Source organism: Cornus florida, unplaced genomic scaffold, assembly GCF_030987335.1.
Source record: "Cornus florida cultivar Cherokee Brave unplaced genomic scaffold, ASM3098733v1 CherokeeBrave_3.0.0_Hap2_Chr06, whole genome shotgun sequence".
Lineage (NCBI taxonomy): Eukaryota > Viridiplantae > Streptophyta > Magnoliopsida > Cornales > Cornaceae > Cornus > Cornus florida.
In genome coordinates, this window is record NW_026775576.1 from 58,301,522 (window position 1) to 58,373,610 (window position 72,089).

The 72,089-nt window shown below is 37.0% G+C and overlaps 1 protein-coding gene and 1 pseudogene across 1 annotated transcript; one reads left to right on the plus strand and one right to left on the minus strand.

The window, feature by feature from the left end:
* Window positions 1-24,144: 24,144 nt before the first annotated feature.
* Window positions 24,145-24,805, plus strand: LOC132311610 (protein METHYLENE BLUE SENSITIVITY 1-like). Its single transcript, XM_059809611.1, has one exon. It carries the CDS (start codon window positions 24,285-24,287, stop codon window positions 24,603-24,605), a length of 321 nt encoding a protein of 106 aa, XP_059665594.1. The 5' UTR covers window positions 24,145-24,284; the 3' UTR covers window positions 24,606-24,805.
* A 9,328-nt stretch (window positions 24,806-34,133) lies between these two features.
* LOC132311609 (WRKY transcription factor SUSIBA2-like) lies at window positions 34,134-43,317 on the minus strand (annotated as a pseudogene).
* Between the last annotated feature and the right edge of the window lie 28,772 nt (window positions 43,318-72,089).

The window sequence follows — 72,089 nt, forward strand, 5'->3', positions numbered from 1 at the left end:
GTCATAACTCATGCATCTTAAATCCAAAAGGAGTAATTATTGAGCCCAAGTTAAAGAAATTTTTGTTAGATTTCCAATAGTACGTACCCTATTATTAGATTACATCTACACTTTGATTATATCCAAATCGAGAAAAGGGTATTTGTGGAGAACCATGACTAACTTGATGTGTAGTTTATTTTACCACTCACAATAGTACGAATCATTTACAGGATAGGGCTACTTAGAGGGTGTCGAACCTCAGGGACTATCATGGTTTTATCAAGTCTAAAATTAACTACTATTTTAATTTAGAAAAAAGTTTGTTTGTTTGGTTGTAATTCATTAGCATGAACAGAAATATAAATAAAAGTAAAGATTGAGATCAGAAAGAGAAGATCTTAGGGATTGACTTCACCACGAACCTCATACTATGGTCAATTATCTCAACCTTGGGATTTCTTTGTTTATGTATAACTCAGAATTAAAATCATTAACATTCATTTAATTAAATTTAAAGAAAGTTAAATCAAGAATGTTTGTTAATAATAACCTATCTTCAGTTGGCACGAATTATGTACCTACCTACTTCTAACTAATTTTGGAGAATAATTCATCTTCCCTAAGCATAGATTATGAAAATATTCATTCACAAAAATGGTTTACGCACTATTGCATTATCTCAATTCTTATTGTCATAAGAAGCCTTTAGTCGCCAATCTTATACAATAAGATATGTTGATTTTGATTTAAAGAAGAATTAATTCTAAGACAAGTTATTAATTTATCAAAAACCAATTTATTTAATTAAAATCCTAATTGCTTAGAAGATCTAAGGCAATTGCTTAAAATCATGCAATTAATTATACATTAACAATGAAAATCCAAAAGTATAGAACAATCAAATCATAGTAATCGGATTCAGGTTGTATCAATGCCCTAAGAGAAGATTTAACTACTCATGATGATGGAAGATATCATCCTTGTTGTTGTAGACTTCATCATCATGGACTACACTTCTTTTCTGTGGATCTTCACCTTCAATGCTTTAGAGGAACTTCAAAAACCCTAAAAGCCACCAATAGATTTAGAATTATATGAGAATTCTAAGATAGAAAAATGAGAGAGATTTATGTGGCCTTGCACCTCCTTTTATAGAAGCAACTGACTTCTATCAACTTTTGGATGGGTTTTAGGTCTTCTGGGGTCATCTGGGCCTGTCTGGGACTGAATTAGAATTAATCCCGCACTTAAAAAGTGTGCCTGAAGAGAAAAGGCTCAAGGAGAGAATATTGCGCTCGAGCTTTTTGGCTTATGCTCAAGCATTTTTGGAAAGGCTCTATACTTAGCCAAATTTCTTTAATTAATTTTTGAAGCGTCTTTTTCTTCAACACTAGGAATATTTTTAGACTTCTTCTTCAGGGTGCTCAATCACCTTGGCTGGAGTGCTCGAGCAGAGAAGCTTTTACTCGAGTTTTTTGGAATATGCTCGAGCTCTGGCAACTAGAATTTCTAAAGCTTCTTTTCATCTTCCCAGGGGAGTTTATGCTCGACCCTTTTGGACCTTGGACTTCTGCTCGAGTAGAGAATATTGTGCTTGAGCATTTTTACGTTAGTGACTTTTCTTGTTTCATTCCAATTTGTGCTCGAGCATAGGAACTTGGGCTCAAGCTTTGGCACTTGACCTTCTCTAGAATCATTTTTTGCACTCCAAAAATGCTTCAGATGGTCAGAGACTACTCCATAAGCCTCAGTAAGAGTCTTTAAGTCTCAAGAATCACGATTTTATCCTTTTCTTTGGGAAATTACCTACAAAAGTAAACAAACTAAAATCAATCTAAAACTGGATAGAAGTATCACTTAGGGTCGTAACATATGCACGTTTAGGGGCTCGAATATGCAATATTCAACGCTCATCATAACTCCAATAGAACCTCTTAGAATGTCATGGAGTGACTAAAATGGATTTTATACACCTCATTTGACTTACTTAGTGTCAAATTATATCCCATTTGTTACAAATTGACCATTTTACCCTTGTGTGACCTCGGGTCTGGTTAGGACCCGATTAGTGATCTGGATCCCCCGGAGTTGGGTCGTTACAAATTTAGTAGCAGAGTATGGTTCGAATACCTTTCGGACGATGGGTAGTGGCTTACCTGGACGGGGTAGAGGGTTAACCTGTATTGACTGCATGTTTTGTGTTTAAGTGTTTATTGTTTTAAGAAACATGCCTACTTGTTAAGTGCTTACGTGTTTAAATGCCGTTGTATGGTCATGTAACTGAAAGGTATATGAAATATAGAAGCATGTATATAGAATACTTATGTGTAATTAGTTTATATGATTAATGGATTAAATTAGCATTTTCTAAAGCACGTTTGATAGACTACGTGACTGGTTGCTGTAATGACCCTCACCCTATCCAGACACAATATTATCCGCTTTTGGCTCCCCCGGACCAGAGACTTCCCAGGGGGTCACCCATCCTGCTACTACTCCAGGTTAAGTACGCTTAATTCTGGAGTTCTGGTGAGTTCACGGCCATTACAACTTTAAAATGCATTGTGTCATAGAAGGGCGTTGAATCAACATATAACATATACCCCATCCACACCTAGGCGATGTGGGATTATGCACTTGTAGCTCGCCTAGTATGGTAGCTTACTGGTGCCACCAGCATACGCTCAAACACACTCGCCCAGAAGGTCACCATAATCACCCCCCTTTGGGGCCCAACGTCCCCGTTGGCCATACTTTCGGCTGGGTTAGGCTCTGATACCATTTGTAACGACCCTCAACCTAACCAGATACAATATTGTCCACTTTTGGCTCCCCCAAACTAGAGACTTCCTAAAGGGTCACCTATCCTTGTATTACTCTAGGTTAAACACGCTTAACTCGGGAGTTCTGGTGAGTTCACGGCCATCATGTCTTTAAAACACATTGTGTCATAGAAGGGTGTTAAATTTACATATAGCACTTGCCCCATCCATACCCAGGTGATGTGGAATTATGAACCTATAGCCCGCCTAGTGTGGTAGCCTACTGGTGCCACCTGCACACGCTCAAACACACCCGCCCACAAGGTCGCCATAAGGATTATGGCGACCTTGTGGGCGGGTGTGCTGTGGATGGGTGTGAGGCATTGGCAGGCTACCACACTAGGTGTGTCACTCCAATTGGTATGAGGCCTTTTGTGGTAAAACTCAAGAGTAAAACCATACGAGCTCAGGCCCAAAGTGGACAATATCATACCATCTGGTGGAGTGGGTCATTACAAATGGTATCAGAGCCTAATCCAGCCAGAAGTGTGGCCAACAAGGATGTTGGGCCCCAAAGGGGGGTGATTGTGGCGACCTTGTGGGCAGGTGCAAGGCACTGGCAGGCTACCACACTAGGTAAGCTACGGGTGCACAACCCTATATCGCCTGAGTAAAGAAAAGGTGAAGTGCTTATATATAGGTGTGTCACTCCAATTGGTATGAGACATTTTGGGCTAAAACCCAAAAGCAAAATCGTGTAGGTTCAGGCCTAAAGTAGACAATATCATATCATCTGGTGGAGTGGGTCGTTACATTTGTTAAATTGTTTATTAAAATGGAAGCATGTTATTCGTGATAAAATGACAAGTATAATGTGCATGGGGATGTGAAGGGTAGTTAAGCATGGTTTATGCGAGTATGTATTATATAAAATAACGATGATCTTATAAATGGGATGCAACTTAATTTAATGTGATGGGATACGATCGTGTTAAACTATGTATTACGGTTATTGTATGTGTATATATAATATACGTGTACGCGGTTTAGCATGGGATAGTTATTAGTCTGGTTGAGCACTTGTTACGATGTAGTTACTGTGTGGGCTATTACTTAAGTAGGCGGGGAACTCAATTGTTCCGGGGTTGATTGGGTGTTAGTTCTTATCGAACGAATGGCGTGGGTTCCTAACTCATGGATTGAGCTATTTGACATGTGGTTATTTTTAATCTTCTTATTACTTTTATAGTATGGTGCTTGGGGTACGACTTTAGAATGGGTTCATGTCTCATGGCACAGTGTCTATGTAGTGTGTGAGAATTATGCAATGGTGTATAGGGTCTTGTGACCGTGGAGGTCAGGATTATGATTTAAGACTTTCGTAAGGAACTTATGATTTTAAGTATTCGGTGTCTCTGATTTAGACAATGATTGGGTGTAATGGTTCTCTTTGAACCGGTTTATGGTAGGTGTGATAGAGATTGGTATAGTCATGAGTATGGTCCAGGGATCATGGACATATGTGTAATACCCCTAATTTTAAAAGGATAGTCTCGGCATTTTAGTTAATTGTTTTAGTGCATTTTATTTGCTTATTTGTTTATTTGCCTATTTGTTTAAATTGTTTTTAATTGCATTAATTGTTTAATTGGTAATTGAATTATTTGTTTAATTATTTTTTTTATTTAATTGCATTATTTGTTTACTTGGTAATTGTTTCTTTAATGGAATTATTTGTTTTAAATTATTTGCTTTCATTAATGTATGCTTACGTGGACATTTAGTTATTTGTTATCATTAATTATTTGATTAGGTTGACGGTAATTTACTTATATCATTTGGGTTTATTTTCTTAAGTCACGTTAGGGAGTTAGCCGACTTAGCTAAATAATTAATTGTTTTTCTTTCTCCTTCTCTCAATATAATTCGTATTAGAATTAGGTTTATAGTTAAGCCTATATAAAGAACAGTATACGTCTGCCTAGGGTTGAAAACCCTATTCACGAACAGAGAGAGATTTGAGAGAAACAGAGAGAACTAGTTAGGGTTTTGGCCGTAGGTTAAAGGTCAAACCAAAGAGGAAGGAAGGGATTGCTTGTGGTTTTGAACCAGAGCAGTAAAAGGTTTGACGGTTGTTGGCAGTCGTCGAAAAATTCAGAGACGATAGTGCAAGGTTTCAAACTGAAACCTAAAGGCAAGTTCTATTTCTTGCTCTTTTCCTTTGTCCTGTGTTCTGTGCATGCCTAGGTAGTCTCTAGGAACTAAACGGATATTAAAAGTGATTTAGTATGCATGTTAATTCAGCTTTTAAACTGTAATTTATGCGTTGATTAATTGAATTTGATTTACTGGATAACTTGTTTCAATTTCTGTTTTAAGTTTCTCGTAACAATGCATACTGGGTTTTATGTTATTCTGGATGATACGGGACATAGTTGGACCTCTAGTATCTTAAACTAAGACATTAGAGAGGGTTTTTTGAACTTCGTCGGAGACAAAGACAATGACAGGAAGCAGGGACAGAGCCGGCTCCTAAGGGAATGGAGCCGGCTCCCAAAGTTTTTGACCACGGCTCTATGTGAGAGAGATAGCTGGCTCCATGGAACTAGGGAGCCGGCTCCCTAGGTCACAGAGCCGGCTCCCAAGGTAGGGGAGCCGGCTCCTTTGTGTGGGAGCTTGTTCTCTCATTTTTGAAAGCAATCTCTCTTGCATAGTAAGTTACGGGAATTTTTTTAAAGCATAGTTTTGATTTTTTTAAAATTTCAGGACGGTTTTGGGCTGGTAAATGGGATTCTAAATTATTTTTCATGACATGTTAGGATCTCGTGATGCATAATCTTAATCTGTATGCAATTGATTTGAACAGTATAGAGGTTTAAATAAGTTTGCATGCTGTTAGTGAACATAGAAGATTAAATTGCTTAATATTATTTTAGCGATTTAAATAGCTGTGACATAATTTCTAAGTCTTGAATTGGATGCATAATATGATTATTTATATATCAAATTTTTATTTTGCATAAGCTTTGGAATTTAATTGATGAAATATTTATATCTGTTTATCAATTAAGGGAGTTTATGGATTGTATGTACCAGTATGGGATGGTGGCATACCAGGGAAGGATTAGTTCAGAATACTAAGTCTTACCTACTCTGGATTAAGGGAATGGATTACAAAATTAAATCCTACTTATATTTAAGTCAGATCAGCTAAACAAAGTTGAATGACTAATTGGATTACTTGCTATTTGTATTAAAGTCAGATCAACTGAGTAAGTTGAGTGACTAACTGGATTATTTGTTATTTATGTTTAGGTCATGCCCACCTTTGGTGCGTTTTGCATGTTGCCTTCTATTCAGGTTCAGACCTCCTTTGTAGTCCAGTGAGAGTCCCTTAATGTGGATATATATATGTATGGACTAGTTAGATATTGTTGGGATATCTAGGATGTATTTGCATATCGGGTCTCTATTTGGATTGTAGTTAGAATCGAACTTGTTCATGGGCCTGACCCACTATCATTTTTTAGGTATCGGATGGTTCCAGTCTTAGAGCTTGCTCGGGCTGAGCAGAGACGGTCATTCACTCTTCTGACGACGTAGGATTTCCTTTAATGTTTTAGTTTTGGATTTTATTTCCGCACATTACTTTAGATTGGGATTTTATTAGGGGTCCACTAAATGGATTCTCGAGTTGTACGTATTGAAGGTTTTGGGAAGTTTGGATTATATTAATCTATAACTTTTGTAGATTTTATATTTAGAATTCTTTCAGCTTTATTATTTGTTCATTAAATTCTTTTGTACTATGTGTTCATTTAAATATTAATTATTTGGTATTCCCTCGGGTTTGGGCTTTGGCCTGATCAACCCATGTCTCGGAGTCGAGGGGTATCATAGTTGATATCAGAGCACTCCAGGTTCAAGTGTCTTTAGGGTATTTCGTATTAAGACTTCTATGTAGCGTTTTCTCTTGATTAGAGTTTAAGTTTAGGTTTCGTTGGATTCATTTACGGTCCATTTAAATCGTACTGATGTCTGTCTTTTTATGTTAATTGTATGGTTGACGCTAGAAGAGGACAGAACATGTAAGGAAACAGTCGACAAAGGAGAGCGGCACGTAGGCAGCAAGATTGCATGCAGCTTCAGCAAATGGAGGAAGAACATCAAATGCCTGGGTTCCAGGATGATGATGGCCAGTTTCAAGAAGAACAGGAAGAAGCTCAGCAGGTTCAGGATCAAGGAGGAGATCTAGTGTACCCTCCTCATATCAATGACCTCATTGCTCAGGCTATAGAAGCAGGGGTAACAGTTTCATTTCAGAATCAACCACAGGTTCAGCAGGCACCTGTACCAGCACTAGTGGTTTCGACTAATCCTTGGGAAAAGGCAAGGAATTCTTTCATTAAGGGGAGCCCACCTGAGTTCACAGGCTCCACCGATGTGAAAGTAGCTCATCAGTAAAAGAAGGATATCGAGTGACATCTTCGAATGGTTCAGAGCACGAAGGTTCAAAAGTAGATGCTTGCTACATTCAAGCTGGTTGGAGATGCACTACAGTGGTGGGAGTCAGTTACCACCACAGAAGAGAGAACTTCATTGACTTATGATCAGTTCAATGCTTGCTTCAATAAGAAGTACCTTCCTTATGCAGTCAGGAAGGCTATGAAGATAGAGCTCCTTAATCTATAGCAAGGGAACATGACAGTGGCAAAGTATGAACAGCAGTTCATACGCTTATCTCTTTTTGCTCCGGATAAGGTGGATATAGAGGAAAAGAAGTGCAATAGTTTCGTTAAGGGACTTTTGTGGTCTATTAAGCAATCTACAATAGGCAGTCTAGCCTACACAACCTATGCTCAGGTGGTAGACGTTGCTCTACAGCAGTATCAGTTGACTGTGGAGTTTAGACAGGCTAAGGGTGAGAAGCGGGGTGACAAAGACTCTGTTAATCAGTCAGCTGAGAAGGGAAATGTCAATGGACACCAACAGAATGACAAAGGCAAATTCCAGGGATAGCAGAATGGGGGACTGCAAGCAGGATTGGGTCAGACATAGGCTAACTGATAGAGGAGGCCATTTGGCACTTTCCAGGATAGTTGCTACACTTGTGGAGAGTGTGGTCACACCTCCAGACAGTGTCCTAAAGAAGGACAAGGACAGGGACAACATGTGCAGTAGGGACAAAGGGCACCGATACCTTTACCCGCTCTACAGGTTCCACGAATTCAGGGACAGACATAACTAGCTTTACCAGCACTGCCATAGCCTCAGGGATAGGCACCACAACAGTTGCATTATGGCAGGGTGTACAACCCCATGCCATAAGATATTTAGGCACCTCAGGCTGTTGAGGGTATGTTTCTTATTTATGGTTTAAATGGTCATGTTTTATTTGATACGGGTGCTGCACACTCATTTATATCTAAATATTTTGTTATTTTATCAGGGATGACAATGCGAGTATGTAATAGACCTCATGGTATTTCTACACCTTTAGGCAATACTACCATTTTACATGAGAGTGATGGGCCTATGACACTAGATGTTGGTAGACTCAGATTTCTAACTAATCTATTGGCCCTGGACATGCACACTTATGATGTGATACTTGAGATGGATTGGTTATCTTACTACCATGTCCAAGTTAATTGTTATGATAGGTCTATTATTTTCACTATACTTGGTTAGGATATGTACGTCATCGTTATGCCACGTTCTAACGGGGTCATTAGCACTTATTTATTCCATATAGAGGAGGAAACGGAGAAGGAGATTACTGTGTCATTGGATAGCACACTAATTGTACAGGAATTTTCGGATATTTTTCAGGAGATTCCAGGGTCGCCACCTAGTTGAGAGATAGACTTTGTGATTGACTTAGCTCCAGGCACTACGCCTATTGCTAGAGCACCGTACAGGATAGCACCATTGGAGATGCGAGAGCTAAGGAATCAGATTCAGCAATTACTCAACCAAGGTTTTATTTGTAAGAGTACTTCACCCTGGAGAACAATAGTTCTATTTGTTAAGAAAAAGGATGGTTCACTTCACCTGTGTATAGATTACAGGAAGTTGAACAAGGTAACTATTCAGAATAAGTACCTTTTTACCCAATATTAATGATCTTTTTTATCAGTTGAAGGGAGCTACATATTTCTCTAAAATTGATCTACGTTCTGGATATCATCAACTTCGGGTTAGGGAGCAAGATGTTCCTAGGACAGCGTTTCTCACTAGATATAGTTCTTATGAGTTTCATGTCATGCCTTTTGGATTAACTAATGCACCAGCAGTCTTCATGGATTTAATGAACAAAGTCTTCAGGGCTTATTTGGATCAGTTTATCATTGTCTTCGTTAATGATATCTTGATCTATTCTAAGTCGGAGGACAATCATGCTAGACATCTTCGTATAGTGTTGCAGACGCTTCGTGAACACCAGCTATATGCTAAGTTCGAGAAGTGTGAATTTTAGCAGCAGGAAGTGAAGTTTCTAGGTCATGTGGTGTCAGAAAAGAGAATAGCGGTAGATCCAGCCAAGGTTTTGGTAGTGGTCGAGTGGGGACAGCCTACATCACCTACTGAGATTCGGAGTTCCTTTGGATTGGCGGGATATTATCGTAGGTTCATTTAGGGGTTCTCGAAGATAGCGGGACTACTCACTCACCTAACTAAGGGTGTACGGTTCGTTTGGGATGAATATTGTCAGAAAGCTTTTGATGAGCTAATGAGTAAGTTGACTTCTACACCGATTCTGTCTACTCCATAGAGCGGGATAGAGTATTTTATCTACACATATGCTTTTTTGCAAGGTCTTGGGTGTGTGTTAATGCAGGATGAACAGCCAATTTCGTATAGATCTCATAAGCTTAAGCCTCATGAGCTTAATTATCTAACACATCATGATTTGGAGTTAGCAGCTGTGGTCTTTGCCTTACACATTTGGAGGCATTATTTATTGGGGGAGTCCTTTAGATTATTTAGTGATCACAAGAATCTGCAGTATTTGTTCACTCAGCGGGAGCTGAATATAAGACAGCGCCGATGGTTGGAGTTTGTGAAAAACTATCATTTCTCAATACAGTACCATCTAGGGAAAGCAAATGTAGTGGCAGATGCACTCAGTCGCTGACCCTATGCGAGTCTTTCTACTTTATTCACCACTAAGTGGAATGCTTTGAAGTCAGTGGATGAGTTGTTTGATGCTTTTATGGCTTGCATGGTAGTTACACCTTCTATCATTTACAAGGTCTTGAAGGCACAACTCACGGATCGGTAGTGCATTGACAAAGTTGTAGAAATAGCTTTTGGGGAGGTTCCATTTTACTATGTTGGGACTGATGGAGGTTTGAGGTACAAGGGACGTTTAGTGGTACCTTCTGCTGACGATTTAAGAAAGAATGTGATGACTGAGACTCATCTTTCTAAGTTTTCTGTTCATCTAGGAGGAGACAAAATGTATCAAGATATGAAGTGGCAGTTTTGGTGGGCAGGTATGAAGAAGGATATTGCTATTTTTGTCTTTCAATGTAATACTAGTCAGATAATCAAGATCGATCATCAGAGGCCGCCAGGAGCTCTACAGCCATTACCTATATCGGAGTGGAAGTGTAGAGCATTTCTATGGATTTTATGAAGGGATTGCCTAATTCATTCAAGGATCACAATTCCATTTGGGTCATCATTGATAGGTTGGCTAAATCAGCTCACTTCTTGTCTATTCGCACTGACTTCACTTTGGAGCAGTTGACGAGACTTTACATTACAGCGATTGTGAAGCTACATGGCATTCCGTTGTCTATTATATTGGATAGGGATTCGAGCTTTGTGTTAGGATTTTAGAAGAGTTTTCAGCAGACTTTGGATACAGAGTTACATATTAGTACTGCTTATTATCCTCAGACAAATAGTCAGACTGAGAGGGTTAATCAAATCATGGAGGATATGCTTCGTTCGTGTGTTCTTGATTTCAAGGGCCACTGGTAGGATTATTTGCCACTTATGGAGTTTGCGTATAATAATAGTTTCCAAAAGACTATTGGAATGGCACTGCTTGAGGCATTGTATGGCCAACCATGCCGATCTCCTGTTTGTTAGATGGAGGTTGGTGATAGCAGATTCTTGGGTCCTGAGTTTATTAAGGATACTTCTGAGAAGATTGCTCTTATTGGGGATCGCATGCGCACTACACAGAGTAGACAGAAGAGTTATGCAGATCGTCGTACTCATGAATTAGAGTTTCAAGTTGGGGATCAGGTTCTACTCAGAGTGTCTCCTATGAAAGGAGTAATGCGCTTTGGGAAGAAAGGGAAGTTATCAACGCAGTTTGTCGGTCCATTCATGATTACGGATCGCGTTGGAGCTGTTACTTATCAGTTGGCACTTCTGGATCATTTGGATCATGTGCACAATGTGTTCCATGTCTCTATGTTGCGAAAATTTCTGCGAGATGAGGATCGGTATTAATATATCGATGTTGGTGAGATTGAGTTACAGCCAAATGCAACATATTTGGAGCCACCGTGTCGTATTGTCGACCATCGGGATCAGATTCTTCACAACAAGGTTATACCTTTGGTGCGTGTTCAGTGGAGTCATCACAATGAGGCTGAGTCTACTTGGGAATAGGAGGATGTCATTCGCTCGCAATTTCCTGAAATACTAGAAGAATGTAAGAGCGAATTCCAAGGACGGAATTCCTTTTTGTTAGGGGGGAAGAATGTAATACCCCTAATTTTAAAAGGATAGTCTCGGTATTTTAGTTAATTGTTTTAGTGCATTTTATTGGCTTATTGGTTTATTTGCCTATTTGTTTAAATTGTTTTTAATTGCATTAATTGTTTAATTGGTAATTGAATTATTTGTTTAATATATTTTTTATTTATTTAATTGCATTATTTGTTTACTTGGTAATTGTTTCTTTAATGGAATTATTTGTTTGAAATTATTTGCTTTCATTAATGTATGCTTATGTGGACATTTTGTTATTTGTTATCATTAACTATTTGATTAGGTTGAGGGTAATTTACTTATATCATTTAAAATTATGTCAAATTAGGGTTTATTTTCTTTAGTCACGTTAGAGAGTTAGCCGACTTAGCTAAATAATTAATTGTTTTTCTTTCTCCTTCTCTCAATATAATTCATATTAGTATTAGGTTTTTGGTTAAGCCTATATAAAGAACAGTATACATGTGTCTAGGGTTGAAAACCTTATTCACGAACAGAGAGAGATTTGAGAGAAGCAGAGAGAACTAGTTAGGGTTTCGGCCATAGGTTAAAGGTCGAACCAAGGAGGAAGGAAGGGATTGCTTGTGGGTTTGAACCAGAGCAGTAGGAGGTTTGACGTTTGTCTGCAGTCGTTGAAAAATTCAGAGACAACAGTGCAAGGTTTCAAACTGAAACCTAAAGGCAAGTTCTATTTCTTATTTTTTTCCTTTGACATGTGTTCTGTGCATGCCTAGGTAGTCTCTAGGAACTAAATGGATATTAAAAGTGATTTAGTATACATGTTAATTCAGCTTTTAAACTACAATTTATGCGTTGATTAATTGAATTTGATTTACTGGATAACTTGTTTCAATTTCTATTTTAAGTTTCTTGTAACGATGCATACTGGGTTTTATGTTATTCTGGATGATACGGGACATAGTTGGACCTCCAGTATCTTAAACTAGGACATTACAGAGGGTTTTTTTAACTTCGTCGGAGACGAAGACGATGACAGGAAGCAGGGACAGAGCCGGCTCCTAAGGGAATGGAACCGGCTCCCAAAGTTTTTGACCACAACTCTATATGAGAGAGAGAACCGACTCCATGGAACTAGGGAGCCGGCTCCCTAGGTCACAGAGTCGGCTACCAAGGTAGGGGAGTCGGCTCCCTTGTGTGGGAGCTTGCTCTCTCATTTTTGAGCACAAGCTCTCTTGCATAGTAACTTACGGGAATTTTTTTTAAAACACAGTTTTGATTTTTTTAAAAATTTCAGGACTGTTTTGGGTTGGTAAATGGGATTCTAAATTATTTTTCATGACATGTTAGGATCTTGTGATGCATAATCTTAATCTGTATGCTATTGACTTGAACAGTATGGAGGTTTAAATAAGTTTGCATGCTGTTAATGAACATGGAGGATTAAACTGGTTAATATTATTTTAGCGATTTAAATAGCTGTGACATAATTTTAAGTCTTGAATTGGATGCATAATATGATTATTTATATATCAAATTTTTATTATGCATAAGTTTTGGATTTTAATTGATGAAATATTTATATCTGTTTATCAATTAAGGGAGTTTGTGGATTGTATGCGCCGGTATGGGACGGTGGCATACTAGGGACGGATTAGTTCAGAATATTAAGTCATACCTACTTTGGAATAAAGGAATGGATTACAAAATTAAATCCTACTTATATTTAAGTTAGATAAGCTGAACAAAGTTGAATGACTAACTGGATTACTTGCTATTTGTATTAAAGTCAGATCAACTGAGTAAGTTGAGTAACTAACTGGATTATTTGTTATTTGTGTTTAGGTCAGATCATCTGAATAAGTTGAGTGACTAATTGGATTAATTGTTACTTACGTCAGAGCAATGAACAATTGAATGACATACTCTGGTTTTGGATGGACTTTAAATATATGACTATGGTACCACGATTTGAGCTTGAGTCTCAGAATCGATGGTTAGGAAGCGTATATGCATTGGGATGCATAGCTGGTTATGATGGTTGAGGTGTACCCTGTTAGGTCTAGGTACTCATACCCACCTCTGGTGCGTTTTGCATGTTGCCTTCTATTCAGGTTGAGACCCCCTTTGTAGTCCAGTGAAAGTCCCTTAGTGTGGATATATATATGTATAGACTAGTTAGATATTGTTGGGATATCTAGGATGTATCTACGTATTAGGTCTTTATTTAGATTGTAGTTAGAATAGAACTTGTTCGTGGGCCTGACCTACTATCATTTTTCAGGTATCGGACGATTCCAGTCTTAGAGCTTGTTCAGGCTGAGCAGAAACCGTCATTCACTCTTCTGACGACGTAGGATTTCCTTTTATGTTTTAGTTTTGGATTTTATTTCCGCACATTACTTTATATTGGGATTTTATTAAGGGTCAACTAGATGGATTCTCGAGTTGTATGTATTGAAGGTTTTGGGAAGTTTGGATTATAAAAATCTATAACTTTTGAGGATTTTATATTTAGAATTCTTTCAGCTTTATTATTTGTTCATTAAATTCTTTTGTATTCTGTGTTCATTTAAATATTAATTGTTTGGTATTCCCGCGGGTTTGGGCTTGGGCCTAATCAACCCATGTCTTGGAGTCGAGGGGTATCACAATATGTTTCAGGTACTTTAGTACAGTTCGATGAGATGGTTTGGTTATGGTTGTTAAGCAGACTTGGTTGGTACTAGTATGTATAGGTTAACATTAGCGTTGAATAGAGTCATGTCGGTGGAAGGTGACCGACTTATAGATGTGATTTAATTAGTGGTCTTGAAAGAGTCTGTTTTAGAGACTAATTGATTGAGGGGCAATTTCCATTTTGGAAAGCTACAGGGATGTGTTAAGGATGTTTTGACTCTCGGTGAGTTCATTATATGATGAACGGGTCAGTAGGTTGTGTATAATGGTTAGTTTTCACTGGATGATACAGAATTGCACGATGCAGGCGGTTGTGGTTGTTGAGATGTTTGGTTGTTTACGAGCGAGGTAGTTAGTGGTAGGTACCGTGTTACCTTGTGGATCGTATTTTAGAATCATGGAATTATGAACTGGACTTGTACTTAAAACGTGTTTGGGGTATCAGGGAATGGTAATCGCTGTTTGGAGATATAGGAGGGTGAATTATTGATTGAAATGATTCAGGATGAGATAATCTCATAGGTTTGGTAGGTAAGCCCATTTGATTTTTCGTTTGGGTCGAGGGTGTTCTAAGGAACGGTGAAGAGAAAAGGTAATGGTGTTGATGTAAGGGCGTAAGGTCTTTTGACTGAGTGTGTAGGTTACCTTGAGGAGAGTGAATCGAGTAACCAACTAGATAACAATGACTGATTACTATAACTGGCTTTGGGAGACAGTTGTGTGTTGAGCACTATGACCACGGTGTTCACTTTCTTCTTGGGATTTATTAGTGTGGCATTGGTACATAGGGATTCTTATCCTCGTGGTGGATTGGTGATTATTGTAGGGAGTTTCGAGAGTGATGTATACTTTCACACTATGTTAGTGTCGTATTAGAAATGCTAAAGGGGAATTTGACTAGTAGAAGCTGGTTGTTTTAATGGGATGAGAGGTTCGAGTTGTCACCTAGGAAGAATGGTGATAAAGGTGTTAAAGCGTGATTGTTTCAGTGTCAGTGGGTATAACAGTTTAAGGTGTGATCCAAATGTGGATTAGAGAGTATGAGTTATTTTTCGTATGTTGTCAGTTAAGTGATGGGGTTATGCGTCAGTTGAGACAGGCGTAGACTGTTTCATCTTTTAGAGCCAGTAGGGCATTGTTGCCATATAGGCATACCATTTTCGGATGAGTCAGTAATTTGCTATGACTGATGTCATGAGTTTTATGTGTACAGTTTTCTAGGAAGTGTCATTTGGGGAAGTAGGGATGGATTAGATGACAGAGCGTCATTTTATGGCATAGAGATTTCTTTTTAGAAAAGACCGTTTCTAGATAGATTGGGATGCTGCGTCCGACAGGCAATGATCGTTCCTAGTGTTAGTGTGTTGTGATCATTGATGTTCTTGTATGGTAGTCATGTTGTGGACTGTATTCTAGTACTTGGTGTGTAATGTTACGTATTAGATTCATTTAGTCTAGATTTAGGTATGCGAGGTTTTAGTGCTGGGTTCCCTTATGTTTTCCCATAGGGACTGGTAGTGCGAGATGGTTGATTAGTGGCGAGATTGTTTAGTTATCAGTCCAGAGTTTCGTACGGGTATCTTGATTGGTTTTTCTCCTTGTGCGTAAGCAGTTCAGTTTCATCTCCCGTGAGATTGGCTATCTACGGTTGGATGTTTGATGAGTAGTGTGTGACGGGATGTTAGGTATGCCCAGATTCAAATTATCAGGTTCTTATGAGGGCGGGGTTTGTTACCTTTTTATTTATTATTTTAATCCTGGCGAGGACATCGTTGGTTACGAGTATTGTTTCTCCTCCTAGGAGTTGTGTACGCCCACAGATGGGCGGACTTGTGTGTAGTTTTATCTATTGTTAGAGGTCGCCGTTAAGGGTTTGATTGGTTTGGTTGACTTACTCCCATGGAGGGAGGTGAAGTCTATGGTTTTGGTAATGCTTGTTATGAGGATAGTAGTGACTGATAGAGTATCGGACATGAGTCATTGACCGATGATTGTGTGTTCCTATTATTTGATGCTAGCGATGATGACTAGGGGATGTTCCATGAATCGTATGTTTGAAGATGATTAGGTGATGTGATGTGAGTCTTATACTCGAATGTTTTCATAGATGTTTGATTTGAGTAGGGTCTTGAGGGCATGTGTCAGTATCGTGTGAAGATTTGAGGGGAGATTGTGATAAGTGATTCTAGTTTTGAGATTCCAGGTAAGAGGTAGTCTTATGAGGTATTTTAATGAGGTAAGAATTAAATCAAATGATATCATGGAGTTTTTCCCTCGTATGGGTTATTAGGAGTGGACCGTAGAGCTTTTATGCTTGGTCATTACTTGTGGCATTTAGTATTGCGTCGCCTTTCGCTCATTATGAGTTATATAATTGAGGTGTGATCGAAAATTCTTAGAATAGTGTATATGACTGTATAACTATTGAGGTTATGTAGAACGATGAATGGATAGTGAGTGAATCTCATGGTTGTCTTACGGTTGTGTGAGACTGTACTTGAGGTTTAGACATGAGGATGGGAAAGATGTCGGTGTTGAGATCGGATTGATGATGAGAATGGCTTGGCCAACCATTTCTCCTGAATCAATCCCTCTTTAACATGATGCCGAGTCAAAGGTCAATGATTGCTTCGACTTGTTAATGACAGTGAGAGTGTGGTGCCTGCTATGTTGTGTTAGTGTGATAATATAGTCTGAATATGATTCTCTCTTAGAGACGGTAGTGTTTTATAGATTAATATAGTTGATCTCGGATGATGAGGTGTATTTGACAGGACTACGTGTTTGATGGAGTATAATGGTTTGATCATTTGATTATTGAGATTATGTTTTGGGGATTTGTATCCTGAGTACGTGATAATACATTTTGTGGTTTGTGTGGCTTGTGTTTACACTATCGTTGAAAGATTTTTTACTTACCCATTTTGAGGGATGTTAAGGATAATGAAACTAGAAGCTGCGATGGGTAATCACTTGTACTATTATGTGATGGTGTAGCTACGTACTAGGTAGCATGGGAGTGGTTGTTGGGAATGTGTCGACCTGGATTTGGGACTTGCTAGGTAGTCGTCGGGATTCCTTTGTCTCGAGTTTCGTGTATCATTTAAAGGATAAGTTGAGGTTGGATGTCGTTGGTCTAGCGACTGTTTCTTTGTGGGCTTCGGAGCCTTATGTAGATATGTAGGGTGTATTGGTGGTAGGGTGTTGTGTGAACAATACCCACATAGGGTGGTGAACATTGTGTTGCTAGTGACAGTGATGTGTGATTGCCTATCGACGTCCGGTGTCAAAGACAATAAGATTTTTGAGCTTATAGTCTTGCGTGGCCTTCGTCTTAAGGAGGGTAAATTTCGAGGACGAAATCTCTTTAAGGAGGGTAGATTGTAATGTCCTGGTTTTTTTGAATTTTTATTTTTATTTATTCTCCGTACCTCATTTTACATGCCACGCGGGCCCCGAGGTCCATTTTGGTCATTATTTTAAGTCAATTAGAGTTGATAGGATCATTTTTTGAAATTTTCAGAAGTCGGGACGACTTTTAGGCTCGGAAACTTTTCTTAACTTTTTCATTCTAAATGAGAGGCGTTATTGGCATTTCACATGGATATACATATGTCTATATCTATATATTAAAGGAGATATTTTGGGGATAGAGGAGGCATTGCAATAGAAGGCCAAGGGCAAAGAGGTAAATTTGCCAAAAAGATGGGATCACCCACAAGTTAACAAGTGGCACTTGGAGGGCCACATTTGAGTTTAGAAGATAAAGCTAACCTTATCTTCCTCTTCAATTTTTGGGACTTGCTCTCTCTCTCTCTTTCTCTCTCTCTCTAACTCCCTTATTCTCTCTATATATTTATATGCATATATGTATCGCTTTTGTTTAAAACTCAAATTTGAGAAGGTTATGATGAGAGTTTGTAAAAGCCATAGAAGAAGAAGTTGGAGAACTTGGAGAGAGCTTCCATTTGGCACCAATATTACTAGGACTTGGATGGATTTTGAAATTGGCTTGGCTAAGGGCTCGTTTGGTTGCACCAAATTGAGGGAGGGGTTGTTTAATATGTTATACTTTGCCTTCATTTGAGTATTGTCCTATGATTCCTCCTGAGTCCATTTTAGTATATTAAATTTTGGATTAAAATGAATATGTATTGGTTAGGAACCATGCTAGTAGATGATGTGTAGTTATGTTAATTCTTATATTAAAAGACATGTATAATGTTACACTAAAGAAGACTTGCTTGGTGTATGAATGCTAGTATGATTTTATGATGATGTAAAGTCCTATATTGAGCATGCTTGTAGTTGGATTTTTGTAAAATGCCATGCTTGTGATTAGAATGTGGAGAATACCTTGCTTGTGATTAAATTATAGAAAATGCCATGATTATGCTTAATTCCCATAAAATGCCATGTTGAGTTGATTTGCTAGAGAATGTCATATTTATGCCATTGTTGCAATTTAATGAGATTGAAGTCAAATTGATTATAATTGATATATATTCATGGCATGGCGAGAAAGGGGAATAAGAAAGGGCGTTGAAATGGATTTTATATAATAAATCGGATTTCGCGAGCCCGGTGCTAACTCAACCTAGTGGGAGTATGGTCTGGTATAGGACGTGTAATATTTATACTAGGCCCCAAATGGTTGTCGAATTTGGAACCAGGGATAGTAATCAATTTCGCCTTGGTAAAGTTGGTTAGCGATTTTTTGGTGTGAGTTAAGGTCGGTAAAGACCAAGGTTAGGAAAATGTGGTGCATTGCATTGCATTCTATGCACATTTGTATTGAAATGCATAATTGATGTTAATGAGATTGATTTGTAGTTCAAGTTCTATGAGATCTCCAGTGTATGATCCCAGTTCTTTTTTGTCCCCATTCTGTGTTGGTGAAGGGAGAATTGAGGCTGATGGGATTCTCCTCGGTTGCAACAACAGGTGGGGGCATGGTCAGGTCTGTGATTCCCCCACCGGCAACTCCTTGTTTATAATATCCTAATTTTAAAAGGATAGTCTCGGCATTTTAATTTATTATTTTATTTTATTTTGTGGGATTATTTGCGTTTTTGCTTGATTAATTAATTGTTGCATTTAGTTAATTAGTTTGACTTAACTGTTTTATTAATTATATTACTTGATAAATTGTAATTATTTAATTGATTTAATTATTGAATTGTTTTATGTTAATTGTTTATTTGTTTTACTTATTGTAAGTTAGGGTTTTATGATTCACATTGCAGCCGACTTATAGTTAGAATTAGGATAAGATTTAGGTTTTAAGTGAAGCCTATATATACATTATTATATGTCAGTATAGGGTTACGAACAAACCCTATTCATGTAGTGAAATATAGAGAGATACAGAGAGAGATAAAGAGAGGAAGGCTTGGGTTTTGGCTTAGGCTAAGGCTGAATCTAGGAGGGGAGTTTGGCGTATTCTTGTGGGTTGAACTAGGAGCAGCAGAGCTCGGTAAAAACAACTGATGTTGCCGGAGTTGCTAGAGACAACAGTTTAAGGTTTGAAAACTGAAACTCAAGGCAAGTCTCTATTCTATCTCTTTCCCCTAAACCTGTGTTCTGTGCATGCCTAGGTAGACTCCAAGGGTTATTTAGTGCTAAAACAAATCTTTTATACATGATTAATCGGACTAAAACAAAGAGTTTCATGATTATATATGCTTGTTCGTGATTTTCCTTATTATTAGGTTTTTATGCATGAACTGTTGTTTAAGTTGAATCTTTGCCTACTAAAACACTTAAAATAATTTAGTATGGACGTATGAGACTTAGGTTGAAGCTTAGAGGCCTTAACAATGAAGTTTTAGGGTTTACAGAGGCTGAACAGATGAAGAAGATGACTTCAGCACCAACTAAGCCGACTGAATTGGTAACTTAGCCTGCTGAATTGGTAACTTAGCTTGCTGAATTGGTAACTTAGCCTACTCAGTTGGACCGCAATCTGGATTTTTGGTTTAATTGCCCAGAATTTGCGTTTTAATTGTTTTAAAGCGTTATTTGGGCTATACAGGGTAGTTTTACTTCATATAAACTATTTTAAATGTTGTATATGATTGGTATAGACCCGTAAAATTATGAGGAAACATTAATTCATAATTGGACGAAGGAATAGGGCAAGATGAACCTAAGGGGAAAAGCTAGTAGGTTGCGCACTGTTTGGTTAATTAAATTACTTGCCGGAATTTGGAGCTTCTGTGATATAATTTAGTACTGTATAATCATATCTAAACAGTGATATAAGTATAGTAAAATACTTGCAATTAACTATGCCTAGTTTGGATTAAATTGGTATTTAGTTTGCTTTAACTGTATCAATTTATGGATGATTTGGAGAATTTAAATGCTATGAATTATTTTAGCTGTTTAAATTGTTGGAGCATGATTTTTAGGTTCTGTAATGAATGCCTGAAATATGTATTAAGCTGTATTTATGCATATCCTAGATAATGGTTGATAAATAACAATTATTGTTTTAACAATTATGTTATGTGGAGGATTGTATGCACCGGTACCTATGTTGGGGACGAATTAGTTAAAAATACCAAGTCCTACCTATTTAGAAATAAGTTGGATTAACAACAAAAGTTAAGTCCTACTATATATGTGTATATACACCAGTATGGGACGGTGGCATATTAGGGACGGCTTAATTCAAAACACTAAGACCTATCTATTCTGGGGACGGATTAGTTCAAACACTAAGTCCTACCTATATTGAAATAAGATGGATTAACTATAAAAGTTAAGTCCTACTTATAACTATGTGTCAGGTCAATAGACCCTTTTAAATGACACACCGTGAACGAACTTTATATATTTATATTATGGTGCCATGGTATGAGTTTAAGTCTCAGGACCATAGTTAGGGTATATATATCACCTAGGATGGATAACTAGACAATAGTTGTTGTTCCTTGGTAGGTCTAGGTACACATGACCACATTATGTGTGATTTGCATGGTATCTCTACTCAGGCTGAGACAGACCTATTGGACTAGTGAGTATCCTATAGTATGTACTTATACATATATAGACTACTCTAGATATTGTTGAGCTATTTAGGATGTATCTGCGTATCGGGTTTCTGTCTGGATCGTAGATAAGACTTGCATGTGGGCCTGACCCACTTTTTTTTTTTTTTTTTTTTTTTTCAGGTACTCGTCAGTTCCAGGGTTAGAGCTTGATCATGCAGAGCAAATACAGACTTCCATTCCTCCGACTACGTAGGAATACTATCTTATTTAGCTTTGGATTTGGATTACAGTTATTTCTTTTCCAGTTTGAGATTTTATTATTAGGGGTCCATTTGAGGGATTCCCTAGTTGTTAACTTTATGAAGTTATTTTGGAGTTTGGATTTTAATAATTATATTTTGAGGATTTTTAATTAGAATTCGTTTCAGCCATTTATTATTTATTTCTTATTATTTCGATTTGTATTCTGTGTTTGTTAAATATTAATTGTTTGATATTCCCTCGGGTTTGGGCTTGGGCCTGATCAACCCGTGTCTCAGATCCGAGGGGTATCACATTGTTCATCCTGAGAGGGGAGGCTATAAGCCTTTGCAGTAGGAATCGCTGGAAGCATGGGAGAAGGTGGAAAGAATTCAGCCAGAGTCGTAACATAATCTTCGAAAACCCCCTCTGATGGGTCGTCAATTGGATTAACGTAATACCCTAGAGGATCAACAGACAGCTCCTTATTGTATGCGTCCGGATTGGCAAAGGCTCTTTAAGGCCCCTCAGGCAAAGGGTAGTCAAAGAACCCTTCCCTATAGCCTTTCGCATACCTCAAGGTAGCCGTTCGGGAGAAACGGGTCACCACTGCCTCAACTAGGGTTGCAAATGAGCCGAGCTGAGCCAAGCTTTGGGCTGTTCGGGCTCGGCTCGTTATCTATACTAAGCTGTTCGAGCTCGGCTCGAGTTCAGTCCCAAGCTCGAGCTCGGGCTCGGTAATTTTGGTAAGCTTAGGCTCGACTCGGCTCAGTTCGGTTACATACCTAACCATCACAAAATCGACAGTATCTCTTTCATGACATCTGGTCTCCAGTCAACAGAGAAGAGAATAAATACAGAATGCAATTTCAAGATGAAATCCAACATTTCAAGGTTTAATTGACTTAATACAGAACAAAAATTCAAAATGAAATCAATTATAGAAAACAATTTCAAGATAAAATCAAACCTTCTAAGATTTTATTGACTTAATACAAAAAATTTAAAATGAGATCAAATCTTACAATGTTTTATTGACACAATATATAAGAAAATTTTAAAATAGAAATCAAACGATTCAAACCTTACAAAGATTTTCTACTTGATCTACATATATGTTGCATTGCTTGTCCTTAAGATGCATGAGGGAGAAAGAGTTTGTGAGAGAGAGCCGTGTCGAGGAGGGCTAGTTGCCGGGATCATCCAGTGGAGCTATAGAGGACAGCCGCAGAAGACTTTTTAGTTTTAGGGTTTACATTATCCTTTAACTTAACAGCATACCAATGATTAAGATATGTTAAAAATTAATGGCTGAGATGAGAACTTATTTGGATAATGGGCTTTTGGGCTTTGCTAATATAATGATTTAAATTGGGCTAAGCTTGTACTTATGTAGTAATGTAGGCAAAGCCTTTTAAATGTAAAATGATATTACAAATGGGCCTATATCTTAACGAGCATGTTCATGAGCCTAGCGAGCTGAGCTCAGTGTTGCTCAAGCTTGGCTCGTTTACTGAACGAACTTGAAATCTGTGCTCGAGCTCGGCTCATTTACTAACGAACCGAGCCTGAGCCGAGCTGAGCCCGAGCTGTTCATGAATAGCTTGGTTCATTTGCAACCCTAGCCTCAACTATCCCAGGAACACGGCTAAGACGATCAACTAGCTAAACATGTTCAGCTTTGGCAGCCTGCAGCTGCTTCTCCACTTCGAGTTGTGCTACCCTTTCAACCCCCAGGGCCATTTCCAGCTCATCCCTCTCCTTTTGAAATTGGCCAAATTAAGACTTCACCTTTCCCAGGTTAGAAGAGAGCTTTTTGGTTGTGTCCTCCAAAGATCGAATCTTACGATCCCTAGATTTGATGGCCCTCTGCATGGTCGCCATCCCAAATATTGTCTGCATAGGCGACACACAGTTTTAAAGTCCATGAATAAAAGTGATTCAACGACGAAAGTTAAAGGAAGATGGAAACGAAAATTACTTCCATATATATGCGCACGACCCAAGAATGCAGACTATACATCTGTCCCATATTTATGAGGGGCAGTTGTAGGGGCAAGATGAATGGGCAGAAAATCCACTGAGCCGGATGCAGCCTAGCCCACCATTTTAATTAAGTAACCCAGATAAAAGGGGCCGGACTGACCCTAGGCTGAATTAACAAAACCTAGGAGCATTCCCAGTTTTAGGTCAGTCCAACAGCGAAAACCCCAAGTCCAACCAAAGGCCCATGGGCTAATCAGGCCTCTATTGGCTCGGCCCGCTCAACCGCAGTCACAGTAAGACCGATACCAGGCCCAACTCTACTTGCATTCTATGTGAGCCTTACACCCATCGTGGCCCGAGAAGAAAACCCAGCTCATAAAAGGCCCAAGTCTAAGAGCCAAGAGAGGGATTTTAAGGCAAATATAAACTTTTATAAATAGAAGTTAGAGAGAGAATGGAAGGAGGATTGTTTGGAATGTAAGAAAATTCTTTCATAATATAGAGAACTATTTCTTGCATCTTCAACTACTAAAGATCTAGATTCATAAATTTATGAAATACGAATATAGAATTTATGCAGCTAACTCAGGAAAGTTTAAAAAGTTTGAAATTTATGTAGTCCACCCAAAATAGTTCCAAAAGCTTGATTGGGTTCGTGAGTATCACATTTGTGTCCTTCGAGAGAAAAGGTAAGTAAAACTTATCCAAAACAGCAGTTGATTTGCGAAAAAGTACTTGAAAAACAAATTATTGCAACGCAAGCCCACATTTCTATATATACATATATATATATATACACACATATCACTCTCCGTGTCTATAAATAAGCATAGGGTTTGCAAATTAGGGTTCTCTGTCTCCTCTCTCTCGCTCAACCCCCTCACCAATTCACCAAAACCAGATAGAGAGAGAAAGAGAAATCAGCTGCCTTGATTGATTCGTTACCATGACCGGAAAGGCGAAGCCGAAGAAGCACACAGCTAAGGAAATCCAGGCGAAGGTCGACGCCGCCACCACCAACCGAGGCGGTGGCAAGGCCGGCAAGGCCGACCGGTCGGGCATCGAGAAGGGCGGTCATGCCAAGCTCGAGTGTCCGCACTGCAAGGTCACAGCACCAGACATCAAATCGATGCAGATTCATCATGATGCCAAGCACCCGAAGATGCCCTTCGACGAGTCGAAGCTCAACAATCTTCATGCCACTCTTGTCCCCGCCGAATCCTCCTCCAAGCCTCGTCCTGGCGTTCGCGGCAGCCTCAAGAAGTGAAGTATGATGAATAATATAGTACAATTACTATAAGTAATTGATGATGATCTGCTCTTTGTTGTTGTTTTTCTCTGATGTCGTCTTGTTATGACTATGAAGTTTATGACTATATGGTTATGGAAGACATGTTATGGGATATATGTGTATGGTGTTATTTTGTTTTATGGCTAGTGATCTTAATTGTGGTGGTTATGGTGTTAGATTGTGTTTCCTGATTTATTAGGGGACTGTTGAAAATTAGAATAAGTTGTATGATTGTCTTATAGTGATGTTGTTTAGACATAGAGCATATATCAGAAATGGGTAGCATTAGGGGTGGGTTGAAATTTAATATAATTTTAGTGATACTTTTACTAGTCAAGACATAAAATCGTATGTATTTACGTCCTAGTGATGTTCTGGCATCTGAGGTTCGTAGCTTGATAGCTTCATTTTGGTTCTTGATTTCTTTCTTGTCAGGTGGGTAACATTCTGTTGTTTAGAATGATATATAAGATCTATTAATTGCTTCTTGTCCCAAAATCGTTGTATAAAATGTTGGCTATATTACATAAGCCCATAATAACGGTTTCCGAGGACTTGATCCCAAAATTGGACTATTGAATGATAACAGATGTTACGGCTCATTACCGTTCTTTAATGGCAAAAGGCTATTGTTCTGTCCTAAAACTGCCTATGTGAGGTGCTAAGATGGTTAGATTGGAGATAGACCACAACCTTTTACATTTATTTAGAACAAAGTGGCTTCATTCATTTTGGAACCCGCGACCCTACTCTGATGGATTCAAAATAACATATGTATGGCACTCCAAAGTGGGTTTGGGCAAATTCGATCCATGGGCAATTTGAGGTCTGGTAATTGTATAGGAGGTTGGTGGGTGTTCAGGATCCTTCCTTTCCATGTAGGGAAATTTGGCGCACAAAAGTCCCTTTAAAGGTGGCTTTTTTTGGGTGGGCGACAACTCTGGGAAGTATTTCGGCGATTGATAGTTTGAGAAAAAGGCGGCAGATTATAGTCAATCGGTCTTGCATGTGCAAGAAAGCGGAGGAGTTCGTTAATCATTTACTGTTGTACTGTCTAGTTGGTAGGGAAGGTTGGGACTTCATTCTTGGCTTGTTTGAAGTGAGTTGGATCATTCCACTTTCTATGAGAAGCACACACGGAGTAGCGAAGAATGCTTGAGATGCATCAAGGGCTGCCCCCTTCTCTCTATGGTGGAGGTTATGGCGAGAAAGGAATAAGAAATCTTTCGATTGGGAGGAGACTCCTATTTGGGCTTCCAAATTTATATACTACTTTATTTTTTTTAGGTTCATGGGCGGTTTTGTATTTATGTGGAAGATCTCACTCTCTTTTTGGAAAGCTTGAGAGTATTGTTTCTTTTGGCCTTTGTGCAGTTGTAATGGGATGCGCTCCATGTTTGAGCGCTCCATGTTTGAGCGCTCCCTGTTTGAGTGCTTTTCTATATATACACACACACACACACACACACACACACACACACATACATGGCACTCCAAACCTCATTTTCAACTTTTCTTAAGCTGCTTCTCTTATTTAAGAGTTTCAACCTCTTATTCAAAGCTAGAACTTTCTGTTTGGAGTGTAAATATACTGATTTGCAGGTTAAAATTACAACATTAGAGACTGGTACAAACCTGTGGCTGTGGTTTATTTAGAATTACTGATTTGGAGTATAGATCTTCTAATTCTGGGGCTAAAACTACTGATTTTTGGAGGCCAGAACTACATCTAAGGCTATGGTTCTATGGGTGGTTCAGATACGAGGTACTTGCGTTATTTCGTTTTTTGTTTATTTTGTTTTGTTTTGTTTTAACTTAGTATTGCATAAACTTTGTAGAATATTCATTTGATGATTTGTTTGGTAAGATGACTTGGATCTTATTATTTTGTCAATATCTTGATAATATATTAATGCTTTACTCCTGTTATAGCTTGATAATATATTAATGCTTTACTACTTCTGTAATGTCTTTATATTTTTTTGTAGTTAAAAATGGCAAAACCATTTTTATTATGCATCCTTAAAATTTATTTGGTGTTTTTTTTCCCTTTCATATTTCTTTTTTTCCTTAGTTTCGGTTAATATCTACTAGTAACTTAATAGTTGTTTGATTCAAAGTTCCAAACTCAATAACAAGCATTAAGTAGTAGTCAAAATGGCTAACTCAATATATGGTGTCTTCAAATTATTGTTATTTATTTTGTTTTGTTAAATTTATTAATCTTTTGTTTTTTTTTGGCTTTTTTTTTTTTTTTTTTTCCTTAGTTGTTACTGTCTAGCTATAAGCCTGTAACTCAACAAAAAATTTCCTAACTGTTTGGGTCAGCTACACGCATTCCTTTTTCCATGTGGTCAAAGACGGAGCCAATTAAGGTTTTGGTGGGGGGCTAAGCGGTCGTAAGCTGGCCTTGCAAGCTTTATTTTTTTACTTTTATGAATACATATTTGTAAGATTTTACGAAATGCTCCCCTAAAATTTCTCTGTTTTAAAAATCTCTCCAATTTTATTTTATTTTATTTTATTATTATATATTTTTTCTTTTCTCATTTACTCCTCTTCTTCTAATTCCTTTAATTCCTTTCAAAAAATTTTGTATTCCCCTTCTTTATTCAAACCCTATTTTTTTTTCCTTTAAAGTTGTCATTTTTCTTTTTCCTTTATTTTCTTCTTCATCTTCTCCTGTTTTTATTATCTCTTCTTAAAATTTCTTTTTTCTTGCACTCATGTATGATGTATGTGTTGTAACATTTTTTCCCTCTCATCATCTTCTTCTTTAATTTTATTACTATAATTTTATAATGTTTGTATTTTATATTTTTGAAATTTTCCTTATTGTAGTTTTATTCTTTTTATTTAAAAAAAAAAAATAACATAATATTTGAATCTTGATTATTAAACTTCTATGTTTCGGTTTGTTGTCTTTTTGCACAATTAACCTCCATGTTAATTGGAATTTATTTATTTTTTACTTCATTATGTTCATTATGCCCCCCCCCCCCCCAAAATAAATTTGTGGCTCCGTGGGCATGCGGTTCTATCTGAGTTCATTACCTCAATCAATTCACATACTATCATATATTTTCTTAGTATATCGAACCATGTTAATTTTTGTTTGTCGTCCACAACGCCCTTTTTTTTTTTTTTTTTTTTTTTAACAAAAAAACTTCGTTTGTATAAACTATTTATTACTATACATTTGGTTATTTGTTTAGTAGGATGAGTTGGATCTTGTAAAGTTATCAATATCTTGATAATATATGAACGCTTTTCTTCTTCTGTTATATATATTTTTTGTATCTAAAAATGGTAAAACCATTTTTACAGCATATGCTTAAATTTTTTATATTAATTAATTAATTAATGTTTCTGTTTTCATATTTCTTTATGTTCCTTATTATTGGTTAACATCTGGTGGTAACTTAATAGTTGTTTGATTCAAAGTTCCAAACTCAATAGCAAGTATTTATGTTCCTTGTTTGTGTTTTGTTAAATTTACTATTCTTTTGTTTTTAATTTTTCTTCTTAGTTATTACTTTGTAGCTGTAACTCAACTAATTTTTTTTTTTTAACTATTGGGGGTCAACTACGTGCATTCCTTTTCCCATTTGGTTATATTTAAGTTGAATCAAGTGACTCAAGTCACTTACGATCATATATTTGCTTATTATTTTGATCCGTGTTAATTTTTGCTTGTCCTTCCCCTAACATTACCCTCAATATTTATCACATCACTCTTCTTCGTTATTGGAGCAGTTTCTTGTAGCTATGTAGCTGGTATTTAGTACTGACTACATGTATCCTAGTAATTATTAGATGTGATTTTTAAGAATGAATATATGAGCATGTAATTAGCCTCTAATTTATAAATATATCGATATAAAAGAGTTGTGAATATATAACTAATTTGCTATTTGACTATATAACTTTATTATTGTTTCTTTTTTCTTAAATAATCAAGTAGTAAGCCTATGATTAATGACTATATGACTATGTAAGTTTTATACTTATCGTTGCATTTATAGTTACTAATTACTATTAATGTTAGTTAGTGCAATATTTTGCTAGCATCTAATTAATGATACGTTCTCTTCAATTTTACTTATAATTTATATAAAGTCCAATATAACAGGTAAAATATTTTAGGTGTTATAAAGTTGAATACAAGTAATTAGAGGCATTAAATTGTGATAAATTGGGGTCAATGACCTTTTAGGGTTTCATAGTAATTAAAAAAAAATCACAACGGTGATATGCTATTTCTATTAGAGCTGATACTCCTGATATCATTACATAGAGACTGTGACCATTACTTAACCTGAAACTGTGACTTAAAAACCATGTTGAGAATGCCTATTTGTACATTTTTACAAGGTTTTGATTTGGAAATTGTATCTATCATCAAAGAAACAATATGGTGATAAACGAGTATCAGATGGAGACGCATTAGTGGTGTTTTACGTGATAAAAGAATATAGATAAAATTATTAATTAGACCACCTATATTATATGGAGGTTGGGCATTGAAAAAGAAACAAGAAAAAATGCATTCATGTAGTTGAAATGAGAACGTTAAGAAGGATGGTGGGAATTGCTAGAAGAGATAAGAGTTACTAAATGCAGCCTCATCTGGAGACTGGATTGCTGCCTCATACAAAAATATCACAGTAAAAACACAATATTTTTGCAAAACATTAAATGCAGCCTCATCTGGATTGCAGCCTCATACTTATCTGATTGCAGCCTTAGGGTAGCCGCCTACACCTAGTGTAGGTTCTTAGGGTCTTCATCAATTCTCCCCTGCTGACTTCGGCGAGTTAGCATGATGGTACTCATGGAAGAGGTCTAGAGCAATATCATAAAACAAATCCTCAGTTCCACGTGAAGGATGGGAATTTGGGGTCAAAGGGATGAGGTCAATGGGTTGTTGAGGGTTAAAACCATGAACAATTTCAAAAGGGCTTTTTCCAGTGGACCGATTGACCAAGTTATTATAAGCAAACTCTCCAATGGGTAACACAAATCTCAATTACCCGAACGTTCACCTACTAAGCATTGTAGCAAGTTTCGCAAACTTCAGTTAAAAAACTAAGTTTGGCCATCAGTTTGACTCTTAAGAAGTGTGTTGAATCACAACGTGAATGGATCTTCCAATAAAGACTTTATTCAAGCTAATTCTGCCATTGTGTCGGATAGGGATGTTAAATATAGAAGTTATTTTTGAAAAACACTTTGGACACTTTTAGGAATAAATTAGAAATCTTTATCACCATCTCATCCTCAGGTTGATGCGCAAATTGAAGTTATAAAGCGAAATCTAGGATATTTAATTAGGTTTCTTCTGGTGAATTGCCTAATGTGTTGGACTTGTTTTTGCGTATAATGGAGTATGCTTACCCTAGTTTGACCAATCAATGTATTGGTATTTTTTGTTATTTCGAGATTATTTATTAATCTTTGCCATTACAGTCCATTGATCATAATCCATTGAACCAGTTCTAGTGTGAACCAGGACCAAACCAGGGTCCATGAAAATTGGAACCAAATCAGATTGTAGGAACCATTGGCACTAAACCGTGAGGGACAAATTCGGTTCGGACTGTAGGAACCATTGGCACCAAACCGTGAGGGACAAATTTGGTGCCATGGTGTTGACCTTTTTGTTAATTTGAATTTCTTATGTTTAGATTCTACTTTGTTCTTAAACTAATTCAACATGTGTCATTGGCTCATGTCAAATATACAAATTATATATATATATATATATATATATATATATATATATATATAATATTATCAGGATTTAGGAAATTTATTATATATACATATCTTATATATATAATATATATCTTGAATTAGCAGTTCAGTTCGTTCTTGGAGGGACCCCAAATCGAGAATCGAACTGTTAATTAATGGTTTTTAGTAATATGATGACCAAGTATGCCAAGAATGAAGTTGATACCTGGACAATTACTAGTTATTGCATTTTAAATTCTAGTACCATATATTTATATTGTAAAATTTTAAGCGGTAGTGCAGTTTGGGGGGAAGATTCTCTTACAGTAATAAGTAAATTTTATATGAGATGTTATTCTAACCTAATTGTGATTCTCTTTGGAGATTTTACTGGTAGTTTATATCTACATTGACATGGTCATTAGTTTGTGGCTTAGAATGCACTGCAAAGGGGTGTACATATCATGATCAACATGGCTTGCTCCACTTTTCTATGAGACAAGATGACTATGCAGAAAGCAAATAAATAGGCGGAGAGCAACAATAATGTTAATGAATTAGATGGAGAATGACAATGGTGTTCACATTGTGAAACGCTTATAATTTACATTTTAAAGTTTTACGTCTCTTAAACTGATATGACAAGGATTATTATTGTTTTGCCATTTAGTTCGCTGATGTGTGCATGACCCTTTAATGCCTGCAGTTGGACAGGTCATGTAGGTATGGGTTTTTAAATCATGTGTATTTCATAAGTTCCTTGTCATTAATGAATCAAAACCCTTGGTGAGAGTAACCAAGTATACTCCAATGCTTGTATTTGGACGAATCATTATATATGTAGAAAACCAAATTGTCTATCTTTTGAATTCCTGTATATATAATCAATTATAAAGGATCTTTCCCACATGTTTTTCATCTAAGTGTTTTGATTAGCACTTTTATAGCTATTTCCGTTTGTTCTTTCATTGATTTTCTGAAGGAGTGTGAGGGAAAGATTCATAGAATTATATTGTTTGTTATGTGAAATTAGAATATATTCTGTGTTGGTCTTAAATTTTTAATCAGCTGCGTGTGGGGTCGGGTATTGAATTGTTCACCAGAACTGGTTTGTAGTAGAAGGATGCTATGCCGTTCGGTGTAACTGCTGGCCCTCTTCCTTCCCCATAAACATGAGACAACAATTCTTGAGAACTATGAGCCTGAATGGCTTTAAGCTATGTGAGTGCACCTTTTTACATGTATCTCTTGCAGGAAGTATACTTTTCTTAGAAATTGAACAAATTAATCTGAAAATTTGTTTGGAAATTTCGGTATGGCCTGAACAAGGTTATTTTCTGGAATTAGTGCTAAGAATTGTCTGACATGAATATTTCTCTCTCTCTATAGATATATATATATATATTAGATTTTAAGAACTAAGATTCATCTGTTCTGTATTAGGTAAGGGCCACTACTACCTCAGAAGGGACTGGAGCCATGGGGCTATTCCCATCATAGGTTGTATGAGGCTCCTTGTTTCCATGCTATTGAGGCAAGTGGTATTTTTCAGAAGTTGAGGTTTATGAATATTAATGTTCTTTTTATGTTTTGCCTTGTAGAGAGACGAGAGGAATGGGTATGTTTGCTTATTTGAAGTGAAGTAAAGTTGTGGGTAGCAGTAGAACACTCTTTGTTCGTGGAGAATAATCTTTATGAGGGATTCAAATATATGCTGCCTGCTTTATTTAATTGAAAGGAAGTTTATTCAGATTCTTCTGCATTTGAGTACATTTTTTTGACACATAAAACTGAACATGCCTAGGGATTTCGTATCTAACTATACTGCGAGCGTTTGCTCCGCATGCGAAGATAAGGCTGCGTGCATCTAATCTTCTCGAGTTAGCTATTGCATCACAATTTGAGTATCATGTAAAAAAGTATTGATGAAACTTATTTTGGAAACTAGCTAGGTTAAATTCTGTTTCACTCTCCTATTCAAATGGGCAAATTTACCTTTAAAAGAAATCAAATATTAGAAATTTTTAACACTTAAAAAGTTAGCTCTTTTAAGTTATGGAGTTTTTAATTTTCATTTTTATATAACAAAGCCTGATTTATGTTTAAATCAAATTAGTGTAGATGTTGCCGTCGTTTTGCCTAAACTTATTTGTTATCTCACTAAATATATTCTTGAGGATGTTGAGGGGATGTATCATTCTTTCTTTTGCTTATGGTACTTGCCATTCCTTAAATATTCTTCTACAAATATTATTGGCACAGTACTATGTTTTGCATTTAGCTTTGGCGTTGAATGTAATTCGTTGCTGATAGTTAAAAATGCACAGGACAAAATCTTTAGGGTTTGTTTGACAACTGTTTTTTTTTTTTTTTTTTTTTTTTTTTTTGTATTGTTGGTAATGTAAAAAAATGGGACTACAATCGGAAGTTCCAAATTTGATACTTAAGGTAACCTGATGAATGGTACTTTAAAAAAAAAAAAAAAAAAAAACCCTAACATCTAAATTAACATTTTTAACTCTATTTTATTTTCAAACTTGCAATAATCTTTAACTAAATATGTTTTTATTGCCAAAAATCTTGCAACAAACATACATTACTAAACATGTTTATGAATGATCAACACATTTTACAAGATCTGTGAAAATCAATTGATATATGTATATATATATTTTTAATAAATCTCTCCATTCAAAGATTTGCTAAGAGATTAACAAAGATTTGTGAAAGTTGAATGAATGTGTGTTCTTTGAAACGGGGTAAAAAGCATAGCAAGCTTTCTTTTAAACTGTTTTAAAAAGTCATGGAAATGTGCTCAATTACTTTGATTCAAAAATAATTATAGACTTTTTGAAAAGATGAAATGTAAGAAATATAAGGAAAGACTTTTGTAACTTTGATAGGTAATGTTGGAAAATTAAAGCCTTAAAAGAAAATAAATTAGCTTTTGTGCTTTCGCAAACATTGAAAACAGTGGAAATAAAACACTAGGACCATATTTGAATTAATCTTATGGCTTCTTGTGATGTTTAAGAGTCTGATAGTAGCACCTCATCTATTAGCCATATGAACTTGATTTCTAAAAATCAAGAAAATCACATTTGAAAGGCAAAATATAGAGGCTATTGGAAAGTGCTGATTATATAGAAAATAGTGGAAAGTACAAGAAATGTTTTTTTTTTTTTTTTTTTTTTTTTTTTTTTTTTTTTCTATTTCTTTTTACCACATTTTAGAAGCTCGTATAATTATAATAAATAAAATTGAGAGAGTAATTTTTACAACCACCTAACCTTTTTTCTCTAGATTTTTCAAAATTTTGTTTCTTTTATATATTTTCAGTATAACTCTACTTTCAGTTAAAATAATAAAACAAGAGTAATGCTACAACTACCACGCTTGTGAGAGAGGAATAAATCTCCCTTGTCAAAGGTCTTAAACTCAATGATTACCACATTTGTAATAAAAATCCAACTGAAAGTTTTATTTAATTTTTTTTATCAACAACGTTAAATAAAAATATCTTTTTAAGTAAACGCAAGATTCTCGTGTAATTATGCTATATCTTTGGAGAGGTGAGTGCAATTTACTCTCCCTCTCTCACACACACACACATATCAACTAAATGAACAAATGAATTTCAAACTACTTATTTTTATTTTTTTCAATTATTTGAGAACCAAAAACTATTCTTAAAAAAAAACAGAATCAAACATGTCCAAAGTAGACAAGTGCTGTTGTCTGCATAAAAGCTGAAGCTTCAATTGCTCATTATTAGCATGGAAAAAAAATTAGATTCCCAAAACTGCAGGGTATTGTATCATAGGTTGACAAGCTTCAAAGAGCACCCTTGCAAATCTAAATTAGGGTAAACCACTTCCTCGAAGAAACCAAGGCTCAAGCCCTCTACCATATGTGTTTAATCTCACCACCCTATATATACCTAATTATTAAAAAATAAAACCATAAGGAGTCCAGAAAATTAAACAAACTTCAAAAAATAAGAAATAAAAAAGGCTAGGATTTTAAGTTCAAGCCTAATGGAGGACAAAATTTTATCTGGGACTGCCAAAAAGCTAAGCAAGACGGTAGTTTCTCTACATGGCATATCTATCATAAAGATAAATTTCATCTGGCATCTTATGATTTTCAGGAGCTTGCAGCAAATCTTGAAACAGAACAGTAGCATCCATACTTCCCCAGATGTGTTTCATTATTCGGATGGCTGAGCCACCCGAATTCGAATTGTCCCAACACAAACCCTAATCCAGTTCAAACATGGGACTATAGATTCCTGCTGAAAAATTGAAAACTAAGAGTGATTAGTCACAACTATGCATTTTGTATGGAGAAGTTCATAAGATGCCTTAAGAATATAAATAAAAATAAAGGTAAAGAAATAATGACAACTTCTAAATTGCAGGAGAACAAAAACCTTTTAATCACTGGAGAGTCAATAGAGATTGATCCTGCTGCAGAAGGAAAGAAAAAGTTTAAGTCGGAAAACTTCCCACGATTTGGTAATATAGTGATGAAGACGACGATGATTCTGATTCATTAGCACAATCTATAATGGGAAATGAGGCTCATAAATATTGTCATCCTTCTGCTCCTGTTTAGGCTTGAGCAACCTTATATCATGTTCCCTAAGCTGCTGCTCTCCAAGGAAAGACTGAACAGGACCAACTGTTTTTCCATGATTATTAAAATCAAAACCACCCAGAGCCATATTCGCAGGTCGTGGGATTGTCAATGGTAATTGCATCGGGAAATCTGGCACAACTGGAGAAACAGAATTGGCAGGATGGGTCTCACCATGGTTAGGGTTCAGTACAAAAGAACCATAAGGAATGTTACTATGGAACGGGGAGAACCTCATTTGGTAAATCGAGGAAGCTCCAAATTTGCTATCATTACCGAAATTTGCAAGAAAACCGGGCCTCATAAATTCATTACCAAATTCAGGTTTTCTTTCAAAACGAAGTGAAAGATCTTGAACTTGTGTTTCACGCTTTGGGACATTAGCATTTCTCGGTAATGTCAGCGTAGGTTCAGTATTAGAGGCAGCTGGAGGTAAATTACCACCACCCGAGTTTGCATGACTGTTGTTTCTAGCTGCAGGCACTTCATGGTTGTGCTTTCCCTCATAAGTCGTGACTATGCATTTTAAATTCTGTGAGGCTCTTTCCACATGCTTCCTCACTGAGCATCCAGCACTCGTACATTTGTAGTAGCTCCTGTAGAAGAGAACAATTTAGGACCAAAGCTTCAACACGTAATCCTGCCTGAAAAGCATGTGTTTGTACATTGCATCCAGCACTCGTACATGAGTGCATGGAATAAGTAAAGTTGGGTTCGCAAGGTCCTCTTAGGTTTTTTATTTTTTATTTTTTCAAAGAGAGAAGAAGAAAGTCAGTAACTAAATGGAACAAGAAATCCAACAATCGAGTACCTAGGGTTAGGATTTCCTTTGACAACTTTTTGCCCATACTTCCGCCAGCGATACCCATCTTCAAGTATATCCACTTCACTCTCTATTTGGACCACTACTCTTGGTTCGCGCACAGCCCTTGATGCCAAACTAGTTTCATTCAAGCAGCCATCTTTCTTCCTGAAATGAGAGTTGATGGAGAAGAATGTGTTTGTGATTACAACCTAACTATTCAGCACTAGAGAGAGAGAGAGAGAGAGAGAGTATAAACCTTCTTTTTGACTCAATTTCATCGTCATCAGCATCATCTCTTAGGGAAATGCTTCCTTGGTTTGCCCCATATTCATTATCATCTTCGTCGTCATCATCATCATCATGACTAGCAAGCGTAGATGAAAGCTCAGCAGTACCCGATGATACAAATTCACCCATGGATTTCCCTTGGGTGGTTGTTAATGGACCAATCTCAGTTAAACCAGATGATGTCCTCTTTAAACCATTAGTCCTCCAATCTGCACCTACTTTCGCATCCTTATACCCCAGTTGAATATTTCTCCAAACCACTCCACCTTCAACTTTGATACAGGATCGGTTGCCTTCACCCACCTCTGTCATTTCATTGAATGAAAATGGAGATCCAAGTAATGATCGGCGATTTGGCTGAGGTTTTGGGTGATTGTGAGCACCCTTATAGATGATTTCCGTTATATGACCATCATGGGAACGTTCTACCTTCTTCTTCACCTGACAATTTGGATGAGTGCACTTATAGTAGCTCCTAGGGTATTCACTACCTTTTACCTGTTTCTGACCATATTTTCTCCAATTGTATCCATCTTCTGAAGTCCTTGTCATTTCCATAGGAGGATAAGCCCCCTTCTGGTCTCCTTCCAAATGATTACGTGCCCCTCCATCCTCTTCGTCATACTGAGGCATTTGATCACCAGCTATATTAGCATGACATGATTGTAAAGCAAGAGAATTAGCATTTAGAATCATAGTTTCTGAAAGTTTATCATTAGGAGGTGATTCTGTAGCAGAGTTCTTTGTGGCAGCTTCTTTTGAAAACTCTGCGGGAAACTCAAAATTCGTTGGTGGCTGCATTGGAGCAAGAGTTTGATTATCACCTTCAGTTTCCATACCTCAAGCATTATCATAAAGGGAAAATATTAAATAAAAAACATAAGATATTTAAATCTTGCTAGAGATACTGATATATTGGTAAACATATATATATATAACCTGTAAAACCTATAGATACAAACAACATGTATTTTATTTAAACTTACACCTAAAATAAGTTTAAAAAAGGTCTAGTTGAAGTTCACATTACGAGTTTTATTTTATTTTCGTTAAAAGTTAAGCAGTACAAGTTTTATTAATACATCTCTTTCTAGACACAGAGCTTGCAGTTAACCTTTATGCACATTTAAGAGTTCAAAAAAATAATACTAATAAATAACACCTTATCTGTCGTTTTTTTGCAAATTTGATAGCAGAGATGTTCATAGAATGTTCCACTCCACCTCATCATAACATCATATTCTCTCCCCATCACACAGTCTCATGAAAGATGATTCCAGATCCATCACCAATCATGCATTGGCAAGAACTAAGGAGCCCTTGGGAATATATAGCTGACAAATTGGACTTGATGATATTGTTTCACACTATATTTAACCACCAGATACCAAACTGTTTGTTCATCAAGGGATCTCGATAATCATTCCCCAGCAGAGCATTGTGAGGACCTTACCGAGCCACCTTTCTTTTTACAGTATAACACCTCGCATTTGACATAATGATCTCTATCAATAAAATAAATAAAAAATGACTAAATGGTCACCAGAAAACTCTATAAACCACGCTCAAGAAACCTACTTTTGGATCTTCTCCATTTTGTTATCAGGCATGTTAATGAGGCCAAGAAAGTAGATTGGATGTAGACTAAATAAGACTAAATGGGAGACACACAAAAGCAACAACACATTGAACCATGAATTTAAAATCAGTCGTGGCAGGGGCAAGGTTTAACCTACCAGCAGAACATGGTTTCTACTGGTGAAACAGAGGAACTTGGGTTGACATATAATATCTGATTTGGATGTGTTAGAATTTGAGGCTATAAGAGCTTGGAATTCCAGATTTTATCTAAAGACCATTCAGAACATGGTGTTGGTAAAGACTTTTAGGGTAACCTTAAACCCTTATTAGAACTTTGGCATTGGTAAAGAGTAAAGACTAAATCAAAAGTTGAGATACAAACATTTTTGAACTTGGCATTGGTATAGATTTTCAGGGTAAAAACAGGTTAGGCCATCAAAGTTATTTTAAGTCAGCAACAAAGGGAAAGGTGAACAATTTTTTATAGAGCTAAAAGCATATGCAAAAACTTTAAGGAACAGAAATTGTAATGGACTATTCTAGAGGATAATACATATTTTGTAGACACCATATCTCGAAGTTGCATCAAAAAATCCTTCAAGACCTGGAATAAGTTATTGAAAATTTATATGCTGAACGCTATTAAATTGAAAGAGTACTATTAGATATATTCAAATATTTGGTTTTTAAGACTGTATGAAAGCGATGCAACTGTTATAGAGTAATTTAATATTTGAATTTTATATATTTTTATTTCATTTTTTCTTGTGCTTTCAGTGTTTATGGTCTAAACAAGTCCTCTTTTGTTATATTCTAACTTGAGACACAGTTACCATTGCTCCGATATCAACATGACAGCAAAAAAATCCAAAACTCATTATAAAGTCAACCATTTATAGCAATTCAAATAGACAATGCTTGCCTGAATTTCTAATTCTGATGCACATCGCAAAGAAACAGGGCTCCCATGAGGCTTGAAGCTGAATAAACCAACATCGTTCCCCCTGTCCCCATCTGCAGCAGGAGTCACTGGATTCAGCATTAAGCTTTCATGATTCAGAGGGCTTAATGTAAAAGTTCCAGTAGTGGGAGATGGCTGTGCCTATGAAAATTGAAAAAAGAAAAAGAAAAAAGAACAGAAAAAATAAAGTGAAAAGAGAAAAAGGCGAATCAAATAAAACTGAAAGAAACGTTATTGAACATCCTTAAAGGATGAACAATGACTTCAATTATGATAAGAAATACTTCATGAAAGCAGCTAACTAAAATTATTGTGGATTGACAGATATGAAGCAGGGAAAATTTAAATAATAGAATGTTCTTTTCCACCTCAGTAACTTCCAAAATACAGGTCATTTATGTTATGGCTATTAATTTGTCTTAGCTAAGAATGGTTTTGAATTGGCCATTGATGCGCCCAGCCCTCGGATACATTCATTAAACTTATAGACATTTGAATACTCAGGCAACAGCTACCAGTTACATGACATCCATCTTCTGCTAACCATTGGTTGGATAGACTACTATGGAGGGTGGTGGATGTTGTAAATTGTAAATTGTAAATAAAAAAGAATCATGGAAATGAATACTTTTCCCAAACAAACTGGACAGATATCATCAAAGTGCATAACAAAGCAGTTTGCATTAATAAAAAATCACAGTACAAATACTTTCACCAGAAATGAACTGCCAACTTAGACCATGGTAAGACCCTTTGGTTTCTGAAATCAAAGGCCTTGGACACTCACAATATTTTATTATTATTATTATTATTATTATTATTATTATTATTTTTGATAAGTTGGACACTCAACAATAATACCAATTAGCCATTGCTTGTCGAGTTATTTGGATTTTTAAAATCATTCAGTAATGACATGCAAAGCTGGTGTTTCCCCTTCCTGGTATTGCTTAAGTTGATGTGAGTTTGTCTTGCTACCTAATCGCCAGCTTGTAACAGGGATACCCAGCTTCCAGCATCCTACAATATTAACCTACACGTCAATAAACATGCAAGAGTAACCAAGCACGCAAGTGCATAGGCATACACACACGTGCCCATGCATATACATGTGCATTACAGACAAAATTTATGTAAATTTATCAGGAAGAAGAATTGATGTAGAAGAACTCCAACACCAAATTGACTCTGAATGCAAAAAGTTCTAATACCATATGGCTGCAAAATGCAGAAAGCTCTTATACCATGTAGGAGAGGGAGAGGATAAGAGAGAGAAGAGAAGCAGAATTTTAAGTAGGAAAGTCTGAATACTCAACAATCAATCATAGAAGTGTTCTAAAAAGTTTATTATATCAAATTTCTGTATATAAGCAACCAAAATATAAAATTACTTAGAACCTACCAAGTAATAATGATAAGTACCAAAATAAAATATAACCACCAGGTAATATAATCCTATCCCTAAAATTTACATTGTCAATTCCTATATCTTTATTAAATTTATATTTGCATATTCAGTTTTAATTCTGTTAATATTTAGAACCTTTGATTTCCATTTTATTTCTAGGTTCTCCTTTGAAGTTTTTAATCAAACACCATAGGATGTCTTTTTTTTTCTCTTTGTTGGTTATTTCATTTAAAACTACTGTGAGTATATATAACTCATGTTTCTAAAAATTATATATGAACAAATAATATATATATATTTATAGTAATATTGACACTTAGGAGGTGTAAAACGCTTGAGCATTAGTACCACTGGAGCAAGTTTGAGCCTCTGAGCAGCTGCTTTGGAAAATACCAAAGACTTGGTATGTTTTGGTGGGACCAAAATGGGGTGATGCCCTTTGATCATTATACAAACGTTATCAAGGTACAAATACTACTTAACGTAATACAAGTGTTCTTATCTCCAGAGTGAGGCAAGCACCAAGGTATGCCAAGGTTCTAGCCATTTTAGGTACAATACAAAAATTAGGCACCTAGGCATGTTGAGCTAGTCACTCTTTCATTGTGTTTAATTTTGTGAGTTTATTGTTCTACCGAGAGTCATCAAAAGCCTATTAATATGAGAAGAGTTGACGTAAAATATAAGCTTCACTAATTAGGATTTGCGTAAATTTTGATAGGTTATTTATTATTTTTTCACTTTGTAGAACTCGGTCCATGTGAAGTATGACATAAACAATTTATACCATGACCCTTTGGCATGACAATTGGGAAAAAGATGGCTTCTTATATAATTCTGTTGTTTGAAATTTCTTAATGGGATAACAGTCTTTATGTGTGTTGGTTGATTGTTTATAGGACTGCAAAGCGAATATTAAAATTCATGTGCTGATTGACAATTATCATCACATACAAGGTAGATTTCATGTTCTAGTTTACTTTCATTACTTCTAACTGATATTTAAAAATTGATACATGTTTTTTTTTTTTTTTTTCATGCTTGCTTTGTTTGTACTTGTTAGGCTGTTAGCACATTAACCTTTATTAAGTACTCATAGTAGCTATTAAAATATCGAATTGTATTAAAAAAAAATGGAATTTAGTATCTAATTTAGCAGCAGTTAGGAAATATATACTATATTAGACATATTGAATGTATCATGTTCATTGAGTGATTGCCAGGGGATCTAAAGGGCCATAGCTAACACATCTGAGCAAAGGTAGGTGTAGCCGATAGCCAACCAAACATACCTATCACCTATAACCAAAAACAACAACAACAACAACAACAACAACAATAATAGATTCACGCCTAGATAAAATTATAATAGTATTTTAGTAAAAGATAGTTAAGAAGAAGTACGTAGATACAAACAGAATATGAACTCCAATGACCCCAAATTAAACATCAAGCAATTACTAGAATTGTCAATTTTTTAATTTTAATGTTTTTTTGGTAAATTTGTCAAATGTTATTATAATCTCTTTTTCATAGTAACAAACCACACACACAAACCTATGGAAAATATATAAGATTCCAAGATCTACTTTTTCATAGTAATAAATTATACACACAATCCCATGGAAAATATATAACATTGCAAGAATCTCTTTCTTTTCAGAGTTTCTTTTTCACTTTACAGTAAATCTTTTAACAACCAGAGGATTGCTTCTCCAATATATAAGATGATAAACAATAACATTCCTTATTTTGGACAAGGATCATCATTTAGACTCTCATTTAACTTTCAATATAGAACAACATTAACCCCAAGTGGTTGGCTCAAGTGGTATGTCACTCGACTCTGGAGCCTCATGAAGCATCAGGTCTACGTTCGACCCCTCGGGTGAAAACAATTCCTTGAGGGGGTGTGAGTATCAACTAGGATATATATATATATATAACAACATTTTCACAATTAGGAAAAGAGATGCAATGTTCACATTTCCACAAAACATTTTCTATTTTTTTTACAAGAAGGGCACACTCCTTTCTATCCCAGAAGGGTCTGCGACTCTGTTCCCCATAGAGTGACAAAACATACAATTCAAGCTAAGAACTAATGTGTCTGTACATATGCTTGTACATAGTAAGGAAGATATGATAACATGTGGTTTGAATGTGGCCATGGCCTTAGATAGAGGCTAATGGAAACATAGGATTAATGTAGCCAACTCCAAATAGTTGGCAAAAAGGCTTTGGTTGTTGTTATTATTATAAATTTATATGGAGAAGAAGGAAAATGAGAGGAATGTGAAAGTTACCTGAGAATTGGGTAGCATGATAGGAGATTCAAGCAACGCGGTGGGACTAATACCAGATGGTATAGTGAGGTATGGTGATCGACCAGCCGGCGAGGACAGAGGACTGCCAGACCTAAACCGAGCCGTATTGATCCTCACAGCATTGAAACCACACTTGGCAGCCCTTCTCTCAGCAATGCTCTCGCCAATCCTGAGCCCTGGAGTAGATTTCCACTCGCTTGAAGCCTCCATTGGAACACCTGCAACAGAAACCCCACTTTCTTCCAACTTTGTCTCACTATTCATCACTGAATCATCATCATCAACCACTTTCTCCACACTCATAGCCTCAGACATTGGCTTCGACTCGAATTCTTCAGAAGCAAAATCAGACACCCCAGGTTTGGGGCTTGAAACCATCGCTCTCCAGTCATCAAATGCCCCTTCATTCTCTTCCATCTCCGTCATTGTATATACCAAAGCCGAAACCCATTAAGAGTTTCAGCTCCAACAAAAGCACACTAGAGAACCAATCTAATCGCAGAATATGATACCATCCAAATCCAAAAATTTATCACAAGAAATGAAATTCAAGCTCAACCAAAGAGGATTTCACTTTTCAACACAGAAGAGAGAGAATTCAGAAGGGATTTCATTATTATTGTTCAGCAATGCTCTTGAATTTCAACAAGAATTTGGCACAGAGATAGATTGAGAGTTTTAGAGAGATGTAGAGAGAAGAGTTGTAGAGAGAGATAGGGGGCAAAGAGGCAGAGTTTAGTTAGCCTGGGATTTGGTTTGGCAAATGGTTCGCCGGAAAATCTTGAGCGGAGGTTTAGAAAGATAGATACACAGTCAGTCTCTCTCTATATCATCTTAGGTGTACTCTTTCACGGTTTTGTAGGTGTTCGGAGAGAAGTGGGAGAGGACTAACAACAAATATAGGTTCCGGTACATGTGGGCACGTGTGAAATCTGACCCACACACTTGTTAAAACAGCCTCGTGAATATAGTAGGATTTTGTTGCACAAAACTGTATTCTTCAACAAAGTTTATAATGGAGAGCACTCGCGCTCCCAGAGTCAGCAAGTCTTGAGTTACTCTAGTAGTATTTAGCTTCTTTGGAATTTTTTTTTTATTATTATTATTATTTTAGTTTTGAAATTAGAATTAAAAAGGTATGTTTACGGAAATGGGAAGAGAATAAATTTTATACCATTTTATGGTTCATGTATGCAATAAATATTGAGAAAATTAGATTTTGGTAACCAAAATTGAAAAAACTTGTTATATAGTGACTTTAAACTCAATAAAATGTAAATAGTGACCAAATTTGACAAATAATTACAAATGCGTGACCATTTAACTTTAAAGTCCAAAACATCCTTCATTCTATCTAGATATTTCATCTTCTCTAACCCCATCCTTAATAGGGGTGGAGATACGGCTAACTTGTGCTATAGCCTAGGTCCAAAAAATAATAATAATAATAATTTAGTATTATCTTTTCGTTCGATCTATATGCAATATTACTTTTCTTCTTAATCCAGTTCATATATAATATTACTATTCCTCTTACCAGTATCTAGCTCCACATCTGATTCCAAAATAGTAAATATAACAGCTTTAAAAGTTATAATATTAATTTGCTTCGTTAGTATAATACAGTTTAGTAAAAATTCAAGAAATTATTATCAATTTTGTTCATCGATTGAATCGGGTTTGACACTTTTATCCCCAAAAAAAAAAAAAAAAAAAAAAAAAAATTATTAAGTCAAAGCAGCAACAAAAAGTACAAGAACTCAAACAATAATGCTAAGAATCACTGGCATAGTAGAATGGTCCGATAACCTGGGTTATAAAAGTGGCTGCAGAGTTTGGAAAGGTTAGGGACCATAAATAATTGATCATTTCACTCAGTTAATTTTTTTTTTTTTAAAAAAAAAAAAAATAGTATCTTGGCTAAATCTACCATTATTCCAAGTAAATTTAAAACCTTTGTAAGTAACTCCACCTCTTGCATGCAATTTTGGAACTCAAACATAGCATTAGAATTTAGACCACTCTAGAGAGCCTCTATATTTATTATTGCTGTTGAGGATGGCATTGAATTAAGTCACCAAGCATGAGCCAAGGCATATTCATATTTATAGAATGCACAAATCTAAGATTCTTCTTTAATTGTGAGTATATATGCTCAACATAATAAATTCAAGAAAAAAGAAGTAAGAATCAATCACTAATCTTGCCAGGGACAAGGCAATGAATGGCTTGATCAGAGGGATTCAGTTTAATTCACTGTTAATAAAGTTGGTCCAATCCAAATTTTCATGGCCACCGTTTTGCCACGTCGCGCTCTATGGTTAAGTTAACAAATACAAACAACGGTAACGTTTTAGAAAATTAAAAATTTCACCGAATACTTTTCGGACTCATTTCGAAAAACTTTTCAAACTCTTTCACCCTAAGCCATTCCAAAACAATTTTGAAAATCGATTTAAATTGAAAACCCACTACAGTCATTACTTTCCTTTATGCAATTATGGGTTGTCGGTTAAGAACCATCGTAAATGGCAATGGAGTGCTGGTTGGGGTGGAGGTGGATTTGGGTGTATTTTTGTTTCTGGGTTTGATGATCTAAAGAAATAAACCCAAGAATAAATTATGGTTTAGAAGGGGATATGCGGTAAAATGGTGGCAAAAAAAAAAAAAAAAAAAAAAAAACTGGACCAACTTTTTTAACAGTGTACTGAATTGAATCCAAATTCTAGAGGTACTTAAGTGGTTAAGAGAGACTTTTAAAGGGTCCCACCATAACCAAATTCTACCAAGGGAAGGATAATTGTACTGTAGTTATCAATCATATCATACTTTTTAGGGAATCTAACTCTAGTTTCTAAAGAACTAACAATAGAGAGATTGAGCTCCTTAATGGAATTATTAGCCAACCAGGGTCTTGCTCTGCTATTCATACGAGCTGGGTTTTTAATGGGCCAAAAAAAAAACATACCTTAATTCTAATCTTGGGCTTATCCGGGTTGGGCTTAACAATAGAGGCCCAATTCACACTCGATCTGCCATTATGACCTGATATGCCCACATTTGGAGATTCATCAACCTTGGACACAGAGAAATCCTCATTAGGCTCTTCGTTACTCGGACTGTGAGTTAAAGGTGGAGGCAGCCCATTTTGCAGTCTCTCTCTCTACCACCACCAATCACCATGAAGACACCACCACCTAAGAACGGCAACCACAGCCGTTCCACCACCACCAATCACCATGAAGGAGGAGAGGGAGGAGGTGGTGGAGGACTACAATTGCTTCCTCCCCATACCAAGCCCATTCTTTTTCTTCACAAAATTCTTGTCTTTCCAAGCAGAGATCATCTACAACTGCTTTGTTTCACTCTCCTCACCTTTCACCTCTATCTTCTCCCTGGCTGCTGAGTCCCTCTACCAAGCAGAAGTGGCGAAAGACCGAGTTGAATCGGCGGCCACTGCGATCCCTTCAAGGGTTGCCAGTTGGGCACACATTTTATGTTTCTTTGGTTCTTTTGATGCCTGAATCTGATTTCAATACAGATATTGGGGTTTTCAGGTATGCATATTTATCTTAATTTCATCTTTTATTGTTTGAAATTTTAATCAAATAGTTGGTCTTGCATATAGAAAGATTTTAGAGGAAATGCGAAGAAGGGAAGACAATTTTCTAATGCAACTTGATTAGGAATGTTAAAATAAATTGCAAGGCAAATAAAAATCACATTTGATGTACTATTTAGGTCTAACAGGGCAGAGTTTAACAAATTAATTGGTAAATTGGATGAATTTTTGTTGGGTTTATTTGTACGTTTCTTCAAATTTAAAGAAGTTATGTTTGAATTGGAAATTGAACCAAATTTCCTCATATTCCAATTCCAAGTCGCGATTCTGTGCTCCCAAACACAACACTAGTGTAATTCACATGAATTTTTAGGAGCAGTGGGCTTTAGACTATCACATGTAGTGTATTGTGAATGTTGAATCAAGACAATACTTTGGACACAAACTGATTGTTAGGACTGATGAAAAAATCCCTCACACACACATTTTGATAAAGAAGAAAAGAATTTTAAAAGTACAATAATGTGTAGATTGATCCATACTACTTGTGGCAGTGCCTCTTGTAGACGATGTACAGATGGGGGTAGCAAAAACAAATTCTGCTACCAGTCTTATAAGTATTCATTTGGACTCAGTGTCACACCTCTACAGTCAATACATACAAAGAAAAGCATTAAGACTCTCCACTTTAATAAGCAGGCTGAATATTACCACAACTTGATCAAGGCATATCTAAAACCATTAGGCTTGACTTTCTTGTGCTGATATTGTTTTGTTCTCACAAATTCACATATTCAAACTTTGAGGGCGGGCTTGGCGCAACGTTAAGGTTGCTCCATTTTGACCCCGAAGTTCACGGGTTTGAAACAGAAAATAGCCATCTTGGTAGGCAGAGGTAAGGTGGATAAAAAACGCAGCAAGGGCTGCAGCCGTCTCTACCTTCCTATATAAGACAGCTTTAACGGGAGAATGCTTGATGGTCAAGAGTTTAAGTTGGACACTAAGTTCTCATGTGGAGGCAAAATATTTGACCCTTTCTGGACCCTTAAATATTTTCTTTATATTCAAACTTTACACCTCCCATTACCAGCTGGTTTTCTTCCCTCCTAGATCCTCTGAATTCTGCTAGATTTCTCTCCTGCCAAATGTTATAAATCATGGCAGCAAAGCGCAATCATCTAGTTAGGCTTCTAAGAGACTTTCCTTTGACATTTGCCACTTGCCAAACAAGTTTTAGTTCCCATGAGAGAAAACTATGTCAGCCGAGAAAGGGGGAGCAAAGTCATGGCAAATGAAGAAGAGAAAAAAATATTGAATATGTCTGCTAACTAAATTATAAACCTCTTGATGGTACCAGAGTATGACAAATCCATTTCCCACAAAACTAGTGTCACGCCTAATAAAGAACTAAAAGATTATCAGAGCTGCTGCCACCATTTTATCTTAGAATTTCAAGATAGCAATTTAATAATTTTAAACTGATTATTTGATTGAACAATGAGAATCTTTGTAATACTATTATGCATATTTTAATTCCACATTCAAAATTTATTCATGGCTATTTCTACAACATTGATGTAATTTTAAAAATAAAATAAAATAAAGTAAAAAATAAAAGTTAATTTAATTGGTTAAAGATGAGTGCGGTGCACCAGCTCTTATTGTTCATCTGCACTATTCTTGTTCAAGGAGGCTTAGCCAAAGTGGTGTTTTCCAAGGGTTCGAATCTCCAATGGGACAAATGTGTGGGCAGGAGATTCAACTAGCAAAAAAGCAAATTGAGGATTGGTGCCGTAAGATGGTAAGATAGTCATGGATAATGTAATGCAATGTCTCTTGTATTCTTTGCGTCCTGGTCTCCAGATTTATACCCTGATCGACTTCTAGTTTCATATTTAATATATAATCAGAGTGGCATTCTTTGTTTTCAGGGAACAAAGGAATCACTTCCTGTTCTGGCTGTTATATTAAGATATTTCAGTTTACCTTATTCAATTCAACACGAAAGTAGGTTAACAAACTGAGAGAGACCAACCAGTATTCAGTCTAACTTGTTGAAACAAGTTTTCAACAATTCACCAAAAATAATCACAAAAGAAATTTAAAACAGCTCCCAAGGAAGCAGATAATATAAAGATATATATGGATGGCATATTAAAGATGTCTACCTGATTACACCATGGCTAAATTAAAATTCGTTAATAGTCCAACATTACAGAATATCATAATTAACATAAATTTGACATTTCCATGTCGTTTTCTTCAAACAAAGTACCATAGGGATCACTTTGGATCATGACTCGTCCCTGCAGAAGCTAGTTTTACTTTCATTTTGATGATCAACAATTAGCCACAGTTCACCATTATCTGGCTGCCAAAGGCATAGAGGAATCTCTGCTTCCCACCTATCAATTCGACTTTTTTTTTTTTGTTTTTTGGGCAAACTAGGGTAAGGGAGACAAGAACATAGTCACACCCGTTCGGGGAGCTGAGTGCTCTACCAATTAGGCCACTGGGGAATGCACCAGTTAGACCTTATTGACCACCTTATTTTAAGTTTGATTCAATAACGAAGTCGGAAGTTTTTTTGCATTGCAATCGTGGTAGGATTAGGAGTAATAAAAAACCTACCCTGACTTAGTTCAGGGTTTTGGAGAAGAGGAATGGCTAGAGGACTCATCAAGCACATTATTGGGGTTGGCACAGATACAATGATGTGGCTGGACTATTGGTTGCTATTGAAGATTTAATGGAAGAATCAGTGGAGAAAAATCCTCGAGTAATTGATGTAGTTTCCTATTGTTGAAGATTTGCTGTTATTAGAGGAACCAAGGGAGAAAAATCCTTCTTATTTCCTATTTTCTATCTCTTTCCATTCTCATAATTTCTTTTCCTATATAGAGGAGCCTCCACCATTGTATTGTGTATGAGTTGAGAGCCTATTATAAAAGTGATGTAACCCTTTAGGCTCTTTGTGTCATAGATGTAAACCCCGGTGGCTGAACCACGTAATGTTTTTCTGTTTTTGGTTTTTGTTTTGTTTTGTTTGTTACGGTTTTTTTTTTCCTCTAATAACAACAAATCTTCAATAATAAGCAACTACATCAATTCCTTCATTAAATCCTCAATAGTTGCCGGACGGTCCTGTAATCTCTCAGGCTAACCTTACTGAACTCGAAATTCTTGAACCAGGCTTATATGTTAAAGTTGATAGCCTAATTTCTAACTTTCAGTAGGTTATTCCTCCTTCACTTCAGGCAATACTACTTTTTCAGTCCCATAGGTTCTTATCACAGTTGTCTAGCTTACGTCCACCATCAAATGAGTCAGATTCCATTGTATGGATTCCTTCTCCATCAACAGAATTCTCAGATTCCCATACTATGACAAGCTTCATTACACTTTCTATCAGTTACTCTTTGCATCATCTAGTTTGGTTCAAGCATCATCTTCCCAAGCATGGATTTGTCTCATGGCTGGCAGTTAGTGGGATGTTTAATACACTTGACTCAAGGCCAATGAAACACTATACAAATGCATTTTATTTGTGTCTTTCTGATTCTGAGTCCCTAGACCATCTATTCTTCAAGTGCAAGTTCTCCTCCATGTCCTGATAGCTGGTCAGACCTAATTGCATGGTGTTCAATTCATTGGGCACGTATCAAGCATATTTCTTCTTCACAACTTCTTCTCTCTGCCTCCATCTATTTTATTTGGCAAGAGAGGAACTGCAGGGCCTTTAGAAACACAGCTACCTTTCCACAGTACATTATTAGTACCATCGAGTCATGTATCAGAAACAGATTAGCTTCTCCGACTTTAAAGAGAGGCTCAGAACTAAGGCAGCTCAATAGTATGGAAGATCTTCATCAGCTCTTTATGCAGGGCAGTTTACTTACAGGTGGACAATCTTGGATCATTCATGATTAATCCTATGTTGGTTACTGATGTAGGCTATAGGTTGACGATTCTGTTTGTATGAGGCATATGTTTTTGTTTTATTTGTGGCCATCTCTCTTGTATGGTGCCTTCTTTGAAGCCTGGTGTGTCCTCCTTGGACTTCTCATGTACATTCTCCCTTTATATATAGAATAATGATAGGGTGACCGAAAAAGAAACCTAACTTAACCATTAGAGTCTGATTCATTCTTCAACCATAATATACATAAATATATATATAGATATATATATCACCCACAATCCCATTCTCTCATCAATAATTAAATGTATACAATTCCCCTCCTCCATGATCTAAACGCTTTAGTGAATCATATAAGTAAGCTGAAAATCAGCAATTACAGTCACAGAAAATATTAGAGAAAAACTTCGACTGGGGTCAAGCGATAGCAGTGAACAAGTAAGGCTGCATCATCATCACCGATCAACAATCAATTTAGCAACTCACCAGAAAAATGAATAGTTTCCCATCAAACCCAGTGAATAAATCCCAATTTTTCTTCTTTGTTCTCTCTCCCTTTCTAACTCTCTCTCTCTTCAATTTCGCATCTCTCACATATATGCCCTAATCTTTAAGCTTCATTAGGGCTTTGTGAAGGGAAATGGGTCTACTGGTCTATGTCATAGTCAACTGTCGAACAATCGAAAAAGAGTATATAATTTGAAAGGTTTTGATGGGTCTATTGGTCTATGTCATGGAGAAGGAACAAATTTGAAGGTTTTTTAGGGAGAGATGCGAAGCAAAGGGATGGTGGCAGTGGAGGGGCAGGGCAACAGAGAACAAAGAGTTGGTGGCAGTGGAGAGGTGGGTAAGACAGTGAACAGAAATATGGTGGCGGTGGAGAGGCGGGTAGGACTGTAGCAGAGGTGGAAAGAGAGATTCAACAGAGATGGGATATATTTTACAGAGAGAAAACATGGAAGGGTTTTTAATGTAGTTAAGGTGATTTTTTAAGGGTAAAGTAGTCTTTTAATATGATCGAAGTTTCCAGCGAAGGATTGAGTGAATGATGTGGCTTTGGCCACATCAGATTCGGGGTTTTATTAGGTGGTAAGGTTCGGTTGCTGTATCATTACTCTTATATATATATATAAGCTTACCTTTCAACTAAAAAAAAAACACACCCTTCCCTGGCATTCCCATACAGAATATGGTAATTAAATTTATTTCTATTTTTATACTTCTATGTTTTAGGATGTTTGCTATATCCATCTTTTTTGGTCCCTCTAATTTTCTAGTTCTAATGTCAATGATTCCCACATTAGTGTTTCATGTTCCTTGATCAATCCGTTGCAAATTGGTATTTCTTGTTCTTAAAAAAAGAAGCTGATGTTAGATTTGATAATTGATGAAACTAAACTGCAACTTGTGTTGCATAGTTGTTATTCATGAGTTGTGTGTGTTATCAGGTGACTGCAGAACACATATGGACTAATGGACATGTAATAGCTAAATCTAGCCAGCCGTGCATGTTACGGTTTCAAAGCCTCCTGGTTTGACTCATGCGGACATTTCTTACAGGCATACCCCTGATACTAGGAATAACATCTGAAACACAGAAGACAGTCAGTGCAGTATTAAAGCGCAAGGAAGGGAAACTGAGAACAAAATGTATCAGAATAACTTTGATTCCGCGGGCTGGAACTTATTCACTTCCCCATTACAGTCTTTGACCAATTAAGTGTCGAAAGAACCAAGTGATCAACCACATCAGAGGGCTAGAGAGGAAAGGGATGTCTCAGAGACATTGTGAAGATGGCGACGAAGTGGAAGCAGGAGGAAGGCAATGCTACTGCAAGAGTATTTGTCCGAGGGTGAAGGCAAGAGAGTGACTAGAGACGACATGAGTATGGTTGTTGGAGAAGATGATGGGGATTCGGAATCAGTCCATTTTGGAGGCTAGGTTGACAGGTGAAGTTTTGATGTGCTTCTTGTTCAATATATGTAATTATAGCCGTAACGAAAGTTTGTAAGTTGTAACATCAGTTCGAAGTTTTTTGCAGTTTGTTTTTGTTATAGTACACCATTTAAATCAGGTGAAGATGTAGCAAAACTCAGACACCAGAAGATGCTAAAAACATTCTCCCAAAAATATATGACTATGAAACAAAGGATCCTAGCCTTTATTTATTTATTTTTGAACAATGCTTGCATCCTGCGCAGAACGTGGCCTTCTACCATGCTAACACCTGTCCAAAATTAAAAAATAATAAAAATATGAATAATGCCCGTTTGTCCGGTTAAACCTGTATTTCCTCATCTGTCTCTTTCTCTCAATACCTAAGCGCCGCCACCCATTCTAATCTTCCCATCTCTCTCCACCATGCGCCGCCTCAACAACCACCCCAACATCCTCAAAATCCACGAAGTCCTCGCCACAAAAACCAAGATCTACCTCGTCATGGAGCTCGCACAGGGGAGCGAGCACTTCGTCCAACTCGTTGGCGAGCTAGGAAGGGACGGCCAACGAAAGCTCCGGCCAAGTCATCAAACACACTGAAGCCTCATATATAACTCTTCTCTCATCTTCATCTCTTTTAATTTTCCTCTCCTCTCATCTCTTCATGTTATATGTATATACATCTCTGCGCCTCTGTATTCGTTCACCCAACCCCTTTTTCATCATTCATTCTTCATTTTTTTCTTGCCCTTAATAATCTCTAATCGCAATCCATCATCTAATATGCACAGATAGAGGACAATTCGACCTAGGGTTTGAAGAGCATAAAATTGGGGGATTTGATTTGAAGTAAAAATTGTAGAAGTTGTTGGGTCTCATTTGCCATTAGGGGTGTTTGGATGGGTGTTGAGGCTTGGTGAGAGAGAGAGAGAGAGAGATGGGAAGATTAGAATGGTTCTATTGAGTGAGAGAGAGACCGATAAGGACAACGGGTTTAACCCGAATAAATGGGCATTACCCATATTTTTATAAATTTTTATTTTCGATAGGTGTCAGCATAGAAGAAGGCCACATCAGTAGGGAGGATGCTCCCTGCGCAATGCAAGCATTGTTCTTTATTTTTTTGTTTGGACAAACTTCGTTTGTTTGGATATAAAATATTTTTTTTTATTTTTTAGTATTTGATTGTCGTAAAATATTTACGAAAAAAAAATATTAAAACCTAACAATATAATTTACCTCAATTTTAAACAAATTATTTTACACGTTTTGCCCGATAAACATAAAAAATATTTTACGAAATTTTTTTTGAGAAAAATATTTTATGTCAAAACCAATACCAACGGAGAATGTGAAAATGCATGTGACATAGATTTCATGACAAGCCGAGCGGGTGAAAGATGATTTCATTCCTCCTTAATTCGTTAGCGGGTTATTTGGTGGGGAAGAACTGTGGAAGGAAGGAAGAGGAGAGAAGGAAATGAGGAAAGGAAAACCTAAGGCTCGCTTGATTTATAACTCTGAAAATAGTTCTCAAGAAGTCATAGAACAAAAAACTATTTTCAGATAATAATAAAAGATAGTTATCTGAAAATAGACATTTTTATAACTAAGTTTCTTTCTTTTTGGCACTATTACCCTTTCCAAGCAGCCTTTCTTCATTATTGTGATACTCTTCGGATCCGAGACACGGGTTGATCAGGCCCAGGCCCAAACCCGAGGGATGTCAAACAATTAATATGTAACCGAATACAGAATATAAGATAAAATAAGAATTAAAAATAATAAGCTGAAAGAATCTAGAAATAAAATCCTTTATAATTAAATACTTAAAACCTGATAATCCAAATCTCCATAAGTTTACAGTTCGGGAATCCATCCATTGGACCCCTTATTAAAAATCTCCAAAAGATACTGAAAAACCATAAAAATAAAATCCAAAACTAACATAGAGAAGATTCCTACATAATCGGAGGAATGAATAGCTGTATCTGCTTTGCACGTCCAAACTCTATCCCTGGAACTGACGAGCACCTGAAAAATAAAGAAGTGGGTCAGGCCCACATGCAAGTCCTGATCTATTACAATCCAAACAGTAATCCGGTACACAGATACATCCTAGGAAGACTCAACAATATCTAGAGTAGTCCATATATGTATATAGTACACATTATAGGACGCTTGCTAGTCCAGTAGGTTTGTCTCAGCCTGAATAGAAGGCAACATGCGAATACGCACCCTAGGGTGGGCATGAGTACCTAAACCTACCAGGAAACAACACCTATGTCCAGTTATCCATCCTAGGCGATATACGCGCCCTAACCATGGTCCTGAAACTCAAGCTCATACCATGGCACATATAATAAATATATAAAGTCCATACTCCTCCTAATACATAATACCATCCATCTGTGTGGTGGTCTGGTATATGTATATCCATCCGTCCTGAAACCATATTAAGTCATTCAACTATTTTGTTGACATGACACAAGTAGGTGATGGACTTAACTCATAGGGTTAATCCATACCTTCATCCAAAGTATGTAGGATTTAGTGTTTGACTAATCCATACCTAGTATGTCACCGTCCCATACTGGTACATACAAATCCTCCATATAGCATAGTTATTAAAACAACATTATATAATCAACATCCGTACTCCAGAATATGCATTTGTATAAATTCATACATATATCAATATTAAGTATTCATTACAAAACCTAAATATCATGCTCCAATCATTTAAACCGCTAAAATAAATCATAGCGTTTAAGTCCTCCAAAACAACCGATAAATTGATACAAATTAAACAAATTAAATATCAATTAAATCCACCATAATTATAACACTATACAAATATAGGATTACATATAATTCAATTATATATAAAAACTTTCCCAAGTTCCAGTCATATAAACCTAGAAAAAACAGTGCAACGTATAGCCACTATTTGAGTTGTTCATTGATCCTTTCCTTAAACCATTATTGTATTAAATGTTTTCAATATTTATTTAAGTCCCTAACATTTAATTACATCTCACAGTAGCTTTTAAACAGCCTTAGAAAACACCATGCAGCCCAAACAGCCCTTAAAACTCCTTTCAGTGCTCTTCAAGAAAGAGCAGGCTCAATTAAAACATTGAGCCTGCTCCATTTTTGGGTTAGAGCCGGCTCCTTCAGCATTGAGCCGGCTCCAAACTCTAATAGAGCCGGCTCCTTTGTGTTTTGGAGCCTGCTCCATCCCCTTCAGCAGCCTGTTGCCCGTTCCAGCTTCATCTTCTCTGACTCCGGTGATTACAGAGCCTCTGTGGTGTGTTCTAATTCTTATTCTAGGTTCAATCTTAGTCCCAAATAAGTTTAAACCGCTGAGATCCAATCCTAACATGTGTAGGAACACAAGTTTTAAAACCACGTTTACAGAACCTTAGTCTGAAATTTTTAAGCAACCCACAACAGATTTATTTGGTGAAATTAAACACTGTGTTAAACACTTATTCTAGGGTTCATTTAAAGTCTCAGACTAATAAATATATCTTCACAACAAGAATCTAACACAAGATTCAAAAACAATCCGCAGCAAAATCAAGTAGCAGAAAATCAACAATTCTTGCAAAGCAGTTAATTCACGAGAGTAAATGAAATTCATACATGCATATAAAACTTGTTATAAAGTTTATTTAAGTCCATTTTATCCTTGTTTTAATCCCTGGAGTCTTAACTAAGTATGCACAGAACACAGATTCATGGGAAAGAGAAGAACAGAGACTTGCCTGCAGTTTCAGATTTTGAAACTGATATCCACCGTCTCTATAGTTTTCCCCTGCTCTGTCTTCCTATTCCCTCTCTGTAACGTACGTAAACTCCCTCTCTGTTACTCTGCCCTCACAACTCTCTGTATCACTGTATACCTGAATATGGTGAATAGGGTTTTCAGAAACCCTCGGCAGACGTATACCCATATATATATAGAGTTATACCAAAACCCTAAATTAATTAAAGCCCTAACTAAATCCTAACCGGCCCATAGAACTTAATTAAAACCTGTGTCAGCTAAAGAAACTAAACCCTAAATTATGAAAAATAGTTAATTAAAATACTTCCTAAATTAAAACCTTTAATAATCAATTCAATTAAAGAAAATGATAAAGTCCAATCTAACGTAATACAGAAAAGAAAATACAATGTAATAATTACTTAATTCACAAAATCACCATTAAACAACAAGTCATCAATTATTGCAAATAAAAACACCAATCAACAAGTTAAACAATTTAAAATTCAAACACCATTTAATAATTTAATTAAAACAATACTAGGACTATCCTTGTGAAATTAGGGGTATTACATTCTTCCCCCCTAACAAAAGGAATTCCGTCCTCGGAATTCGCTCTTACCTTCTTCCAAAATTTCAGGAAACTGCGAGCGAATGACATCCTCCCGTTCCCAAGTGGACTCAGCCTCATTGTGATGACTCCACTGAACACGAACCAAAGGGATAACCTTATTGCGAAGGATTTGATCCCGACGGTTAACAATACGACATGGTGGCTCCAAATAAGTTGCATCCGGCTGCAACTCAATCTCCCCAACATCGATATGCTGATACCGATCCTCATCTTGCAGAAATTTCCGCAACATGGACACATGGAATACGTTGTGTACGCGGTCCAAATTATCCGGCAGTGCCACCCGATAAGCAACAGTTCCAACTCGATTCGTAATCATGAATGGACCAACAAACCGCGGAGACAACTTCCCTTTCTTCCCAAAGCGCATAACACCTTTCATAGGTGACACTTTGAGTAGAACCTGATCCCCAACCTGAAACTCCAATGCCCGAGTACGACGATCAGCATAGCTCTTCTGCCTACTTTGGGCAGTACGCATGCGATCTCGAATAAAAGCTATCTTCTCAGAAGTATCCGTGATAAACTCAGGACCTAAGAATCGATTTTCTCCAACCTCCATCCAACAAACAGGTGATCGACACGGTCGACCGTATAATGCCTCAAAAGGTGCCATCCCAATAGTCTTCTGGAAACTATTGTTATAAGCAAACTCCACAAGTGACAAATATTCCTCCCAGTGGCCCTTGAAATCCAGAACACACGACCGAAGCATATCTTCCATAATCTGATTCACCCTCTCAGTCTGTCCGTCAGTCTGAGGATGATAAGCAGTACTAAGGTGTAACTCCGTACCTAAAGCCTGCTGAAAACTCTTCCAAAATTCAGATACAAAGCTCGAATCCCTGTCCGATATAATAGACAATGGAATGCCATGTAGCTTCACAATCTCTGAAATGTAAAGCCTCGCCAACTGCTCCGAAGTGTAGTCAGTGCAAATAGGCAAGAAATGAGCTGACTTGGTCAACCTATCCACAATGACCCATATGGAATTATGCCCCTTGAAAGAATTTGGAAACCCTTCCACAAAATCCATAGATATGCTCTCCCATTTCCACTCCGGAATTGGTAGTGGCTGTAGAGCTCCTGGTGGCCTCTGATGATCAATCTTAACCATCTGACAAGTACTACACTGAGAAACAAAAAGAGCAATGTCCCTCTTCATACCTGCCCACCAAAACTGTCGCTTCATATCTTGATACATCTTATCGCCTCCTGGATGGACAGAGAACTCAGAGTGGTGAGTCTCAGTCATCACATCCTTCCTCAAATTATCAGCAGAAGGTACCACTAACCGTCCCTTGTACCTTAAACCTCCGTCAGCCCCAACATAGTAAAATGGAACCTCTCCAGAAGCTATCTCTGCAACCTTGTCAATGCACTGCTGATCTGTGAGTTGTGCTTGTAAAACCTTGCGAATGATGGAAGGTGTAACCACCACGCAAGCCATAAAAGCGTCTGACAACTCATCTACACTCTTCAAAGCATTCCACTCAGTAGTGAATAGAGCAGAAAGACTACCAACAGGTCGGCGACTGAGTGCATCCGCCACTACATTCGCTTTCCCTGGATGGTACTGTATAGAAAAATGATAGTCTTTTACAAACTCCAACCATCTACGCTGTCTCATATTCAGCTCCCGCTGAGTGAACAAGTATTGCAGACTCTTGTGATCACTGAATAATCTGAAGGACTCACCCAACAGATAATGCCTCCAAATACGCAAGGCAAATACCACTGCTGCCAACTCCAAATCATGTGTTGGATAATTAAGCTCATGAGGCTTAAGTTTCCGAGATCCATAAGAAATCGGTCGCTCCTCTTGCATCATTACACATCCAAGACCCTGCAACGAAGCATCCGTGTAAACAAGATACTCTATCTCGCTCAACGGAGTAGCCAGAACCGGTGCAGAAGTCAGCTTCCTTTTCAGCTCATCAAAAGCTCGCTGACAGTGTTCATCCCACACGAACTGTACACCCTTTTTGGTCAGATGAGTGAGTGGTCCTGCTATCTTGGAGAACCCCTGGATGAATCTCCTGTAATATCCTGCCAGACCGAGAAAACTTCGAATCTCAGTAGGTGATGTAGGCTGTCCCCACTCAACCACCGCTGAAACCTTGGCCGGATCCACTGCTATCCCCTTTTCTGACACCACGTGACCCAGAAATTTCACCTCCCGCTGCCAAAATTCACACTTCTCGAACTTGGCATATAACTGGTGCACACGAAGCGTCTGCAAGACTATGCGAAGATGTCTAGCATGATCGTCCTCCGACCGAGAATAGATCAAGATGTCATCAATAAAGACAATAACAAATTGATTCAAATAAGCCCGAAAGACTCTATTCATTAAGTCCATGAATACTGCAGGTGCATTAGTCATCCCAAACGGCATAACACGAAACTCATAAGAACCATATCTCGTGAGAAATGCTGTCTTAGGAACATCCTGCTCCTTAACCCTCAGCTGATGATACCTAGAACGCAGATCAATCTTGGAGAAGTATGTGGCTCCCCTTAACTGATCAAACAAGTCATCAATCCTGGGCAAAGGATACTTATTACGAATCGTAACCTTGTTCAACTCCCTGTAATCTATACACAGACGAAAGCGAACCATCCTTCTTCTTCACAAATAGAACCGGTGCTCCCCAAGGTGATGTACTCCTACGAATAAAACCCTGGCTGAGTAACTGCTGAATCTGATCCCTTAGCTCTCTCATCTCTATCGGTGCCATCCTATAGGGTGCCCTAGTAATAGGTGCAGTGCCTGGAGCTAAGTCTATCACAAAATCGATCTCGCGACTAGGTGACAACCCTGGAATCTCCTGAAATACATCCGGGAAATCCTGTACAATCGGTATGTTATCCAATGGCACAGTAATCCCCTCCTCATTTTCCTCCTCCACATGGAACTAATAGGTGCTACCGCCCCCTGTAGAACGTGGCATAGCTACTACATACATATCCCGACCAGGTATGGTAAAAATAATAGATCTATCAAAACAATCAACTTGGGCATGGTAGTGAGACAACCAATCCATCCCAAGTATCACATCATAAGTGTGCATGTCCAGGACCAGTAAATTGGCTAGAAATCTGAGTCTGCCAATATCTAATGTCACAGGCCCATCACTCTCATGTATGATAGCTGTATCACCCAATGGTGTAGAAATACCCTGAGGTCTAGTGTATACCCTCGTCCTCATCCCCGTTAAAGCAACAAAAGTCCTAGCTACAAATGAGTGTGTAGCACCTGTATCAAATAAAACACGTCCATGCAAACCATGAATAGAAACTTACCCTCAATAGTCTGAGGTGCCTGAATATCCTGTGGCATGGGGTTATACACCCTGCCATAGTGCAACTGCTGTGGTGCCAGTCCCTGAATCTGCGGCGGTGCCGGTAAAGCCAGATGTGTCTGTCCCTGAATCCGTGGAACCTGTGGAGCTGGTAGAGGCACTGGCACCCTCTGTCCCTATTGCACATACTGTCCCTGTCCCTGTCCTGCTTTAGGACACTGCCTGGTGGTATGACCATACTCTCCACAAGTGTAACAACTACCTTGGAAAGTACCAAATGGCCTCCTCTGTCGGTTAGCCTGTGGCTGACCCTGTCCTGTCTGTGGTCCCCTATTTTGTTGCCTCTGAATAGGTGCCCCATTCCGATGAGCATCTGAACCACCCTTGGGCTTCTTCCAAGGCTGTTGTCCTTGGAATTTGCCTTTGTTATTCTGCCGGTGACCATTGACATTCCCCTTTTCAGCTGATTGATTAGTAGAGTCTTTATCTCCTCGCTTCTCACCACGAGCCTGTCTGATGTCCACAGTCAACTGATACTGTTGTAGGGCGGCGTCTACCACCTGAGCATAGGTAGTATAGGCTGGACTACCTATAATAGATCTCTTGATAGACCACATCAGTCCCTTGACGAAACTGTTACGCTTCTTCTCCTCTGTATCCACCTCCTCTGGTGCAAAGAGAGACAAGCGTGTGAACTGCTGCTCATACTCCGCCACTGTCATGTTTCCCTGCTGCAGATTTAGAAACTCCGTCTTCATAACTGCCCTGACTGCATAGGAAAAATATTTCTCGTCAAAGCGAGCACTGAACTTATCATAAGACAATGTCATCCTCTCCTCTGAGGTGGTAACTAACTCCCACCACTGTAGTGCATCCCCAACTAGCTTGAAAGTAGCAAGCATCTGCTTTTGAACCTCCGTGCACTGAACTAAACGAAGATGACGCTCAATGTCCTGTTTCCACTAGTGAGCTGCTCTCGTATCGGTTGAGCCTGAGAACACAGGTGGACTCCCCTTTGTGAAAAAGCTCCTAGCCTTTCCCCAAGAATCCGTCTGAACCACTTGTGCTGGTAGTAGTGCCTGCTGAACCTGTGGTTGGTTCCGGAGTGCAGCTGTTACCCCAGCCTCTATAGCCCGAGCAATAAGGTCATTAAGGTGTGGAGGAAACTCTGGATTTCCTCCCTGATCCCTAGTCTGCTGAACTTCCTCCTGCTCCTCATAAAACTGACCTTCATCCTCCTAACACTGCCTACGGGCGTTTCCCTTCGTTGCCGATTGTTCCGTCTGGTTCTTGCTTTAGCCATTCCGTCAACACAGAAAGACAGACATCAGCACGATTAAACCGAATCGTAAAGAATACAATGAATCCTAAACTTAAGCTCTAAACAACAGAGAACGCTGCGCGGAAGTCTTATACGATAGAATCCTAGAGACACTTGAACCTGGAGTGCTCTGATACCAACTGTGATACCCCTCGGATCCGAGACACGGGTTGATCAGGCCCAGGCCCAAACCCGAGGGATGTCAAACAATTAATATGTAACCGAACACAGAATACAAGATAAAATAAGAATTAAAAATAATAAGCTGAAAAAATCTAGAAATAAAATCCTTTATAATTAAATACTTAAAACCTGATAATTCAAATCTCCATAAGTTTACAGCTCGGGAATCCATCCATTGGACCCCTTATTAAAAATCTCCAAAAGATACTGAAAAACCATAAAAATAAAATCCAAAACTAACATAGAGAAGATTCCTACATAATCGGAGGAATGAATAGCTGTATCTGCTTTGCACGTCCAAACTCTATCCCTGGAACTGACGAGCACCTGAAAAATAAAGAAGTGGGTCAGGCCCACATGCAAGTCCTGATCTACTACAATCCAAACAGTAATCCGATACGCAGATACATCCTAGGAAGACTCAACAATATCTAGAGTAGTCCATATATGTATATAGTACACACTATAGGACGCTCGCTAGTCCAGTAGGTTTGTCTCAGCCTGAATAGAAAGCAACATGCGAATACGCACCCTTGGGTGGGTATGATTACCTAGACCTACCAGGGAACAACACCTATGTCCAGTTATCCATCTTAGGCGATATACGCGCCCTAACCATGGTCCTGAGACTCAAGCTCATACCATGGCACATATAATAAATATATTAAGTCCATACTCCTCCTAATACATAATACCATCCATCTGTGTAGTGGTCTGGTATATGTATATCCATCCGTCCTGAAACCATATTAAGTCATTCAACTATTTTGTTGACATGACACAAGTAGGTGATGGACTTAACTCATAGGGTTAATCCATACCTTAATCCAAAGTAGGTAGGATTTAGTGTTTGACTAATCCATACCTAGTATGTCACCGTCCCATACTGGTACATACAAATCCTCCATATAGCATAGTTATTAAAACAACATTATATAATCAACAACCGTACTCCAGAATATGCATTTGTATAAATTCATACATATATCAATATTAGGTATTCATTACAAAACCTAAATATCATGCTCCAATCATTTAAACCGCTAAAATAAATCATAGCGTTTAAGTCCTCCAAAACAACTGATAAATTGATACAAATTAAACAAATTAAATATCAATTAAATCCAAACTAAGTATAGTTAAATATAATTAATTCACCATAATTATAACACTATACAAATATAGGATTGCATATAATTCAATTATATATAAAAACTTTTCCAAGTTCCAGTCATATAAACCTAGCAAAAACAGTGCAACGTATAGCCACTATTTGAGTTGTTCATTGATCCTTTCCTTAAACCATTATTGTATTAAATGTTTTCAATATTTATTTAAGTCCCTAACATTTAATTACATCTCACAGTAGCTTTTAAACAGCCTTAGAAAACACCGTGCAGCCCAAATAGCCCTTAAAAGTCTTTTCAGTGAGCTTTAAGAAAGAGCAGGCTCAATTAAAACATTGAGCCTGCTCCATTTTTGGGTTAGAGCCGGCTCCTTCAGCATTGAGCCGGCTCCGAACTCTAATAGAGCCGGCTCCTTTGCCTTTGAGCCGGCTCCTTTGTGTTTTGGAGCCTGCTCCATCCTCTTCAGCAGCCTGTTGCCCGTTCCAGCTTCATCTTCTCTGACTCCGGTGATTACAAAGCCTCTGTGGTGTGTTCTAATTCTTATTCTAGGTTCAATCTTAGTCCCAAATAAGTTTAAACCGTTGAGATCCAATCCTAACATGTGTAGGAACACAAGTTTTAAAACCACGTTTACAGAACCTTAGTCTGAAATTTTTAAGCAACCCACAACAGATTTATTTGGTGAAATTAAATACTGTGTTAAACACTTATTCTAGGGTTCATTTAAAGTCTCAGACTAATAAATATATCTTCACAACAAGAATCTAACACAAGATTCAAAAACAATCCGCAGCAAAATCAAGTAGCAGAAAATCAACAATTCTTGCAAAGCAGTTAATTCACGAGAGTAAATGAAATTCATACATGCATATAAAACTTGTTATAAAGTTTATTTAAGTCCATTTTATCCTTGTTTTAATCCCTGGAGTCTTAACTAAGTATGCACAGAACACAGATTCATGGGAAAGAGAAGAACAGAGACTTGCCTGCAGTTTCAGATTTTGAAACTGATATCTACCGTCTCTACAGTTTTCCCCTGCTCTGTCTTCCTATTCCCTCTCTGTAACGTACGTAAACTCCCTCTCTGTTACTCTGCCCTCACAACTCTCTGTATCACTGTATACCTGAATATGGTGAATAGGGTTTTCAGAAACCCTCGGCAGACGTATACCCATATATTTATAGAGTTATACCAAAACCCTAAATTAATTAAAGCCCTAACTAAATCCTAACCGGCCCATAGAACTTAATTAAAACCTGTGTCGGCTAAAGAAACTAAACCCTAAATTATGAAAAATAGTTAATTAAAATACTTCCTAAATTAAAACCTTTAATAATCAATTCAATTAAAGAAAATGATAAAGTCCAATCTAACGTAATACAGAAAAGAAAATACAATGTAATAATTACTTAATTCACAAAATCACTATTAAACAACAAGTCATCAATTATTGCAAATAAAAACACCAATCAACAAGTTAAACAATTTAAAATTCAAACACCATTTAATAATTTAATTAAAACAATATTAGAACTATCCTTTTGAAATTAGGAGTATTACAATTATGTAAAGAACTAATGTTCAATACCACGTACTATTACCCTTTCCTTCCTCATTTCCTTCATATTCAGTTGAACAATGAGAAGAAAAGACCAACTTCTTTCCCTAAAAATACCTCTTCTACTCCTGTTCATTTCAAATTTTCATTCTTCAAACCCCAATTGAGCATAATTGTTTGCACATGTTTACGCTTTCAACATACATATTTTAACTCTTAGTCGTTGTTGGCATATGTTCACAATGTCAACAAATAGAAGTTAAATCTGTCAACTTAAAAGAAGAGACAGACTAATCTTATATCAGAATCAATATTCCAAACTTTTGGCACGATGATGGTAGTGTTTTTTTATTTTATTTTTTATTTATTTTTATTATTTATTTATTTATTTATTTTTTTTTTTTTTTTGTGTAATTATGATATAGTAGTGTTCCTGTGCTCATAATATGCTCTATATATAACATTTTTAATATATAGATTATAGCGTTTTAATGCCAGATACAAACTATAAGTCCTAAAATGGTTTTTTATTGGATTCTCCCAAATCACAAAATAAAAAATATATCACATTTTAATAGAGAACACAAAATCATTTAGGGTGAATAGATAATTTTGGCTTCGACAAGAAATGCCAACACAACCACGTTGCCCGGACTGGATCATGTAATAATTTTTGCATGGCTTGGTAACACTTCATGTTTAAGTCAACATGTGAATGGTTTTTCTAAGTGTCCCTTTCTGGACATGATCCCACCACTTGAACAATAAATTGCCAACACAACCACGTTGCCCGGACTGGATCATGTAATAATTTTTGCATGGCTTGGTAACACTTTATGTTTAAGTCAACATGTGAATGGTTTTTCTAAGTGTCCCTTTCTGGACATGATCCCACCACTTGAACAATAAATTGTACTGGGGGGGGGGGGGGCGGGGGATCTGGGTTATCTAGCAGCTTAAATTTTTGGATCAAATCGCGAAACACGTACTTATCATTGGTATCAGAATTAGACACAGCCCTTGATTTTCACGCCAAGCGCCAGCCCGAATGGAGAGTTCATTGGGTATATATAGGTTAGATGTCAGTACTACCTTATAATAACTTAAACTTTTGGATCGAACCGCGAAACACTTGCATATGCTTGTTCTCCAGAAAAGGTAATCAAATCGAAGTAAAAAAAAAAATAAATAAATAAAATAAAAAATTCCATGACCAGCGATATGGCAAAATTAAAGCAACCTGCTAGCCAAGCTTACAACAAATATATGTACCTCAAAGGAAGAGTGCAAAATGTGTTGAAGATATAAAATCTGCCAAAAGTCCTGAGGAACCAGCACGAATGGGAAGGAAAATGCAAAGACTGCACCCTGATCATCTGGTATGGCTTTCAAATACTAACAATTGTGATGCATATTGGCCTCTAACTTCATGCTCTCTTTTAAGTTCTTAAATTTGTACCAAGTCATTTATTGCCAATATCACTTTATAAACATACACAAGAACAACAGTCAAACTCCTTTCCTTGAATTGGACGAAGAACAAATATATGAGTGCTTCAGAAAATGTTACAAACCATTGTCTGGACGTTTGTTTCAGACCGTATAAGAACTTCTCCAGTTTACAAACTCGTCTCCACCTTTCGTCTGAAACTAAAGGGTAGTGTCATGTAAACATTCTCGTCAAGGTCCACCAAAAGAAGGGCAGGTTACTCCCATCTCCTTTGAGAGTGTGCAAAAGGAATGTGACATACCAGCATTACAACCATATTAATTAATCATCTATGGGAATTAATTTCTTTTGAAATCAACTTGTTACAAATTCTAAGCAATCTGATGCACTTCTTAGGCCCTGTTTGGGAACTGTTTTTGTTTATTGTACGTTTACCATTTAAGTTTAAACATAATAGTGTTTATATATAACTTTTGTTTATTGATAAGATCTGATAAAGAATCCGTTAAGATTGATGTTATGTAAGTTTTCAATATACCTCATTTAAATCGACTGTGAGGTCTCTTCACCCCATGATATCTTTTGGGGCGGAGGCCGAAGAAGAAGGCCTAAATTATCTAGGTAGGCTACTGATGTAATTGCGGTCAGTGTTTCTTGGTGCTTTCATCAAATGAGAACTCTACAATTTATCAGGAAACATAAAATGGAGGGAAAAAAAATATATATATATAATGATAAGCTAAATTATCTTTTACATCATTACTGTGCTTGTAATTTATGTAATCTAGTTAAAATATTGCTTCCCAAATAAATATTCTGTGTTTTGAACTTTCAAGTTGAAAAGCTCCAAAAGAAAGAAAATAGTTATTAATGATATCTAGCAGGTGCCAATGTAGGTGTCAATTCAGTACTTCCAAACATAGCTTAAATATAATTTAAGGGAAAAAATGAAGAACATGGAAGGAAATTTTTTTTATTTTAAAAAGGACATTTTTTAGAAGTGTCACATTTTGGTAGATTGAAACCTAGTTTAAACTAGGTGGGACTGGGAGTTATGAAAACTTCAGCAATGGTTGGTTCAAGACTAGTACAGATTTGCGATCTAAGAGCACCATAGACTTGGGATAAGTAAGGCAGGGTTAAATAAAATCAAAATGGGTGATGATTTCAACCTTAATACAGCTGAGGCACAATCCAAGTATTAGATGGACCATTCTTCTTCTTCTTCAAGTGGTGACTATAGATGCTTTTATTTTTCAAGTTGAAGAAACCCAAATCAGTACATCCATAACCACGTTCTTCCAGAGGTTCGTCATTGAAGTAAATGGAATCGGCGATGCACGTCCCAGGAGGGAAATCATGGACCGAGAGAGATTGACAGTGATTGGGACCAACAAACAATACACGATCATCACCTAAGCTTGGCACATGTACCCATTGCTTGCTGGCAAAATCGACCTTATACACATCAAATGCAACCGTCTTGCCACGATTAGCCCGAGAAGAATACCTTTGAACCATTAACAGATCCCCTGAAGACTCCGCTAGATATTCTTGGCAAGAATAGCCCTTTCTGACAAGAGTCATTTGGGGAATAAAGGATGTAGTTATCAAAGTACTCTTTGGAGAGGAAGGATTGCCAAGATCCCAAGCTTCTAAACGGTCACAAAAGTTCCAAGTATAAAAAAGTTGGTGCTCACTTGAGTATACTAGGTCTTGGTAGCCTCCGCCACAACGTAAGGTAGTCCATGAAGGGTGCCCAATCCTACAGAAAGAAAGTTCGTGATGGTTGTGTTTGACTTGGATGGCCATAACCGTGCAGTCCTTATCGTGTAATTGGGAATACGGAGGGGTTGAGGAAAAAACTATCTTTTGAAATAAATCTTGACATAGGTGTTCAGACGAGACTGGCGAAATCTGCTGTGGAATGGTGTATTCGGTAGTAATAGAGGAGGAGGTGGCGGAGTTTTTGCAGCGGCGGAGAGATGAAATGACACAAGGAAGGGTCTCCACGGGAGGAAGGGGGATGTAAGGGAAAGAGTGGTCCATGATTAATGGGTTGTAAAGGTAGGTGGAACCGTTGCGAGGGTGAATAAATGCTAACCAACCATGAGAGGAACCAAAGCAAATAGCATCGTCCGTTGGAAGAAAGTCCCTTTGCCATGGAAGGGGAACATTCTTGTCCTTCTTGATCTTCTTCTTCAATACTAATTTCTTCCCTTCAACGCTCAATAAGTCATAGTAATCTGCAGCAATTTCATCAGTAGTACTACTACTATTGTCATTTTCCTCTTTGGATTCCTCTTCCTCTTTCTCATTCATTTTAGACAAAAGACAAAAGGCACCTCTTTCTCGCCCTCTGCAAGCAATAAGCCAGAAGGTACCATCAAACACGGCGGCGTCCTATTGTTTGGCAACAGGAATCCTTCTCCTTCTTCTTCTTTCTCGACTCCCGCCGCTGTCATCTCCGCCGTCGTGGCCGCTTGATGAGGCATCATCATCGATGATCTCCCAAAGCCGCCATCTCCGAGAGAAAAGGGGAATCCAAGCGATGATGATGACAATGATTTGATTCCATGAAGAGTAGGCAGACCAAGACTACCGGAGGAGGCTTTGATCATAGTCGGTTGTTGTAGATGCCGTCGTGGTCGGCGGTCAACGTACCGATTGCCAAAATCTATCGCTACCGCTCTGCCATTTGCCGCCGCTTGTATGTAAGAAGAAATCATTGTTACTCCCCTACTCTTAACCTACGACCTATCTATGCTTATGTATACGACTCCATATGTACTAGTAAAACGCACTTAATATTAATGTTGGATAAATCATTAATTTAGAATTGAGTTAAGAATAATTAAATAATATAAAATATAAAATATAAAATATAAAATTTAAAATTATATGCAAATATACAAATATTATACAAGCGCCAACCCCACTTTACTCCATTAGAAAATTTGTCATACTTTTAATTGATATACCATATCCGCAACTACTCCAGTAGTCCAGGCCGGCTTGATGTAACTCGAGGCAAAAAAAAAAAAAAAAAAAAAAAAAAAAAGGAAAAAAATTGGCCTTTTTCATATCATAATAGCAATATATTAATTATTAAATAATAATTAATTAAAAATCATTATTCTTGCCTTAAAAAATATGCGTAAAAATAGTCACGAGACCTGTTCACAAACAAATATACAAATATATGAAAAATATAGATATATACAAATTTATAATAATAAAAGTTAGTAAAATTAAAAAATAATTAAAGAAAAAGAATAATATAACCTGATTTAGAAAGTCCCAATTCAATGCTGCTATAAGTTCTTTAATAAAAGAAAAATGATGTTCAAATTGAGATTTGAGATTAATGAATATTGAGTCGAGAAGAAACAAAAATGTAAAGTTAGAATGAGAGAAGACTGAGAAGGGAGATGACTTGTAATTTGTTGAGTTTGTTAAGAGAGAGATGAACGTGAGAATTAAAAAAAAAAAAAAAAATCTAAAAAAAGAGAATAGGGAAAGTTTCTTCACTTCCCAATACAATGACTAAATATTTATTGTGGTGCAACTTACCAAAAAAGATATATATAGTAGTGTAAAAAAGAAAAAATATATTATTTAAGAATATAAATATTTGGGCCCATATTAAGTGTGTGTAATGGTTAAGGTTTGGTTTACTAAACAACCGTGAATGAGGAGGAGAGAAAAATTGTGAAAAAAAAAGGAGTTATTTTAGGAGATAAATTGTTTAGAATTAGTGTTTAATTAGGAAACAATTATAATATATCATATACAAGGCAACTATAATATTTTGGAGCCTTTTTATTGGCGGAGGCCTTAGACAACTGTCTAACTCGCGAGCCGCCCCTGTTAGTAGTCAAAATACCTACTCCGGCCGTGTAAGTTCAATTTTGGGACAGGTAACTCAATGTGTTCAAATTAGGCTGTTAAATAAGCTGGTTTAACTTTTAAATTACTAATAAGTAGTGAATATTAATATATTTATTTAAATTTCCAACAAAGTAACCTGAGTTTTTTATATATATATATATATATATATTAAAAGATAAATATATAACGGGCGAATTCATCACTAAATCAAAGAGGAAGTGGTAATTCAAATATACCAATAATCAAAGAGGAAGTGGTAATTCAAATATACCAATGAACACTTCCAATTCAACACTGGTAGAAAATTTTATAATCATATTCTCTTGTCATGCATCCAAACTCCTAGTCAGACACAAAGTTCAAGCAGAACATATACTACGTTTACCGCTAGAAAATTTTATAATCATATATCCTCTTATCATTGCATCCAAACTCTTAGTCAAACACAAAGTTCAAGCATAACCTGTATTATGTTTACTGTTCATACATTAATAGTCACCCCCATTTCAGGGATAACCAGAATTGATACATCGAAAATGTCCAAAAGGTGAAGTTCGATAAATTTTACACACCATTTTATAAAAGGAGATCTAATGTCTAAAAGGTGAAGTTTGATAAATTTTACACGCCCAAACCCAGAGAAGCACAATGATAAACGTGGGTCCCCCTCGGCCTCCAGAAAATTCCATCAACTCGTGTCCCCAGGCCGTGGCTTCCTCAGTACGCCAAGAAACCAACATCAGCATGCGGTCACATGAAAACTGCTCCACGCAACCTCTGTGATCGGAATGAGGATGATCGGAAGACATCGGCGATGGAGAAATTGCAGAATCCGACAGAGAAAACAAAGAAGAGGCACCAACATCCGCAAACAGCCAGTGTTGGGTCAAGCAAAGCTTCGCGGAAGCCCCATCGCATTTATCAAGATGAGTCTTGAGAGTATTTTTGTGGATAGAGGACCACACAGGCGAAAACAAAAGTAACCGATTATTGGCCTGGAGAACGAAGAATTGAGCAGTGAGAACCACGAGAAGGAGACCAACCATCGCAATCAGCCAATTTTCAGAAGTCGGAACAGGCGAACACCTACGTTTGAAAATCCTTCAGGCCGAGTATGAGCCTCACCATCAATTGTCTTCGGCAAAGGGAAGGTGAGAAAGAAGAAACAGGGAAGACCCATGGTGCAAAGAAAACAAAAAGAAAGATTGGGACTAGGAGGGTAACAAAGGAGTCAAATAACACTGCACCAATACCGGGATCAAAAGGATAGATGGTAAAACCCACTTCAGGAAAAGTAGCAACGCTCCAAAAGCCATGGAGGATCACCATCACCGCAAACGTTGCCAATCCGCCATACACACCCAATACACGGGGTTGACACACACCATAAGCACTAAGAACTGGCGAGCAAAGGGAAAACATCCCAAAGAACCACGACTCAGCGTGGAGAACGCGTTTAACTCTGATGAAAACAGAGAAACCTATACTGTAGATAGGAACCTCTACCTGAGGAAAGATGACTCTAGAAGCTGAGAAGTTAATTTCTATTTTCATTCAACGTGTCCAAAAGGGGAAGTTTGTGGTCCAAATATCCAAAGAGAGGCATAAATGATGGTTTTCGCTTTCTCTCATCATTTAGGGGTTATTAGCTAAAAAAATCTAATCTTATCAGCTGATCAAGTGTGTGGAACTGATCCATGAGTCATCATTATTGATAAGTGGGGCTGTTAAGGGTCCAAATGCATCAGTCCCATCTGTGCCCCAAAATCCAGTTGGTTTTTGCAGAAGAGAGTGCTTGAGATATGAAACTGATTATTTGTCATGTCATTTAGATACATACAACCTATAAATTTATAATTTTACAGAGAGTAGAGAAATATAGGGATAATTATTAATACATTGGCTTAAGGTCCAAATGTTACTCTAAAATGAAAATAAAGTCTTGATTTTTCTTAAAAGGATTGACTTAGAGAATATTTCTCTAAAATGGATTTCACTTTATAATTTATACCACAAAAGAACTTATATTACTAAAATGACCCAAAGTAATATTTTAATATAACAAAAGCCTTAGATCATGAAAGAGAATTACAGCAATGTTGTTGAACAAAATATTTAATATTTATTTATTTATTTTTCTTTTCTTTTTAATTTTTTACGATAAATTAAAATTAAACAGTAACTTAATTAAGACTTATAGACTTCTTTAGGCAAAATATCGCATATATAAATTATATTTAACGAAACACTATAACTTTGATACCAAAATTGAGACTAATCCGACCGGATAGAAGCATGCAAAATAACACAGAATCAATTTAACAATTAAATCACAGAAATGACTGCCGAACCTGATATCGCTCTGATAAGGCCCTGTAAAAACGCCTGAACACTAGCAAAGAATGGGCCAACAAGCCAACAGTTCGAGTCAACTCACAGAAGAAATTGCTTAATTAAACTAAGGCTGCTTGTACTGGTTGGAATCTGTGAAAATTCTAGGATCTGCACTGTCTGGCTAAATAAAATCTATATTTGATTTATTTGTCTACAGAAGTCATTTGCCCAAAAGTACTAAAAATACTAAATAAGGAAAAGAAATTTGTTGAACAGGAACAAACTGGATGATTTATTTCATGAAAAATATATACATAGATACACACTGTTTATACATGGATACATTCTCACACTATATGTTATAAAGGAAATATACTGAAGGAAGTCACAAAAGAAAACACACGGAAACTGAAGGCTAGGATGCTTGATGGTTCGAGACTTGTTTTCTCTAAAACTCGATGATCTTCATTTGAGCAGAGAGGCTCCTTTTATAGCAGAAGAGAAGGATGAATCTGCGGTTGAGATTGAAGATACTACATGGATGGTTGAGATTCAAGGTGCTTTAGTGATAAGATGACATGAATTATTGCTGAACTGTTGATGTCGTCTTCTGGAGAATTATATCAACTTTTGTTGTTGGGAATCTGCTTTTGGTGGATCTGTTTTTATCAGTACACTGTTGAGGATTTATTTTTTCTTGGATGCTGAAGTTGCCTTTAT

Excerpts from the sequence above, each read along its gene's own strand:
- LOC132311610 (XM_059809611.1), top strand. The coding sequence starts at position 24,285 with ATGACCGGAAAGGCGAAGCCGAAGAAGCACACAGCTAAGGAAATCCAG.